The sequence below is a fragment of the Molossus molossus genome, unplaced genomic scaffold, assembly GCF_014108415.1.
Source record: "Molossus molossus isolate mMolMol1 unplaced genomic scaffold, mMolMol1.p scaffold_m16_p_10, whole genome shotgun sequence".
Classification (NCBI taxonomy): domain Eukaryota; kingdom Metazoa; phylum Chordata; class Mammalia; order Chiroptera; family Molossidae; genus Molossus; species Molossus molossus.
This window is the reverse complement of record NW_023425345.1, coordinates 47,515,370-47,587,458: the sequence shown is the minus strand read 5'-3', so window position 1 is coordinate 47,587,458 and position 72,089 is coordinate 47,515,370.

Sequence of the window (72,089 nt, the reverse complement as noted above, 5' to 3'; positions counted from 1 at the left end):
AGAAATGAAAGAGGAGAAGTTACAACCAACACCACGGAAATACAAAAGATCGTTAACAACTACTATGAACAACTATATGGCAACAAATTCGACAATCTCAGCGAAATGGACAAATTTCTAGAAACACACAGTCTCCCAAAACTATTCCCGGAAGAGATAGAAAACTTGAACAGACCAATAACAACTAAGGAAATTGAAGAGGTAATCAAGACTCTCCCAGCAAACAAAAGCCCAGGCCCAGATGGTTTCACGGGGGAGTTTTACCGAACATTCAAAAAAGAACTAACACCCATTCTCCTCAAACTATTTCAAAAAATTCAAGAAGAAGGAAGACTTCCAAACACGTTCTATGAGGCCAGCATAATTCTAATTCCAAAACCAGAAAAAGACACTACGAAGAAAGAAAACTACAGGCCAATATCCCTGATGAACATAGATGCCAAAATCCTGAACAAAATACTAGCAAATCGGATCCAGAAATACATCAAAAAAATTATTCACCATGACCAAGTGGGATTCATTCCAGGGATGCAAGGCTGGTACAATATTCGCAAATCAATAAACGTGATACACCACATAAACAAAATGAAGAATAAAAACCACATGATCATATCAATAGATGCTGAAAAAGCATTCGACAAAATCCAGCATCCATTTCTGATAAAAACGCTCAGCAATGTAGGAATAGAGGGATCATATCTCGACATAATAAAGGCCATATATGAAAGACCTACAGCCAACATCATACTCAATGGACAGAAACTAAAAACATTTCCATTAAGAACAGGAACAAGACAGGGATGTCCACTTTCGCCACTCTTGTTTAACATTGTACTGGAAGTCTTAGCCACAGCAATCAGACATGAAGAAAAAATAAAAGGGATCCAAATTGGAAAGGAGGAAGTGAAACTGTCATTATTTGCAGATGACATGATATTGTACATAGAAAACCCTAAAGACTCCATCAAAAATCTATTAGACTTAATAAATGAATTTGGCAAAGTAGCAGGATACAAAATTAACGTCAAGAAATCGACGGCATTCTTGTACATCAATGATGAACTCACAGAAAGAGAAACTGAAAAAACAATCCCATTTACCATCGCTCCAAAAAAATTACGATACCTAGGAATAAACTTAACCAAAGAAGTAAAGGACCTATTTGCAGAAAACTACAGGTCATTGAAAAAAGAAATAGAGGAAGATATAAAAAAGTGGAAGAACATACCCTGTTCATGGATTGGAAGAATTAACATAATTAAAATGTCCATACTACCCAAAGCAATCTATAGATTCAATGCAATCCCCATCAAAATACCAACGACATATTTCATAGAACTAGAACAAATACTTCAAAAGTTCATATGGAACCAAAAAAGACCCCGAATAGCCACAGCAATCTTGAAAAAGAAGAACAAAGTTGGAGGGATCACATTACCAGATATCAGGTTATACTACAAAGCGACTGTAACCAAAACAGCCTGGTACTGGCACAAGAACAGGCATATAGACCAGTGGAACAGAACTGAAAACCCAGAAATGGACCCAAGGCAATATGCTCAATTAATATTTGACAAAGGTGGCAAGAGCATACAGTGGAGTAAAGACAGCCTCTTTAATAATTGGTGTTGGGAAAATTGGACAGCTACATGCAAAAAAATGAAACTCGACCATCAACTTACACCATACACAAAAATAAACTCAAAATGGATAAAAGACTTAAATGTGACCCGTGAATCCATAAAAATTCTAGAAGAAAATGTAGGCAACAAAATTTCGGACATCATACGGAGCAGAATTTTCACTGATACATCACCTAAGGCAACAGAAATAAAGGAGAAAATGAACACATGGGACTACATCAAACTAAAAAGCTTCTGCACAGCAAAAGAAACGATCATCAAAATGGAAAGGCAACCCACTGTATGGGAGAACATCATTGCCAATGATGTATCAGATAAGGGGTTAATTTCCAATATATACAGAGAGCTCACACAACTCCACAAAAGGAAGACAAAGAACCCAATTAAAAAATGGGCAGAGGAGCTGAATAGACACCTCTCCAAACAGGACATACAAATGGCCAAGAGACATATGAAGAAATGCTCAACATCACTAATCATCCGAGAGATGCAAATTAAAACAACAATGAGGTATCACCTCACACCTGTCAGAATGGCCGCCATCAACAAATCATCAAACAACAAGTGTTGGCGAGGGTGTGGAGAAAAGGGAACTCTAATACACTGCTGGTGGGAATGCAGACTGGTGCAGCCGCTATGGAAAACAATATGGTGCTACCTCAAAAAATTAAAAATTGAACTTCCATTTGACCCAGTGATCCCACTGCTGGGAATATACCCTAAGAAGCCTGAAACACCAATCAGGAAGAATATATGTACCCCCATGTTCATAGCAGCACTATTTACAATAGCTAAGATCTGGAAACAGCCCAAGTGTCCACCAGTAGACGAATGGATCAAAAAGCTGTGGTACATATACACAATGGAGTACTATGCAGCGGTAAGAAAGAAAGATCTCTTATCCTTTGAGACGACATGGAGGGACCTGGAAAGTATTATCCTAAGTGAAAGAAGCCAAGCAGAAAAAGACAAATACCACATGATCTCACTTATATACGGAATATAATGAACATAACAGTCTGAGGAATACAGTAGACCCAGACATATGGAAGTAGGGCACAGACTGACATCCCTCAGAAGAGGGGATGGGGGGTGGGGGGGTGGGAAGAGATAAACCACAGAACTTATATGCATGTATGCATGACCAATGGACATGGACAACTAAGCCGGGGACAGGGTGGAGGGGGTGGGGTGGGGGGTGCCAATGGGGTAAAAAGGTAAAATATCTGTAACAAAAAAATAAATAAAAATTCATAAATAAAAAAAATAAAAAATAAAAAAAAAATAAAAAAAAAAAAAAAAAAAAAAAAAAAAGAAGATCTGGTTATGTTGTCAAATGTATGCTAGCGTAAACTACTGAGTCTTTAGGAGAATGAAACTACTTAGTTAAGGCAAGATATATTTCAATGTTCTGTGGTTTAACTTGAACTTAAACTTATAGCTCTGCTCTCTTTGGTGGCATATCTGTAATGAAATCATAACAAATTATTGTGATTCTGTTGTTTCATGATATCAGGCTACTGCAGTAGCCTCACAGACAGCTGGTAGTCCGTAGATATTTGTGGAATGAATGAATGAATGAATGAATTGGGAAAATGATTTGCCCAAGTGTGAAAAGTGAGTGATTCAATAGTTGACCTTAAACAGCTCCATGTATCAAATCTACCTATAACCGGTTCTAATTTCCACAAGGTCAATCAAATGTCACCATTGTCCCTTCCACATTCCTCCTTCATTCTTTCAAGTTGTATGTGTTATTTTCAGTATCAGTTATCACCAGGCATTTACAGAGCACCTACTCAGTGCTAAGCCCTGGGCAAGGTGCTGGGGACACAGGATGAATAAGACAATGTCTTCTCAAGGACTTTGCAGTCTGGTTGGGAAGACAAGTAAACAAATTATATATGTAGTATATATATATATAATAAATAAAATATAAAAAATAAATAATATTTAATATAATTATATAAACATTTTGTCTAAATATGAAATGCAATCTACATTATACATATTTATACATGTTAATATACATATATTAATATGGTTTTATAGATATAATAAATATTTAACAAAAATTATTATAACTCATTGAGATGAATGTCACAGTAAGGGTTTGTGTCAGGAGCCAGGGAAGTACTAAGAAGAGAGTATCTGACCCCTGGGGATAACAGAAATACTATCAAAGTGCTGCGACTTCTTTTCCCATCCGAGGATTCCTCTTGACCTTCACTTTAACTTGAGCTTGTCTGTATATACATTTAGAAGATAGGCTGATTTACCCTAGCCTTTATACTTGTCTACCTTCTACAATCTACAACACACAAGGACATTCCTGTTTACAGAGAAGTTCGGCCTTTAATGTTCTTACAATTACTTACCTGTAAAGATAAAAAGATGTGCTTAAAATTCATTTGTGATTTCTTTCTACAGTGTTAACTTGTTTGTGTTGGTCTGTTTCCATTGATCCTCAAAAAATTATTTAAAATGAGCCTTGGCCAGTGTTTCTCAGTGGTTAGAGTGTCTGCCCACGCACCAAAGGGTGGCAGATTTGATTCCTGGTCAGGTGTATGTACCTGGGCTACAGGTTTGATTCCCAGCCCTGGTTGGGGTGCAAACAGGAGGCAACCAATCGATGTATCTCCTTCTCATCGATGTTTCTCTCTCTCTTTCTCTCCCATGTTTCTCTTCCTTCTCTGCCTTCTTCCCTCCCATTTTCTCTAAAAATCAATGGAAAAATATATTCTCAGGTGAGGATTAACAAAAAAAAAAAAAAAAAAAGAAATTATTTAAAATGAAATCAATTTACAGGAATGCTTGATTTCATGTGTCAAATAAAAAGACCCACTAAAAATTGTTTATTCTCAGGAGGATTGTAGCATGTAAAATTGTTAGTTTGCAAAATTCATTTTAGTCTCTTATTTTTATAAGCGTATATTTACTGTCAGTCAGTAGTAAAAAGTACACTGAATAAAAGTACAATACAGGCTCTAGTTTGCAATATCAAAAAAAATCTAGTTAGTGACATATTAGGTGTGCTTTATTCAGTCCACATAACACTAGGGTTTTTAATTTAATTTATGTTTCTGTTGACTGAATGTAAATAAATAAAAAGTAGGAAGTTCTTTGCATACCACTCTCTCAGGGGGAAGGCAGTATAGAGATAACCTGCACTTTGATCATTTTATTTTACAATCAGTATCTTAGATGGCAGATTTAAGACAGGTTCTGTGGATTGCTGTTCGGCTTTTATTACGAAGGCCTGATGTGAACAGGATATATACCACAATATAATATTACTATCCATCTTGTACTTCAACCGCCTTTCAGTGCACAACCGTAAATCACCTGTGGCTAGATACTAGATAATGTGTTGTGTAAATCCCTCTTCCTTGGTCTATGTATGAGTTTAAATATAAACGTATTATCTTGTTGAAGTACAGTTAGGCTATCATAAGCTCCATTATCTACCTCAAGTCTTAGAGTGAGAGTAGCGATGCAGGAAATGAAAATATGTATCCTTCTTCCTTTTGAAATGTGTCAATCATATTGCACCTAAGCAGGTAGATTTGAAGCCTCCTGCCTGTCAAGCGGCCCTAACCAGGAGACAGGTCAGTCAAGGACACCTGATGCAATGTATCTCCAAAGAAAAACATCACCATGCTTAATGTAGAGGAAAGAGCGATAGATTTTAATGCGGGTGCTGTGACTTCTGGGAGATCTGGACTAATGGTTTGACTGCTGAGGTCTCATCAGAGGTCATATCTAGCTGGGGATCTCTGTTTATGGCTTTCAAACACCTTTTTCTCCCAGCTGGAGTGGCTCAGTTGGTTGGGCATCATCCTGTACACTGAAAGGTTGCCAGTTCAATTCCTGATCAGGGCACATACCTGGGTTGCAGGTTCGATCCCCAGTCGATGTTTCTCTCTCACATTGACCCCTGACTCTGTCTCTGTCTCTCTCTCCCCCTTCTTCTCTCTAAACATGTCCTTGGGTGAAGATTAAAAACACCAAAAAACATCTTCCTTGTAGGGTACAGTTTCTTGTAATTCACTTAGATGTCATGTTACTTATAGTCACAACATTTCTTCAGATAGGTTAACATATGTAGAGTGCACCAAACAGTGTCTGGGTGATAGGAGGAGCAGAAGAATTTTTATCAGGGCTGCCATTAGGGTGAGGCAAGTGACATTTGCAGGAACCTGAGTGTGAGGGCCTCAGATTTTGCACCCTAAACACCTCATGTGCTTCACCCTAGTCCAAGCCTTGATTTTTAAGTTATAGTTTACTCATCCTATATTAAAAATACTTCATAACTGGATAGTTATCAATTATACAGTTTATACCTGTATGCTCTGCTAATAGCTACTATGTCTTAATTATGGGCACCTGTAAGAATTTATATTTGGGACATAAACAATAAATAAAATGTGTGTATATGCATTTAATACACATTTAAAATGTATGTGTTATATAAAATACAATGTTTATATACACAAAATTATGTATGTACAAAGAACATTATATAGCATATTATTCATGCTATCTGACAATGGAGGATATACTATTTACATAAATATAATCAGTTGTTAAAAAATTACATGCATAGCATAAAAACTCACAAAGGAACATGTTTTGGAGCTATATAGAAGCCCCTTCTGCTTTCTGCGGGTCAGCACACTCCACGTTTCCTACTCAAAGGGGTTGACAGTATTTTGCATCCTCCCCTCCACTTCACCAATGTGTCAGAATTAATCTGATTTGCCAGGACCACAAAGCAAGCCCAAGAGGGTTAGAACTTAGATCTTCAGCATCCCACATATTGGAAGTCAAAACTGTCACCAGGACTTTTTTTATGGCTTCCTCCAGGCTGATATTGTTGGGACTGCGGCGGTGGGGAAAACGGAAGGTGCTGTCTCGAGGTGAGGTGGGGCCGGCAGGAGGAAGACAGGCCCTGAGCGCAGCACCAGCCTCCAGACCGCGCGTCTCTGGGGAGGCGCGTGTGGATTTTGCACGTTTCTGTACAGGTAAATTTAGAACTTCATGTCAGGGGTACTTATGTAAATATGCCTTTGCCTTATTTTTCAAGGCATTGAAGAAGTCAGTGACAAGACTGGGAGCTAGGCGGATCTTATGTGTGTGCTTAGGCTTAAAAAAAATATGTATAAATGAATCCTTGCTGGAAGCCAGTAACTCGAGAGGCTGTGGCATTTGACATCAGGATACCTGGCAGGGGCCATGTTATTACTTGTTTTAATTGAAAAAAAAAATTAGCTAGATATTCTATGAATTCCTTCTCCGTGTAAAAATTTCAACATAACAAATAAGGCAGATATTTCTCCAGACGGCTCCTCACTTCCCCATCTGAATTTCCCTCCACAGTACAGTGTCTGCCAGTGTAGAACTTCCTCTACCCTTTTATATACATATATACAGCCATACAAAATATGCCGGTTTTGTGTGTGTGTAATTTTATGGGACTATTGTCACTCTGGATAAACTGTGCAACTTTTTTCTCCCACCGAATTCCACATCTTTGGAGATTTTCCCATGATCATACATAAGTATATCTAGATCTCTGCAGCACCATAGTCTACAGTATGTTTTTACAGGAGATTATTTAACCACACCCCTACTGAGAACAAGGAATGACAGTATGTGCTGAATAGGTGTTTGTTGAATACACGAATAAGTTTTCTTAGCAGGCAACAAAGGGGAAAAGTCTCTTTATAAATGGATACATATACATGTGATGTCCATAATCAAGAGGTGAGCATATCCTATACTTTAGTCCTAGGATAATTTTCTCACATGATACTAGTAATAAGAGACATCCATTATTCAGTTACTGTGTGTCAGTCACTGTATAAGCATTTCTCATGCATTTATTCACCTGTAACACAGGTATTATTATTATTACCTTCATTTTACTAATGGATAAATTAAAGTTCAAAGAGGTTCTGTCACTTTTCCAAGGCTCACTGCTTGTGAGGGGTTGAACCTGCTTTCAAACCCAGAGACAAGTCCTGAGTGGTTACTCTAGTGTTACCCTACTTTTACAATAAGAGAGAAGGGAAAGGAAGGAAGAAAAGGGATGGAAGGGAAGGAAAGAGAGAGGAAAGAGGAGAGCAGAAGGTTTTGTGTCCTCTGCTTTTGTTTTTATCTCTTGCATTTAACACTTCTATTTATATTCTTAAACTTAAGGATGAGGCTTATAGGATGGGATGGGGAGCAGTAGGGACAGAAAGGATGAGAAATGAAGATTAAGTGTAGGCAAGGGGAAGTGGTAAAAGTAGGAAAAAGGAAATAGAGCCCTGGCCGGTTTGGCTCAGAGGTTAGAGTGTCGGGCTGTGGACCAAAAAGTAGCGGGTTCGATTCTGGTCAAGGTCATGTACCTCAGTTGCGGTTTGTCCCTGGCCCTAGTCGGGGTCGTGCGGGAGGACACCAATGTGTCTCTCTCAAGTTAGTATTTCTCTCTCTCCCCTTCCCTCCCACTCTATCTGAAGACAAATAGAAAAATATCCTCGGGTGAGGATTAAAAAAAAAGGAAATAGAAATTCCTCAAGTTTTAGGCCTGAGTACCCAAACAATATAAATTAATCTGAAATTTTGAACAAATATGACATAATATTTAGACCACTGGAAATTTAAAGGCAAGTTAGTGAGGGAGAATGCTAACTTTCAGAGTGTGAAGGCCCAGAGTGATATCCCGACGGTCACATGGGCTAGGGTGGGAAGGCGTCGTAAAACATAGTTTTCAGGGTCTGGTAGTCCAGAGAGGGATATCCAGAAAGAGAAAACAGTGAAGGACGGCATGCCAAGGTTTCCTCTTTAGGTGACCTATGTGACTAGTCGATAGGCACCTAGCTTTGGGGCAGTAGGGCACAGTGAAGGGAGGCAGCTGACTAGTCGTGGCAGGGGTTGAGAAGGACACAGGAGGATCCATTCTAAGCAGATTCCCAAGCATGGCAGGAGGCAACATGGAAAGAACCTTCATCCTTGATGACGTAGTTGAGCAGCTGACCTATCCACTGTTGGAACGGCATGCCTTGGCCATTTGTTATGTTAGGTAATAAACTTACTGTTTGAGCTCTTTTTATTTTATTTATTTATTTAAAAAAATTTTTTTTCCTTTATTGATTTTAGAGAGGAAGGGAGAGGGAAAGAGAGATAGAAACATCGATGAGCGATAACATCGATTGGCTGCCTCCTCCATGCCCCCACTGGGGATTGGGCCCACAACCTGGGTATGTGCCCTGACTGGGAATCGAACCAACAACCTCTTAGTGCATGGGTCAGTGTTCAACCACTGAGCCACACTGGCTGGGCTGTTGAGCTCTTTTCATTTTTATTTTTTAAAATTTTTATGTATTTATTTTTTTTTTATTTTATTATTATTTTTTTATACTCACCTGAGGACTTTCTTTTATTATTATTATTATTTTAAATTTTATTTTTGTTACAGATGTTTCTCCTTTTTCCCCATTGACACCCTCCTCCCCATACCCCCCACCCTGTCCCTGGCTTTGTTGTCCATGTCCATTGGTTATGCATACGTGCATATAAGTTCTGTGGTTTGTATCTTCCCTCCCCCCAACACCCCCTCTTCTGAGGGTTGTCAGCCTGTACCCTACTTCCACATCTTTGGGTCTATCCTATTCTGTTTGAGCTCTTTTTAATTAGTCCTCCTATTATTAACAATAGAAAGCATTCAAACTTAGCAAATGACATCATATGGATTTTGTCTGTCTTTTTTTAAATTTTTTTTTTATCCTCACCCGAGGACATTTTCCATTTTTTGTTCAGATAGAGTGAGAGGGACAGAGAGAGAGAGAGAGAGAAATATCGACGTGAAAGGGACACATCGAGTGACCGCCACCCACACAACCCAAACACGGCCGGGGAGACAAACTGCAACCGAGGTACATGCCCTTAGTGGGAACCGAACCCGGGTCTCTCTGGACCGCAGGCCGACACTCTAACCGCTGAGCCAAACCGGCTAGGGTGGATTTTGTCTGTCTTAATGTCATCTCTCACCATTCTTCCCCTGGCTCACTGCCTTTTTGTTTCTAGCTCTTTGCCATTTGCTACCTCCCAACCCCCACTTAAAAATTCATTTAATTAATTAATTAATTATGTTTATATTGATTTTTTTTAGAGAGAGATAGAACTTTGATGTGAGAAAGATACATTGATAGGCTGCCTGCTGCACACCCCCTACTGGGGATCGAGCCTGCCACCCAGGCATGTGCCCTGACTGGGAATCAAACTGGAACCTTTCAATCCATGGACTATGCTCAATCCACTGAGCCACAGTGGCCAAGGGCCCCACCTCCCACTTTGTGTGGCCAGCTCCTTCCTGGTTCCTCAGGTCTGAGCTTGAATGTAATTTCTTCAAACAGACTTGTTTGAACCTTCCTCTCTCTTCTTCCCTAACCCCCTGCCACTTTCTACTTTTCTGTCATTTCTTCACAGACCTTACCACAAATTGCACTTAATAAATGTTTTCTTGGTTTAAGTTTTTAAATTTCTGCTCTTTAGACTGCTGCAAGCTCCATGAAAGTAAAAGCCATGTTGTTATTGTTTTCCCAGCATGAGCACAGTGTCTGGCACACATACTCAGGAAGCACTTGTTGAATAAATGAAGGCCTCACCTCAGTCTGGTTCTCTTCCAGACCTCAGAGGAAGGTGAAATAAATTTCCCTAGGAGGACATATCAAAGTCTAAAGCCACCCCAATAATCTCCTAGATTATTCTTATTAGTGTTTTGGCATTTTAAGCAAATAAATAAAAGCCTAATTCAATGATCATAAATTCATAAATAATTAGAGCAGTGAGGACTTGAGCCAGTGGGACAGGATAGTTTAACTCAGTGGGAGAATAAAGAACAACTGCTAGTACAGGTGTCTATACAATATAGTATTAGGAAGAACAGATACTGATTTTTCAATATGGAGTGCATCCATGCATTTTGCTAAAATGAGTTCATTCTAGTTTTCCCAGTGCATTCTCATATTGTCTAACATTGTAATCTACAATGTGATAAATATATTTACTCTTCCAGTTGCTATGTCTCATTTCTGTTTCATGTCTTATTACATTGTCCAGAACTTTCAGAGCAATTTTAAGTAATGGTAGCCTTGTAAGGCACTTTTGTTTTCTTCCTGGTTTTACTAGGAATGTGTCTGTTGTCCGTTGATGTTTGTTTGTGCTGTGTGTGGTGTTTAAAAATAAAATCATATTGAAGATGTATTTTTTATTCCTAAGAGATGATTAAATATGGAAGCAATTGGAAACATGTAAAGAGGTGCAACTGAATTTATTTTATATTCTATAAGACTCTGGTCTGTTTTAATATGTAAAATTACATTGAGAACCCAGCTGGTGTGGTTCAGTGGATTGAGCATCCACATGGACTGAGAGGTTTCAGTTTGATTCCCAATCAGGGCACATGCCCAGATTGTGAACTTGATCCCCAGTGGGGGGCGTGCAGGAGGCAGCTGATCAATGTTTTCCTCACCTCAATGTTTCTATTTCTCTCTCCCTTCCTCTCTCTCAAAAAAGAAAAAATCAATAAAAACACATTTTTTAAAAATTACATTGAGAAAATTTGACTCTTTTTAAAAATTTTTTTTATCTTGTCTTATTTTTCTATGTAAGTTTGTTTGTGACTGTCCCATTTTCCTGCTGAGTGGTAGAGCTAAGACTGCAGAGATGATATAGTGGACTTGCTAAATGACCCATTAGTGAACACTTGCTAGTGAACATTATGGCTGAAGAATGATGGCTTTGTATGTAACTGTCATCTACCCTTACTTTTATTTCTTCTTCCTAACATGAACTATGTATTTAAAATATGTTTATGTATTTAAAATACCTACTACTTAACAAGTACTTACTATATGTACCAGCCCTATGCAAATCACTTTATATGGTTGATCTCATTTAATCCTCACAAAATTCTATGGGGTAGGTGCTCTTACCATGATTCCCATTTTATAGATGACAAAATTGAGTCTTAAGAAAGTTCAGTTTATTTGCCTTAACACAGCTACTAAGTGGTAAAGCGGGGACTTGGACCCTGGCAGTCCAAGTCCATGTGCTGTTACTACCTCTTATGCTACCAATAAATCAGTATTAATTTTTGAAAACTATTGGAAATGAGTTACCCTAGTTACAAGGATCCACAGCAAAAAGACAGTAATTTGGAGCCAATTTAAAAATGAACTGACAGTAAATATGCAAAACTGGGCATCATAATATATTGGTCATTTAGAGCAATTTATAAAGTAAAGAACACATTCAAGTATAAGGGTTTCATGAAGATCCCTCCTTTATATTCAGATTTAACAGATCCTTGTCCTAAAAATCCCTGCATTACTAAGAAGCTAATTATTATGGGAACTTTTTTAGTAATGAGTTTCTATAATGTTTCCAGTCTACATCCACCCCAAAAAGATTATCTAGAATTTCTAACGTAATATTGTTTTCCTGAGTTATGGTAATGAATTCACATTTGTTTATTATCGTTTATACTCACTACTAGTACATTATCAAAATGAATTCAGGGTGTTTACATTTCCATTAGAATGGAATATTTTTTTAATTTTCAAAAAATGAAACCTACAAGCAACTGGAAACTGAAAACACCATAGTCATTACCCAGATTTAGATTCTAAAGGGACAAAATGATCTCATAAACAGTGCTACTTAAAACAATAATAAAATTCCAGTCAACATAATAAATGATGAAATCTTCTGAAATGCAATAATGTCATAAAATAAAACATTTCACCCTTCAAAACTAAACAATCATGTTTGAATTAATATGTGAGATTATGGCCTTGAGAAATTGATTGTAAGGCCCTTTTCCTAGTGCTTACTAAACCTCATGGCCTCATATGATATTCTTGTGGGATACACTCCACATTTAACTTAGATCATTCGTGTCTGCTCAGGTCAATGCTTTGCTGTTAGAGACACATGGAACCACATCACTGCTTACAGCCCCACAAAGGGGTGTCATCAACCTTGTGTGGCTTCTAAGACCACTGAATAGAGGAAGTACTTGTGTCTTTATTGCAGATAATAATTTACTCTGGTCAAATTAAATTTATGAAAAAAATATTATTATAAGATTAAGTGAAGTGGTTTTAATATTCTATAGAAGGAGGGTTTTTCCCACTTCTTCAATATATTTTCTTTCAAAACTTAGCTTTCTTAGTGCATATAAAACATGATTTGATTTACAAAAATTTTTAGAAACAAATCTGTTGCATAAAATACTGTCCAAAATTGAAATCACTCAACAAATAGTAATTAAGTACTTCCTATGAGTCAGTGGTTGTGAATTAAGTACTGTAACTTCAATTAATCCTTACAACAACCTTGTGAGATAGATGTAACTCATAATTTATAGATAAACATGTTAAAGCTTACAAAAACTAAGTAGAAGTCAAAGACTGAGTCTCATTTACCTTAGTAGTCTGCATACTCATAGGGGTCTTGGTGCATGGCCAGAGAAACTGTGGAACAAAGGCAGTGAACACCTGGTAGAAACAGACTCACATCTGAGTTTTCTAACTCCAATTCCAGTGTTCTTTCTATTACATCATCCTACCTTTAATAGTATTTTCTGAGGCAGTAGTAAATATATTTTTCCATGGTACTAGTAAGTGGCTTTATTCAGTTAACTGAAATGAAACTCAGGGACTCCTCCTATCTGAAATAAGGTGGGCTGAAGATAGGCATAGAGTAATTATGTTAAAATTAGTACACATTCATAATACTGTTCTATCAGTGTAGTTGTATCGACAAGGGAAAGGCCGTAAGTTCCAAGATGAGCCTGATTGCTGATTCAGCTACAGAAATACATAACGTGCTCTGGCCGATATGGCTCAGAGCTAAGAGCGGCGCCTGTGGACCAAGGCGTCCTGGGTTCAATTCCGGCCAAGGGCACATACCTCGTTGCAGTTCATCCCCAGCCCGGTTGGGATTGTGCGGGTGGCAACCAGTCGATGTGTCTCTCTCGCATCGATGTTTCTCTCTCTCCTTCTCTTCCTCTCTCCCTCCATCTCTATCTGAAGAGTGTTGTAAAAAGAAAATCCTCTGGTGAGGATAAAAAACAAACGTGAAACAGAAATACATAGCATGATTCATGAATGACCAAAAGTCTTAGAGAATCTTGTTTCCAATAATGGCAGACTTGGAAATTTAAATCAACTTTCTGCTAAGGACAATCAGAAATGCAGGACAAAAATTTTTTAAAAATCTGTTTGAAAACATGAGACAGCTAACAAGATAGTAAAGAATTATTGTCTAGGATATGGAGGAAATAGAGGCACAGCCTAGGACCTATGGCCATTTTTCTTTTGGGGGCATTTGCCAAATCTAGAGTCTGAGAGGTTGATCAGAATATTTTTGTTTATTTATTTTCCCAGTTTTATTGAGATATAATTGACATACAACACTGTATAAGTTTAGGGTGTGCAGAATAATGACTAGACTTACATATATTATGAAATGATTACTACAATAAGTAATCTTATATAGATACAAGAAAATAAAAGAAAAACATACATTTTCTTCTTTTTTGTTTTTAATCCTCACCTGAGGACATGTTTGCATTTATCCTTAGATAGAGAGGGAGGGAGAGAGTGGGGAAGAGAGAGAGAGAAACATCAATGTGAAAGAGACACATTGACTGGCTGCCACCCACACGACCCCAGCTGGGGCCAGGGACAAACTGCAACTGAGGTACATGACCTTCGTGGGAACCAAACCCGGGACTCTCTGGTCCAGCAGGCCGATACTCTAACCATTGACCCAAACCGGCCAGGGCAAAACATACATTTTCTTTGTAATGAGAACTTGAGGAGAGCTTTTGACAGCTTTATGGAGATTAATGTCCAGGACTTGCCAAGTTGTTGGGGGTACTGGTGAAGCTGCCCCAGTTAGGTTGTTTTTGAAGGTTCCTACTCAAAATATAAGGGTAAACCTAAAGTAGACAGAAACTATTTGAGAGTTCAGCATAATTTAAAATAATCTCAGTCCCTAAAATTGGATTGAGGTTATCTCAAATTGTTCATGCCTTTGGTGACCTGATAGAAAACACACATAAAAACTCTTTGGAGGAAGAAGATAACATCCTTGGCTACAAATTAGTTCTATGAACAGTTCTGTAACTACATTGAGTAGCACAAAATAAAAAATAAGCACACAAGGTGGTAAAACTTTATGAACAAAACTCAACAAAAACAACAGACAGTAGGAAAAGGCACACAGGTGCTACAGACATTGTAGTTACCAGACATAGACTTTAAAATAGATGTGCTCACTATAATTCAAAGAGCAAAGACAAGATTGAGAAATTAAGAATAAAAACGGGGCCCTGGCTGGTCTGACTCAGTGGTTAGTGTCGTCCTGTGGACTGAGAGATGCGAGTTGGATTCCCAGTCAAGGGCACATACCTCAGTTGTGAGTTCAATCCCCAGCCCTGATTGGGGTCATGTGAGAGGCAATCAATCAATGTGTCTCTCTCACATCAATGTTTCTCTATCTTTCCTTCCCACTCTATCTAAAACTCAATGGAAAAATATCTTCAGATGAGAATTAACAACAACAACAAAAGAATAAAACTGGGAACCGTATTATACAATACAATAAACAACACAAAAATAAAAATTGAGACCTCAATAAATGTGTTTGTACATTAGATATAGATGAAAAGACAATTAGAAAACTGGAAGAAAGTTTAGAAGAGAATATCCAGAATAAACAGAGAAAAATAATGATTCCTAAAGATATAGAGGATACAGTGAGAAGAGATAACATCCATGTTATATGAGTCCAGAAAGATTTAAGAGAGAAGAGAGAGAATGGTCCAGAAATAATATTTGAAAAGATATTTGCAGATAACTTTGAAAAATAATGAAAGAAATCAAGCAATAGATTTAAAAAATCTAGGAAACACAAGCAATATAATATAAAATAATTTTAATCTAGGCACAACAAAGAAAAACCAATGAAAATCTAAGATAATATATTCTTAAAAACATAAATCCTATACATGGATTTATACACATTCAAATCTTTATTAAATTTTCAGCCATTGCTGTTATTTGACAGCTTGTCTTCTTTTGTGAGTTTGTATCTGACGTATCTGCACAGTCTTTGATTGTTTATAGGTAAATTTCTATGCCTTTATTAAGAAATAGTAAAATTTGTTCTTCTGTTTGAGGATTAAAGTCACAATTCCACCATCCCTAACTATGTCAGGAATAAAATTAATCTTTAAGATTATAGGAGGGGAGAAGCTGACAATGGGTTGTTTAACTACCCCTGGTGGGGTTTTCTGACATTTAAAAGTAAAACATAACAGAACATAAATATAAATAGTAAATAATTTACTGGGCCAGAGCTGAGGGACCAGACAATAAATTTGGATCCAAGTATTCTGGCATGAAAACAAAGGGGATAAACTTAAGGTTACATAGCTTTGATCTTTAATTTTTTTCTGACACACAAAACATACAGAGCTACATTTTTTTCTGGAAGTTAAGAAAAGGAGACACAAAAAGTAGTACAAAAAGCACTAAATTTGGGCATAAAACAATTGGGTTCAGTTCTAACTTTGCTACTCAATAACTGCTCAACTTTAGAGCCCCAGTGACTTTAAAAAAAAAGAGAGAGAGAATAAAAATAATTGACCCACCTACCTCCTGGAGTTACTTTGAAGATATTTCACATTCAAATTGGAAATAATAGATAAAATAATATTAAGAAATACTTGAGTTCCTAGAGATATAAGAGAATAGAAAAAAGTACCTGACTGCTTTATTTGAGTCAGGGACTCAAGCTGGATTTCATTCCAGTGCCCTGACTGAAGATATGAATCCAACACCAATGTAAATAATCTTAGAGAGTAAAAGGTATTAAGAATGAAGATAGCAAATATCCCAATTCTTACAAAGTGTGTGTAGATGGAGGCAGGGAAGAACATGAATTCCAGGACCAAAAACCTAAATCTTTGCAAGATTCTGTAGTGGATTTTGAGATAGATTATTTGTTAGGTTAAGAAAGAAGTTGCAATTACCAGCAATATGGATTTACCAAGAACAACTTGCAATGGCTATTCCTTTTGCTCATGTGTTTCCAGGCTCTTAGACTGGAAGAATGCATTGTGATTCGAGCAAGCAGCTGACAAAATTACTATCACTGAGGACAAAATAAAGAAAATGGTCTAGAAGAGAAAAATAATTAGGTAGATTCATAACTGGTTGAAGGCCTATAGGGTGTTCCACTAATGAACTAATTATCTACTAGGTGAAAAAGTTTTACCTGGTATGGTTTGTGGGGCCATTCAACTTGTGAAATTATCAGTTTAGATGAAGATGTAGAGGACATGACTTCATTTCCAGATGCTATTAAGGAAATTAATGTGTTGAGTGATAAAATAAAAGTAAAAAAGATCTTGATAGCCTGGAAGGTACAGTGAATTGAAGATAATAAATTTAGTTGGGACAAACATATGCAAAGTAAAATTTCTGTTACATTAAAAATCAACTGCCAGGCTGGTGGAGATTTGGTTTAAATGCAGTTTATATGAAGAAAGGTTTCAGGGTTTTACTTAAGATTAAGGTTAACATGAACAAGTCATGTGATTTGCCAAAAAAAACCCAACCCCAAACAAAACAAAAACCACCCCCAAAACAAACAAAAAATCCTATCTTTAAAAAATATATATTTTTATTATTGAAAGTATTACAGATGCCCCTTCTTTTTCCCCCCATTGGCCCCTTCCTTCCCATTTCTGCCCGTGCCCCCTGCCTTCACCTCACTGTTGTCTGTGTCTATTGGTTGTGCATATATGCATATGAGTTCTTTAGTTTATCTCTTTCTGCCCTCCCACCCCCTTTCCTCTGAGGTTTGTCAGTCTGTTTCATGCTTCCATATCTCTGGATCTATTTTGTTCATTAGCTTATTTTGTTCATTGTATTCCACAAATAAGTGAGAGCACGTGATACTTGTCTTTCTCTGACTGAGTTATTTCACTTAGCATTATACTCTCCAAATTCCTCCATGTTGTCTCAAAGGGTAAGATAACTTTCTTTTCTTCTATAATAATTATTATTTTTATTAATTTATTTTTGTTACAGATGTTTCTCCTATTTCTCCCCTAGACACCTTCCTTCTGATCCCCGCCCCCCCAGCATTGTTGTCTATGTTTATTGGTTACACATACATGCATATAAGTTCTTTGGTTGATTTCATCCCCACTCCCTGCCCCCCTCCTCTGAGGTTTGTCAGTCTGAACCATACCCCTTTCTATGTCTCTGGGTCAATTTTGTTCATCAGCTTATTTTGTTCATTATATTCACAAATAAGTGAGATCATGTGGTATTTGTTTTTCTCTGATGGGCTTATTTCACTTAGGATAATATTCTTCAGGTCCCTCCATGTCATCTCAAAGGATAAGAGATCTTTCTTTTTTACAGCTGCATAGTGTTCCATTGTGTGTATATATCACAACTTTTTTATCCATTCATCTACTGATGGACACTTGGGCTGTTTCCAGATTTTAGCTATTGAAAATAGCGCTGCTATGAACATAGGGGTGCATATATTCTTCCTGAGTGGTGTTTCAGGCTTCTTAGGATATATTCCTAGAAGTGAGATCACTGAGTCAAATGGCAGTTTCATTTTTAATTTTTTGAGGAAACATCATATTGTTTTTCAGAGTGGCTGCACCAGTCTGCATTCCCACCAGCAGTGTACTAGAATCTCCTTTTCTCTACATCCTCGCCAGCACTTGTTTGATGATTTGTTGATGATAGCCATTCTGGCAGGTATGAGGTGATACCTCATAGTCATTTTAATTTGCATCTCTCTGATGATTACTGATGTTGAGCATTTTTTTTCATGTCTTTTGGCTATTTGTATGTCCTCTTTAGAGAAGTGTCTATTCAGGTTCTCTGCCCATTATTATTATTTTTATTGTTTACCCAAGGATATTTTTCCATTGATTTACAGATAGGGTGGGAAGGAGAGAGGGAGGAGGGGGGAGAGAGAGAGAGAGAGAAAGAGAGAGAGAGAGAAAGAGAGAGAGAGAAACATCCACTGCTGCCTCCCACATGACTCCAACCAGGGCCAGGGCCAGGGCCAGGAATCAAACTGCAACCGAGGTACATATCCTTGACCAGAATGTAACCCACAACTCTTTGGTCCAAGGGCTGACTCTCTAACTGCTGAGCCAAACTGGCCAGAGCCTCTGCCCATTTTTTAATTGGGTTGTTTGTCTTCCTTTTGTTGAGTTATATGAGTACTTTATAGAAACCCCATCATTTTAGGCCAGACTAAGAGAAATTGCTTTTCCAGACCAAGGAAATAATAATCCTCTGTATTTGGAATTGGTTAACTTACATCTGCAAGATTACGACTAGATAGGGATGTGTCACACTGACAAAGTGGAGCTGACTGGAGGAGGGTGAATAAAACATTGGAAGGTCTGGAAGCAATCATATGAAACATAGCTGTAAGATCTTGGTTTATTTTGCCTGAAGAAGGGGATGGTGTGGGTCTGTGTTTACAGAGGGAGATAACATTTAATGTCTATAAAGAATTTAGCACAAGGTGCTATACACAGTAAACACCCAGTAAATGCCAACTGTAATTATGATTCCAACGTAGAAGACAGGAGAACACTAGGAACAATGTGTGGAAATTGTGGGAAATGGTAGTTATTTTGATATAGAGAAAGAAGAACTTTCAGTTAGAATTATATAGAAAGTTTTAATGCATTGGTTCATGACTTGGACATCACTTGAGATATTGTAGGAGTTGTCAGGTTTTATTAATAGTCATAGTAATCCTAAGAGGCATAACTAGTTAGTGCAGTATTATAAATCATGTGGCTTAGAAGCAGACCATCTTCTATCAACTGGCCATTTCTGAATGATACACTTGATTACTGAAATAAGACACTTCATTAGTGCTGAATAGTGCTGACTATGTGTGTTGTTGAATGAGAAATGTTTATTTAGAAGGTATTCTTTCCTTTATTTTCTAAGGAAGAAAACATATCACAGGGTCATCAAACATCACAGGAATGTAAGGATCATTAGCACACAATGGCACCCAACAAATATTTCTTTAATGAATTAGTTATCAAGACAGAAATTTCAGTTACAATCACTGGAAATTCTGAAAGAGAGAGCAATTGGCCATGGAAGAATGATCCTTTCCCTCCTCACCTTAGGGAAGATTTTTTTTCCATTGCGAAGTACACTGTGTGCGTACATGTGTGTGTGCTTGTGTGCACGTATGCGCGCATAGATGAACGTTTTCCTACCTGGAGGCAAGGGAACCATTGCTGGTATTGCTTTGAGATGAAGCATGCCTTGGTGCACTAGGGACTCTTCCAGCGATAGTCATCACATTCCTTCAAAGCTGACAGTGCCTTTAGAAGTAGAAGCAAAATGGAAATCTTTTTTTGTCTCTGCCTTTCTTCTCTTGAAGTGTATTTTGGGAGGGGGTTAGTAGGCACACTTACTATATTACTGATTGACAAATCTGAAAGCAAAGGTTTTTATGGCTGGTTGTATAGACCTGACCAGTAGATTGCTTTTCTCAAGGAATACTTTAACAATCATTAATAATGGAGCTAATATCTTTCCACTGAGCTATTATACTGTGACAAAGATCCCTGCTAAACTCAGCTCCATGCCTAGCACCTAAACAATCACATGCGTGATAAAGACCAAATCTATTAAGGTGTTTAACACTAAGGTGAGGTGCCAGATAATTTTGATGGATAGGAAATACATACATATCAACTCTACTTATATCTATTTGAGGTAAGAGATATCACAGACACATTGTATTTCTCAATCTAGAAGAACTTTTGAGAGCGCACAGTTTTATATCATTCCATTAAAATGAAGTTGAAAGAGACGGTTTGATACTCAGTTCAAGGTGTTCAAGATCAGCCTTAGCATATATATTTTATACATTTTCTAAGAAATAGGATGTAGAAGTCACACTGATTTTTAAAATTTGCACCCCAGTCTGCAAGGTGTGGTTTAGGGATCAGCAGATGAGGTTCAATGGGAAGAAGGTAGGTCTATGTTAGGGGAAAAAGGTGGAGTCATAGTGAGACATTCAGACACTAGTGAGATCTACTTTTACTGCTTTTAAATGGAATTGTGAGGGAGGCATTTTAAAATTCAGTCTGACTTTTTAAAAAGTAAACAATTATGAACAACATTAAGCTTCAACGTTAAAGTTATGTTCCGCTTAGAAGTTATGACTATGATATAAAGTTGCCCCTGTTAACTGTACTGATGATAGTAACAACCTTCTTGTCTTTTCCTCTGGAGTGCATTTTCTTAAATTTTGAAAATTGACCCAAAGGGCAGTAACTGTATAGATAGATGCAGGGTAAACGGGAACATGGGCCCCTTCCCATGCTCCAACTCTCCCTCCCACCCTGTGGGAAATATAGTGAAGGCCTTCAGTCAGTGGGCTGCGAGACCTTGGGAACCCTGCCAGCTAATGTTTTGATCTCAGACACAGCCCCTCTCCCTGCATGTCCTGTTTTCCTCGGTTTTCTGCAGTCTATAGGACCCTGTATTGGGAAGGTCTGGGTGGTGGTGAAACAATAGCACTGGCCAGCCGCCCCAGTGTGGCCCAAATGGGATTTAGAGGTTCATCTTCACCGGCGGCAGCTGGTGTGGCCATAAAGTTCACTGGTCGGCCGCCACCGGTGCACATGTAGGTCCTACTAAACCCATGTCTTTCAGACAGTCCTCCAGGCTAGTTTGTTGGGAATCCAAGAACAATACACCGAGGGTTTCTGGGCCCTCAGCACTTTGCATAATAATTGAGAAAGCATCAAATTATAAGAACAAGAAAGAATCTAATTTATGTTTTGTGCTTGAGACTAATGTTAAAGGTACTCATATATTCTAATATACTTTTTAATGTGATGCTCACACAAAGAGAGACTTAGAATTCCTTTCCCTTGTTAATATGATTCTCTCCCATAGAGCCACTGATTTTGCTTTTTGTTTGTTTTTCTTTTGCAATTATTGACTACCAGGATTACAGAGTTTTGATTATTTTAAAGCTAATATATGACCTTAACTCCAAATTTTTACCATTCTTTAAGGTGAATTTTTAGGATATTTGGGAACTATTTTGGCACATTCCTTGATTATACCTAATGTATCACAGGTGGCTTGTAATATTTAGAATAAAAACTCTGTTGAGATTATTTTAGTCTCTGTAAGAGAGCAGCTTTATTGTTGCTTGTGTTTACGCTGGGACTAGGAGCCTCTAGAAGAGTTGAGGTGTCTGCTTTTATGTCAACTTGGACACAGGAAAACCAGTTTAAATACCTTTATTTTTTTTCAGATTAAATGATCTGAAATGTCAAGATACCTGTTGTAATCTTGTTTCTTCGCACCTACTTCCATCATCTTCCAGCCCATGAACACAAGGACTCCAGAATCAAGATGAATAATTTGGAACAAAGCAGTGATCACTGACAACAGGGGTCAGCACAGTGGTGAGGCTGAGCGCTTTGTAAGTGGTGTGCAGTCTGGGATGTGCATGTGGGTACCTTTAAAGTTTCTTGACTGTTATCTGAACAAATTGCTTGATCTGTCTTGGGCATACAAAAGTCATCCTTCTCTGTCTGGGGTGTGGGAAATGCAGGGAGACCTTCTGTAATGCTAGCATGAAGGACCTGGATGAAGCTTGGCACTTGACTGGGTATAAATGTGGGCAATACATATTGTGGTACTTCTCGTCTTTTGTACAAGCCTAATACCATTTAAGAAATCGTGCTGGATACATTGGATGCAGAGAAGAGAGAAGGAATGCTTTGGAGGGCAAAAACAAGACGAAAAGAAGTGTTTATAAGGACAATCAAAGGGGAAAAAGAGTGTGTTCTCCAGGACGGAGATTAAAAAAAAAACAAAAACAAGGTGAAATGAACATTCACTCACCGTCAAAATGTCAGTAAAGGAATGTTAAATCATGTAAACCTATAAGAACTAAGAGAATAGAAGGGACAAGAGCAGATGAGAAATACCAATAAAATTTTAGGGTATGAAAAATAAGTGGAGCCCTGGGCAGGTGGCTCAGTTGGTTGGAGCATCGTCCCATAAACAAAAAAGGTTGTGGGTTTGACTTCCTGGCAGGGCACATACCTGGGTTGTGGATTCAATCCCTGGCTCGAGGAGAGTTTGGGAGGCAACCAATCAATGTTGCTCTCTCACATGGATGTTTCTCTTTCTCTTGCTCTCTCTCTCTCCTTTTCCCTCTCTCTAATAATCAATAAAAACAGCCTAGCCAGTATGGCTCAGTGGTTGAGTGTCGATCCATGTACCAGGAGGTCACTGGTTGATTCCCAGCCAGGGCACATGCCCAGGTTGTGGACCAGATCCCCAGTGGAGAGCATACAGGAGGCAGCCGATCGATGTTCTTGCTCATTGATGTTTCTATCTGTCTCTCCCTCCTCCTTCCTCTCTCTCTAAAAATCAATAAAGAAAAACAAATTTTAAAATTGGACAGCTACATGCAAAAAAAATGAAACTAGACCATCAACTTATACCATACACAAAAATAAACTCAAAATGGATAAAAGACTTAAATGTGACCTGTGAATCCATAAAAATTCTAGAAGAAACTGTAGGCAACAAAATTTCGAACATCATACAGAGCAGAATTTTCACTGATACATCACCTAAAGCAACAGAAACAAAGGAAAAAATGAACACGTGGAACTACATCAAACTAAAAAGCTTCTGCACAGCAAAAGATACAATCATCAAAATGGAAAGGCAACCCACTGTATGGGAGAGCATCATTGCCAATGATGTATCAGATAAGGGGTTAATTTCCAATATATATAGAGTGCTCATACAACTCAACAAAAGGAAGACAAAGAACCCAATTAAAAAATGGGCAGAGGAGCTGAATAGACACATCTCCAAACAGGACATACACATGGGCAAAAGACATATGAAGAAATGCTCAACATCACTAATCATCAGAGAGATGCAAATTAAAACAACAATGGGATATCACCTCACACCTGTCAGAATGGCCACCATCAACAAATCATCAAACAACAAGTGTTGGCGAGGGTGTGGAGAAAAGGGGACTCTAGTACACTGCTGGTGGGAATGCAGACTGGTGCAGCCGCTATGGAAAACAATATGGTGTTACCTCAAAAAATTAAAAATTGAACTTCCATTTGACCCAGTGATCCCAGTTCTAGGAATATACCCTAAGAAGCCTGATACACCAATCAGGAAGAATATATGTACCCCCATGTTCATAGCAGCACTATTTACAATAGCTAAGATCTGGAAACAGCCCAAGTGTCCATCAGTAGACGAATGGATAAAAAAGTGGTGGTACATATACACAATGGAGTACTATGCAGTGGTAAGAAAGAAAGATCTCTTATCCTTTGAGACGACATGGAGGGACCTGGAAAGTATTATCCTAAGTGAAATAAGCCAAGCAGAAAAAGACAAATACCACATGATCTCACTTATATACGGAATATAATGAACATAACAGTCTGAGGAATACGGTAGACCCAGAAACATGGAAGTAGGGCACAGAATGACATCCCTCAGAAGAGGGGGTGGGGGGGATGGGAAAAGATAAACCACAGAACTTATATGCATGTACGCATGACCAATGGACATGGACAACTAAGCCGGGGATGGGGCGGGGGTGAGGTTGGGAGGGGGGTGCCAATGGGGTAAAAAAGGTGAAATATCTGTAACAAAAAAAAAAAGTAATAATTAAAATATAAAAATAAATTAATTAATTAAAAAAAAAGAAAAACAAATTTTAAAAAATCAAAAAAACATTTCTGGTGAGGATTAAAAAAAATAACTTAAAAGTAAGTGGAAACGTGATTAGTTTAGCCGAAGAGGTGCCACTGAAACAGATTTTTACAGAGGGAGACAACCAGAAGAAACTAGACCCAGGGCAGGTCTGAGAACCAGAGGCACCTGCGCTGTGTGTAGAGGTGAAGGGTGGGGCTGAATCGGGAGGACTGGCCAATGTTCACGTGAGATGTAATTAGACCTCGGTTCTTCTACCAGTCACAGCTGGCTGGCTCCCTCTTCCTACCCTGGCAGGAGGGTTTATTCGTTCAAGAAATTGAACTACAGCGAGTAGGAGGGAGGTGCTGGAGGGAATATAGGAAAATGAAGTCAGAGTGGGAAGGCAGAAGCAGGGAGAGAGTCTAAATCTGTTGGAAAGTTTGCCAGCTAAAGGCTGGACCTGACAACTGAGCCGACACGAGGAAACACAGTCAGAAACCCACAGAGCAGCTTGAAACCGGTGAAGAAAGCCTGTTCCGAGGAAAACTGGCAGCAGCCATCCTTGGAGGACCTGATAAGGGCTAAGAACCTTCAAGCTGAGGAAGAATAGAGAAAGAATTTTTAAGTTACTCTTAGAATAAATGAATAGTGTGCATTTAATCTCTGCAAGCATAACTAGCATGTGCAGACAAGTTACCAAAGGGGAAATACAAGTGTTAGGTAAACATGAAAAAAATACTCAGACTCACATAATCAAAGGAGATGCATAGACAAACAATGAGATAACAGTTTCTGCTAAAAATTAACAAAGAGCCCTGGCCGGTTTGGTTCAGCGGTTAGAGCGTCGGCCTGTGGTCCTGAGAGACCCGGGTTCGGTTCCCGCTGGGGGCGCGTGCCTCGGTTGCAGTTTGTCCCCGGCCCTGGTAGGTTGTGCGGGTGGAAGCCACTCGATGTGTTCCTTTCACATCGATGTTTCTCTCTCTCTCTGTTCCTCTCTCTCCCTCCCACTCTACCTGAACAAAAGATGGAAAAATGTCCTCGGGTGAGGATAAAAAAAAAATAATAATAAAATAAAATAAAAATTAACAAAGAATAAGAAGAAAGAGAATACCTAGTGCTGGCCAGGGTGTGTTGAAATAGGCCCTGGCATACTCCTGGAGGGAGTAGAATAGGCTATTATTTAAACAAAGTGACTTGACAAAATGTATCAACAGCTTTGAGTATATTCATTCCTTTTAGTCCATAAATTCTGGAAATCTCATCTAAGGCAATAACTAGAAATTTAAATAAATATAATGATAAAAGATATTTAGCATTCATAATTTTTAATAGCCTTATGTTGTGAAATATTCAGTGAATAATGTCCAGTCATAAAGGTGGCTTTCTCGTTTTCCCCTGTGCCCTGCTGCCCCCTATTGAGTCTCTCAGTGATCTGTGGGGGTGCTCTCGTGGGTGCTGGTGTAGAAGCTGGTTGCCAGCTGTGGCAGGTGTAACTCATGCAAGGGGTCTTCCTGTTGAACCGTCAGTGAAGGCAGAGATGCAGCATTTTTTAAGACCTTTCCAAAAGAGGAAAAACAAAGCCTTGTAGCGATGAGGTCAAAATGTGTTTCACTTGGAGACAGTGGTTTATCTTGAGCTTGTAATGAACGTGATCCTCTAATCCTGTATTTGGTTTAACCTTTCATCAGAAGCTGATGAAAGTGATTGACCTTTTATCCTGGGGGGAAAATGCACATATGTACATCCAAACAAAATTTTGTGTATTTTCCAGAGGTTGGTTCATGGAGCCCGAGAGGTGTGAGGACCCAGGTAACCCCTGCCTCTCGGGTATCTAGTCTAGTTTTATTTATGTATGAGAACATAGTACCTTCTTGAGTTTGTAGTAATATGATATAAAACACTTTATTTTGGCATCCATAAAAATGAAATCTATCTGAGATATTCCTTATTTGTTTAGGACACTACTGCATAAAAATTCACTAATCTAGATGAACCACTGGCCATTTTATCCAACAATTGGCACTTAGTTATTTAGGTTTCTCTCAGAAGGATTTTACTGTTTGTATGAACAGCTGTTTCTACTACTGGCCCAGGGCATGAGAGGAGAGAAAGAGTGATTCTGGAAGATGAGTAAACATCAGAATCACTTGGAGGGATTTTCAAATTATGTCTTCTCTGTTTCCTCCTCCCAGACGGGACTCAGAGTTGCAGACCAACCAGCAGTCTCTGTGACTAGCGGATATATGAAGCCTTTCTAGCTGAAGGAACAAACTCTGTGGCAGTTCGTGCTACTTATGTTAGCAATTTTGTGTCCAAAGAGAAAATAGATAGATGGTTCAGAGAAGTCATAGAATCAGAGAATGTTAGAGTTGGTAAAAACAGCATAAAAGTTTGGCTTGTGACTGGTAGCAAAAAACACATTGTCCATCTTCATTGTTCATTTTTTAAAAGATGGTTATGTTTTTATTCAACAGCCGCACTACCCAAATGTGTATGGTAGCAAAAGTGGAAAGGACCCCTGCCTGGCTTCTGTGTGACCCTGCATGTGGTCCTTCCCACACGGCCCCATGGCTTGGGGCGTGTGTGCACGGCTCCACAGGAGGCCTGGCCTAAGGGTGGTAGTCTGGACTTGGTTAGCACTGTCCACTCTGAGATGCCCCCTCACCCCATTTTATTTATTTATTTTTATTTTATTAAAATATTATTTCTGTATTGATTTTAGAGCGAGAGTAAGGGAGAGGGGGAGAGAGAGAGAGAGAGAGAGATAAATATCAGTGAGAGAGAACATCGGTTGGCTGCCTACTGCATGCCCTCCCCCCCACCCCCCCGGGATCAGGCCCACAACCTGGGCATGTGCCCTGACCTGGAATTGAACCAGTGATCTCTTGATGCATGGGTTGACACTCAACCACTGAGCCACACTGGCCAGGATCCTTGCCCCATTTTAAATAGCAAGTTCAGGTCAGGTCTCTGGACGTCAGACATCTGCCCTGCCCAGCTATTGAAGTGCTCAACAGGACAAACTTTCCTGGAAAATTCTTTCCACCCAGCCAGCCAGGAAGGTAGTCAGTACACATACACATGCAATAGAATCAAGAGTTGTGCAAAACAATACAATGGATTGCATCCTAATCTTTGTTTTCTCTTCTATCCTATCCTATTCTGATTAAAAGCTACTAAGTTAATGGGTTATGACCATAATTTGAAAAACAATCATGCTGGCTAATGGTTCTCAAATTAAATTCTTACAACCCTTTGATGAGGTATCTCAGGGCTGCCTGCAGTGGGAACCGAGTGAGGAGGAGGAGGGGGAAAGGGTTAAGGGGAAAGCTGAGTGGGTTATACTCCTGTACCTCCCCCAACTGTCATCAGAGAAGTTCCATACATTTTTAAACGTATTGGGATTCTGTGTGATATTTATTTATTTATTTATTTATTTATTTATTTATTTATTTATTTATTTATTTATGTGTTTAATCCTCATCCGAGGATATTTTTTCCATTTATCTTTAGATAGAGTGGAGGGGGGGAGGGATGGAAGGAGAGAGAGAGAGAAACATTGATTTGAGAGGGACACATCAACTGGTCGCCTCCCGCATGACTCCGACCGGGCCAGGGACAAACTGCAACTGAGGTACATGCTCTTGGCTGAAACTGAACCCTCAACTCTTTGGTCCATGGGCTGACACTCTAACCACTGAGCCAAACTGGCCAGGACCTGTGTGATATTTTAAAAACATTAAAATCACTGACTTCGCCTGTTTTATAGGTAAGAAATTTATATCCAAGATTAGGTGACTTGTTCAAGTCAGGCCAGTAGTTAGTGATAGAGCACTACTCTGATTGGTTTGTATCCCATCATTCTTTTGTTTTTAATCTTCATAAGGTACATATGTATTTTGTAAAATTTCAGATGGTTAGAACAATTTGTGAGGAAAATCAAGGCTCTCCCCACTCCTCCTTATCCCACCCCTCTGTCTACTTCTGTTTTTAGACATTCATAGCTATTTCCACAACTCAAAATATCATGCTTGCCTCTCCTTAATGTATCAATTTTAGGCAAACCTATTGACTCCCACTATGAAGGGTGAGGGCTTAGCTCACTTTTATTATTACCCATCTCCTCCTTTCTTCTCCTTCCACCTGTTTTCTATTTATATTATTATTTTTAGTTCTATAATTGATTACTTATGTTACTTTAAGTAAAAAGTATAGCTCTCTATTTGTTATCATCCTTGATCTTCCCACCCCTAACAATTGCTTTTTCTATTGCACCACTTACAGCACCTCTGAAAACAACACCAGTACTGAGAAGTTTTAGTTGACAGTAAGATGAATTAAAGTGTGACGGCTTCTTCCAGGAGCTAGAGAAACTTTACACTGTGTTATTGGATATATAAAGTTAAAAGCATAAAGTTTGAAATAGGTGGTTTACAAGATAATTTTTATAACACTCCCACCCCCACACAATTACTTCCTTGTCCCTAGGAACAAGGAACATATATTCTACATATCTCCACCTTCCACTGCACAGGGCTTTGCACCTCTCTTCAGCAACACAGGGTAGAACTCCAACTAGTGAATGAAAAATCTGGCATACCAGATCTAGGTTCAAAATAAGAAAGAGCTTTCTAGTGAATAGCCTTCCCAAATTGGATGGGTTGCCATGTAAGGTAGTGAGTTCACCATCACAGTCAATGTCTAAGCACAATATAGATCACTGGTCAAGGTTTCTGCAGAAGGGTAAATGCCTTTATTTTCAATCCTGAGAGTTTGCAATTCAGTGAAATCAATGATATGTCTCACGAAGTGAGTGGAGTGTGTGTTAGATCATGCAATGTTGCCCCCAATAAAACAGAAATTTTGGGGGAGAGGGAAATGTGTAAAAACAAAGCTTAGATATTACAAAGATTTTGTGGTCTCTAAAGAGCCACATTACATATAAACAGATTACGATATATCCGCAGTAAAAGTTGGTGGCAGGTGGGAATTAGGAAGAAAATGTCTATAAAGGCTAGATGGGGGGAGTCAATGACCAGAGCTGAAAGATAGGTTCAGAAACATTGTTCTAGACTCCACATGGCATTGCTAAGTCCCCCAGGAGATCTTCTCTGAACCTCATGCCATTTTGTCCCTGTGTACAGTAAGTAGCTCTCTCAGTCCCACAGTTCTGCATGTTGTTTTAAGAAAGGCTGTTGGGGAAAGTGGTTAATAAATGTGGATTTGCACCTGTTTCTGGAGTTGACTAGCGGAATGACCACCAATGAATTATACAATCTCATCGAGTTCTAGTTTCCTCCTCTTTAATGGAGATAATGATAGCTTCTTCCACAAAGAATTTCTGGAATGTTTAAATTCTTAATACTCAAACGGTGGTTCCAAAATCACTGGCGTAGGCATCACCTGGAAGCTTGTTAGAAATGCAGAATCCCAGGCTCCGTCTCAGACGTACTGAATCAGACCTGCGTCTTAACACATTTCCCAGATGACTCTTCATGGGTATGTCAAAATCTGAGAAGAATTAGATGAAATGAAATAATGTTTAGAATAGAGCTCATCACAGTACCTGACATTAAATATGATTACTATTAATCACTTTCCCTCACACTGCACTATCAGCTTTACGTCAGGGCGTTGTCCTGTCCTCTTTATGTCCCCAGCATCCAAAGCATGCTGGGAAGACGGTAGCTACTCCGATTTATCTAGTGATTGAAAGCCTGTTAGGTGAACAGGTGAATGAGAAGCAGTGGGGAGAGAAGGTGATGCTTTCCCTCTCGATACGGCTAGAGATGGTTTCTCTGCTCAGAGTCCTGTTTGCCTCACAGCTACTTCCCCTTCATCTGTAAATAAGAACTTCCCCACAGATGACTTTCTTCTTTTTTGTTTTAAGAGCATGCACATTTAATTAAGAAGCTTTTATTGAGTGCCTTCTTTGTGTAAGTCTTGTGTTGTGTTGAAGAAAACAAAGATGAGTAAGACCGGTCTTACTCATGTGTGTTTGTGTGTATTGCGACTCCCTGGCAATACACTAATTTCAACCTTATCTTGGCTTAAACGGTAAAAAGAAAAGCAAAGCATATGGGTTTGTTGGCACACTGGGGCTGAGTTGTGAATACTGTCATAGACACAGAAACCAAAAGATTCAGACAAGGAAAACAAGCTTTAATAAAGGTTCCAGAATTCAAACACCTTTTTCTCCCCCTCACCCAGCCCGAATGAACCCTTCCTCCTCCAAAATAAAAATAAGTTTTCTTGCTGCAAATACCTATAAGTTCTGGGAAACTAGCTTTGTCAGTGTGGAGGATCCAACCCATTTGCTTCTTTTATATTTGCTCCTTACAGATCATTCTATCTTAGAATAGCTAAGCCATCTGCTGACGCACTATCCCCAGTCCTCAGTGCAAACTCTTCACTCCTTAGCCACAGTGCCCACTGGAGTAGGAGGAAACCAGCTTTCTTGACCTCCTCCTCACTCTGTGCTTCGAATCTTGCATTACTGGAAGTCATTCCCCAATTTAGGTAAATTTAAAAAATTTCTTTTTCAAAAGAACTGCGTCTTGATTAATCTATTTAAAGTGATTCCCCCTCCCCTCCGGGGTACATAGTTATAACAAATCTTTTCTTTTTGTTAACTATTCTTGATTCACTCTCTGAGGACATTTTAGATCTCACTGGCAGATTAGGGAGCAGCTGGGTCAACTCTTGAAGAACATGAGACAGATCCAGGGCACCTGGTAAGGGCCGTGAGCATTCAGGACACTGGTGATTCAGGGTGCTAGCCTTCCCTCTGAGTCAGTGAGATTAACTCTCCAGTTCTGTAGCACCTTTCGTCTGGGAAGATGAAGGCTTTCCACATATAAGGTCAGTTAATACTAAGGGACAAGTATAATGAATGTTTACTTTATTCTTTGGAGTCCGAGACAGTGTGGAGGACAGTGTTTCTGTCCAGGTGTGCCTGTGGCTTAGAGCCCCCAGGAGGCCCCGTAACCTTGCCTCTCAGCCTGGCTTCTGCATGGTGGAGAGATACAGATTTTGGAATAGGTTCCAGCTGATGATTAGAACTTTCACCTGGGTGTTTTATAAGCCCCCCAAGTTCAACAAGTGTCCCCAGTACTCCTGTTCCTTCTCTAGAGTCATTGTCTTGGTTTGCTGGCATCACCACACACCCAGCTGCTGAAATCACCTGAATCTTTAGCATCTAGCATAGTACTGAGCACGCATGTGCTAGGTTCTAGAGCAGTGGTTCTCAACCTTTCTACCGCCACGACCCTTTAATACAGTTCCTCATGTTGTACGTGGGCGTATCTGCATGTGGGTGGACCCGCCTGGAGATGGATAGAGGAGCGGTGTCTCGGTTCCTAAGACCGTCGGAAATATGTGTTTTCTGATGGTCTTAGGCGACCCCTGTGAAAGGGTCGTTGGACCCCCAAAGGGGGTCTGTTGTTCTAGAGTGATCTCTGGCAGGGTCAGCAGTGAATAAAAGCAGACAAAAATCCCGGACCTTGTGGAGCTTACACTGTGGCTAGAGGAGATAGGAAAAAAATAAAAACAAAATAAATGAATGAAACATATAGTATTTAACAGTGATAAATCCTATGGGAAAATTGAGTAGGTAAAGGCATAGGGGGTGTGTTGAGAGGTGGTGTTCAATGTTAAACAGGGAGCGCAGGGAAGTCTTCACTGAGAAAATGGCATTTGGCTAAACACCTAGGGCAGGTAGGGAAGTAAGCCATGCAGATATCAGGATGGAGGGGAGAGGGGGGTAGATATGCTTAGCAGGGGGAACACAAGTGCAAAGGCTCTGGGGTGGAAGAGTGCTGATCATGCTCCGTGGAGCCTGAGTAGAGTGAGCAGGAGAAGGAGATGTCAGGGAAGGAAAGGGACGGGCAGATTGTGCTGGGACACGTGAGTAATGTTAATGTCTCTGACTTACATTTGGAAATGGAAAGTCGTTGAAGGGTTTTGAATGGAATAGCCTGATTTATTGCAAAAGAGTATATCACTCTGTTGTTTTGAAAATAGAAAAGGATAGAGGATAGGAGAGAAGGACAGTGTGGGGAATTAAGGTGAGGGATCAGTTAGGGGGCGTTTGAAAGAAATGGTGGTTGCTCAGACAGGGTAGTAGTAGTTGAGATGGTGAAAAGTTGAGGTGTTCTGAAGGTATAGTCAACAGGATATGCTGACAAGTTGTATGTGATGGGTGTGTGTGTGTGTGTGTGTGTGTGTGCGTGTGTGAGAGAGAGAGAGAGAGACAGAGAGAAGAAGAAGAAGAAGAAGAAGAAGAAGAAGAAGAAGAAGAAGAAGAAGAAGAAGAACAAGAAGAAGAAGAAGAACAAGAAGAAGAAGAACAAGAACAAGGGAAAGGAGGGGAGGGAAAGAGAGGGGAGGAGAAAAGGGAGGAGAGGAGAGACAGGGATAATTCCAAAGTTTTTACCTGAGCAGCTGGAAAGAAGAGCTGCCATCAACTCAAATGAGGAGCTGCAGAAAGAGGTGGTTTATAATAGCAAATCAAGGATTCTTTTTTGAGATTGGTGCAGCCACTATAAAAAAACAGTATGGAGGTTTCTCAAAAAATTAAAATTGGAACTGCCTTATGACCCAGCAATTCCACTTTTGGGTATATATCCACCAAAATACTAATTCCAAAGAATATATGCACCCCTGTGTTTATTGCAGTGTTGTTTACAATAACCAAGCAATGGAAGCAACCAAGTGTCCATCAATAGATGAGTTGATATAAAAGCTGTGGTACATATATACAACGGAATATTACTTGGCCACGAAAAGGAATGAGATCTTACCATTTTCAACAACATGAATGGACCTAGAAGGTATTATGCTAAGTGAAATAAGTCAGTCAGAGAAATACAAATGCCGTATGATTTCACTTATATGTGGAGTCTAAAGAACATTATAAACGAACAAAGCAGAAACAGACTCATAGATACATCGAGCAGACTGATTGATAGTTGCCAAAGGGGATGGGGCTCAGGGGACTGGATGAAAAAGGTGAAGGGATTGAGAAGTACAGATTGGTAGTTACAACATCGTCACAGGGATGTAAAGTACAACATAGGAAATATAGTCAACAATATTTTAATAGCTATGTATAGTGCCAGGTGCGTACTGGAACTATCAGAGGACCACTGTAAAGTATATGAATGTCTAACCTCTATTCTGTACATTTGAAACTAATACAAAATAATATTAAATGTAAACGGTAATTGGAAAAAAACAAAAAATTCTGTTTTGAACAAGTTAAGTGAGCAGTGCCCATTAGGCATTCAAGTCTGTTGATCCAAGTGTGAGCTGTTGGATGGACAAATGTGAACTCCAGGCTGGAGATTTAAACTTGATAGTGTGCATATAAAGCCTTAAGACTGAATGAGCTCATCAAAGAAGACATAAGAAAGTCCAGAGGCACAGAGGGGTGAGCCCTGGTGCCCCAATGTTAAATGTTGGAAAGATGAGGAGAAACCTGTAAAGGAGGTTTAGAAGGAGAAGTTGATGAAGTAAGAGAAAGACCAGGGGCGTGAACTGAAAGCCAAGTGCAGAAAGCATTTTAAGGAGGAGAGAGTGATCAGCTGTGCCAGATGATGCTCTCAGGCTAAGATGAGTACCAATGTTGTTCACAGGGCATAGCACAATGAGGGCACTGGTGATCCTGGTGAGAGCTGCTTTGGGTTCAAAAGCAAATGGAAGAAGACAAATTGGAACAATAAGTATAGACAACTCTTCTCCACTTCTGTCAGTCTTGCTCAGCTCACCCAGATTATCGCCTTGGTTCCCTGCCTCAAATCTTGATAAAATCCTTGGCACAGCACTCAGGTCCTTCACAATTTGGCTTCAACAAACGTTTCATAGCTCAGCTCCTGATTATTTCTATTCTGCGTCCTATTCCCAAATCAGATCTTTTACCCCTAGTGCCAAGAGCTCTCAAGCTTCTGTAACATCACACACGCTGTTTCTCTGGCAAAAATCCCAGCCTCAGCCTTCTTCAGTGCAGTGAACGCCTGGACATCCTTCAGGACGTGCGGCAAGTGTCCCTCATCTAGTACATCTTCTCTGCCTCCCCCAGTTGCCTGAGCAAATTCCCTTCTTGCTGTTCCCCAACCACCTTATTTGTGATTATACTTGAGCACTTATTACACAATGTCATACTGCAAGTTGACTACAGTGTAGTCACTAAACTTCTAAGAGACTGATCATGAAAGCGAGTATTTATTAAATGCTTACTATGTGCATTGTGGATGATACTTTGTTTTTAAATAACTCTACAAAGCAGTTACAACAATTATCCCATATCTCACAAGTGAAAAACTGAGTGGTAGAGAGGTCAAGCCACCTGATCATAGCCACACTAACAAATTCAACATTTAAGACTCAAACCTATGTCTGCTTGATTTCAAAGCCCACGCTTGAATGAACTGTACTCAACTGCTGCTGCCGAGACAGACACTAAAACTTCGGTGGCCTTTTTGAACTGTTGCTCAAATCTGAAGAATTTATCAGATAAAGTCAGTATGCTACACTGGCACTGACCAATAGAACTTTCTGCGATGGTAAAGATGTCCTATAAATCCACATTATCCAGTGGGGTAGCCAATAGGTACACGTGGCTATGTTTAGTCCATGGTACCACTAAGGAACTGCTTTTTTATTAATTTCAACCAATCTCATTTGAAATGACTACATGTGGCTAGCAGAGACCATAACTGGCAGCTAGCTCCTCTAGGTTACCAGCAGGTTACTCCACGTAATCTAGGGGAATACTCTCTACCAACTCTGAGAAAGTCATGGAAGGTTTTTTATCCCCTCACTTTGTAAGACTACCCATGACCCCAAGTTACCCTATTTTGTAGAATGTAAGACACCATCAACTTTAAGATGCATTATTATTTTATGCATTACTAAGAAAAAAATACTGTCAGTTGTAATTGAAAGACATTATTGATTGCCAGACACATCCTAACTTCAGAAATATTAAAATGTTGGGAAAAATTAATCTTAGAATTCATGAAAAATGGTACCTTAGTTATTTTGGTGATTTCCAGGAAATTTCCTAGATAATTTTCAAATGTCTACCTTTTTTCTATTAACATCCAGTATGATTTAGGTCACTGTTATCGTAGAATTAATAGTGGGCAGTATCATTTATAGTTTAACTTAATATCTGGTAGTAGGAATTGAAATAACCAAACAACATTAACAGGTTGTTCCTAAAATGATCAAGAAATGACACATATGCTCTGGCCGGTTTGGCTCAGCAGTTAGAGTGTCGGCGCGTGGACCAGAGAATCCCAGGTTCGGTTCCTGCTAAGGGCACATACCTCGGTTGCAGTTTGTCCCCAGCTCCAGTTGGGGTCATGTGGGTGGCAACCACTCGATGTGTCTTGCTCACATTGATGTTTCTCTCTCTCTCCCCCTCTCTCTCCCTCCTCTATCTGAAGATAAATGCAAAAATGTCCTCGGGTGAGTATAAAAAAAAAAAAGAAATGACACATATATATTAATATTATGGGCAGGGCTAAGTATATTTGCAACTATTATTGTAATTTTTTTTTTACTTAGTTCTCCCCTACACATTTTCACTTACTTTTACTGTTTCTTTCATTTAACACATCATATATCTTGTCTAAGTGCTGGAGTATGTGATGTGGTTAGTATGGAACATAAGTAACATCAGAACTAAATGATGATGTATTATTTTCCTTGTGACATTGTGGTAGCATCATCTTTAAAGTTTTCTAAGCCTTTATCTTTTCACTCAAGACAGTTCACACAAAATTCTTACATTTATCTAACCTTGTTCTCTAACCTTGATTGAGGTCCTCTGGGTTCCGCCTTTAATTTTGGAGGCATCTTAAAAGCAAAGGTGCAAATCTGGCTTCTATCACTAGAACCATCTTGAACTTTGAAGTGATTTAAACCCAAATGGCATGTCTTAATATTTAGAGCATTATGTAACAAGCCATCCTATTTAATGCTTTTGTTTTATTTCTTAAGATGCAAAGAAAAATGCCCTATCCTTTACCCAGCTGCAACAAATTAATATGTAATTTAAATCAAATCAAATAATTTTGGTCCTGAAATTCACTTCACATTCTCCCAGGCCTTCAACTTTAATAAAATTGTTAAAATGTGTGTGAGATTAAAAAAAAAAAAATCTGAGTTTTTGAATTCTAGGTGACTCATGACATATCATTTTGGTGCCATTTTTATTTTACTTATTTTTTAAAATATGTTTTTATTGATTTTTTTTTTTTTTTTTGAGAGAGAGAGAGACATTGATGTGAGAAACATTGATCTGCTGCCTCCTGCACGCCCCCTACTGGGGATCGAGTCCACAACCTGGGCATGTGTCCTGACTGGGAATCAAAATGGGACCTCTCAGTCCATGGGACAGACGCTCAATCCACTGAGCCATGACGGCTGGGCTTGGTGGCATTTTAAAATTCCTGGTCTATAAAACTATTCTTTCACCTCATAGAAAATGAAGTCTTAAAACAGCATAATATTTGGGAAATTACTTCAGTCCAAGAACAGGGTGCAAGTGATAGAAAGGTGCTGCCAATCAGGCAACATTAGACACACTCTGAATATGAATCATGGCACTTTAAAAACATAATTTAAAGAAGGGAAACAAGTCAAAACAACAGAGCAAGTTTGGAATCCTTCCATGCAAAGGCAAAGAGCCAGTGATTTGGCCACTCCTGCCGAAGGAGGGGTGAAGCTGAAACAAAGCCCAGACGTCCATACTGTGTCTCCGCTCACACCCACGTTTATTTAAAAAAACACAATGAAAGTTAAGTGCTGTTAATAACATCAGTTGTCACCAGTACCCTGCACCTGACTAGGAGTCTGGCGATCTCAGGGGAGCCATCCCTGGAGATGACATCGGCAATCCACAGGCAGCCTGTTCCACCCCCTCAGTGAGAGAATGGATGCCCGGTATATGCTGTGTAACCCCGTTTTACTCCATAACTAACTGAAGCACAGTAAATATCACGTCTGAGTACTTCGGGAAGAAAGACAACTTTGAAGCAACTCTTTCCCCTTGTACCTTACTGTTTTCTTTCAGGAGAGTTGGGTTGCATTACATCTTGCCTTTTCTTTCTAACATAGTAAGTGCTAATTACACCCCTTGGGTACACCCTGGATGCTGTGTTAAACACATTTAGAGTTGTTTTTTTATTACCATGAAAAAAACATTTGACATGAAAGACTACCTGTGGAGGCTCTAAGGAACTCTGGAATAAACCATCATTTACAAGCGGAGCAATTCAAGGATGCTGAACGATGGGATTGTGCTCAGAAATAAATGCAGTCAAGTCCCTCTTGTGCGAGTTGGTTTAAATGAGGAGGTGAAATCAATCTGATGTAAAGAAAAACGCTTTGAAAGTAAGTGTGTGCAAGGGAGGTGGGCCCCGTGCTTCTCCGATCCACACTTCACCTTATTTGACACTTTAATGCACATTCCGTCTTGTTACTACTTCTGAGTGGGTTAGATTTTCAGTGCACTCACTCAGGTGTCTAGGAATAAACCCATCGTCATTTTTCTATAACCCAACTAAAGTTTAATCCCAGAAACTCGGCCGCTTTCCCTGGGCAGCCTCTAAGGTGTTGCGGTGTTGGCTGCTGAGGTTGCCTGGTCTCCCGTTGTCAGCATCCACCCCCTGGGGCATCCAGGCTGACATCCTTGTTCCCAATGAGGCTGGTACTGGGTCCACACAGGCCACTGCGGCGACTCCTGGGCCAAGTCTGCCTTCCACTTGGGCACCTGAGAAATGCTCTCAGACTGTCTTGGGGGCTCCTGTTTAGCTCCCTCATTCAGTCCTGCTGCTGCCCCATCAGGTTGGCATAGAGAAATCTGGGCTCCGCCTGGGAAAGGGGTGCACAGAGTCTCAACCTGTCTGGAGCCCTTGCCATTGCCTTGGGTCTCCACTCTTCCTCTCCTCACCAGTGTCTGGGCCCAGGCCCTCGCACAGGTGGAGCGTGGGCTCAGGGCTCAGGCCTCTTTCTGAGGAATAGAATCTTTTTGACTTCCCTAAGGTCCCCCTCTTCAGAGCTCCCTCCAATTGCCCCCACCGTAACCTTACTTTTCACTCATTATGCATTCTTTAAAGCTTTTCTCTTATGCCCTCAGTTTACTCAGGGTTTAGATTCATAAATGCAAAAAACAAAGCATCTGAAACTCAAAAGCCTTGGCTTTTAGCTGAATGTTCTTATTCCTGAGGGAATCAATGCAGCTCACCAAATGCGTGAAAAATAGCACGGGGTACTAGGATACAAAATGGATTGGTGACAGGAGGAATCACAGTGAAAACATTGTCCCATCATATTTTTCTTTAAAAGATTTTATCCTTTGCCCCCGTTTCAGAGTTGAATTAACTGAAAGCAAATGTCAGCATCCTGTCGCGCTGATGCATGTTTATTGGTGGAGAGGAAACACTTTCTTTGACTCAGTGGTTTTGGGCAGGTTAAACAGCTGGCTTCTCCACTCATAGGCAATAACCTCTCTTTCCTTGGAACACAATCAGCAGCTCATCTTTGTTCGAGTCTCTGCTGCATCATATTCTCCATGGAGTCTTTATGGACTAAATTCACTTGGTTTCACCAACACCCCAGGAAGCCCTGGCCTTCCCTCAAACCACTCACCCTCCTCTCCTGGGAACAAGTTTAGTGGTGTGTCTGTTCCTTTGTACTCACGTGAGCAACAGCTTCTCTTTTGGGAACTGGGATCATAACAATGACATGCGCCCTGTACTTACAATACCCTCGTGCCTGGACAGTGGTCTCACGAGACTGTGGCCCTGTGAAGCAAGTATTCTTCTTATTTTTTTTTTTGTTTTTTTGTTGTTGTTAATCCTCACCCAAGGATATTTTTCCATTGACTTTTAGAAGAGTAAAAGGGAGGGAGGGAGGGAGAGAGAGAGAAAAAAAATATCAATGTGAGAGAGGCACATCGATTGGTCGCCTCCTACATGACCCTGACCAGGGCTGGCAATTGAACCTACAACCCTCGACCCTTTGATCCATGGGCCAATGCTCTAACCACTGGGCAAATTACTTAAGCTCTTTGGAAGCTTAATTATCTCACCTGTAAAATGGGAACAATTAATATGATCTGTGTTAGAGAACTATTGTTATATGACATTATATATGTCATATTATTAAATATGACAATACATGTGAAGTTCCTGAAACATAATTGTAGGTCAATACATTTTAACACTTGAGATTTATTATTGTCACAATTTAAGTAATTTTCCTAAGATAGGCATGGGTACCTTTCTAAAAGGCCAAGAGGGCTCCGGTGTTCTCTTTCGCTTTGTGTAAAATACAGGGTGGGAGGAAGTATTCTGCCCCAGGGAAAGAATGTGCTGGAATACATTCCTAAGACATCCAGTACTTTTAACTATGGTACTGAGATCTCTGACCACAAGGTTAAATAGTTCAAATATATCTCCTTTGTTAATGGAAGAGTTCCTGCAGTTGAAATAGTCTCTGTTGCACTATTCAACTTTCGATACGTTGTGCAAATAATAGCTTCTATAATTTCCTCACATATAATATCTCAAATGGAATTTTAAACAGATCTTTTAAGCATTGCCTAACTTAGCGGCTCTCAGTTTTGTGTGTTGGTGTGCCTAGATCTGTGCCTAAGTGTAAATAATTGGGAGTTGACTATACTGTAGGGTTTGATCTACATATTTGAAGCTCTACTTTTACAAAGTTACCTTTAGTAACCTTTGGTAAAAAGTTACTAACCTGTTTGTGAAATGATTAGAAGGTTGATCTACATTTTGGTTAAGCTCTACTTTTACAAAGTTACCTTTAGCAACCTTTGGTAAAAAGTTACTAACCTGTTTGTGAAATGATTAGAAGGTAGTTCTCAAGAACCAACAGGATAAAAGTCAGGACAAATTCATTTATTTAGGTGTTTAACCAGTTACAAGCAAGATTTCCTTTTATTCAATAGACAATTGATTGCAATTTATAATCTATATGCTGATGGAGAAAAGGTTAATTTAAATTTTAATGAAACAAAATAATAAATAACAGTAATGGGCTCCTACAGCGATAATGCTCCCCAGGTTGTATTTACTGAGCCTCTGAAATTCTAAAACCAGAGGATGGTTAGAAAACAAAATCATAAAACACAATTATACCAAATGAAAGCCATTCACTATTTGATTTAAGTTTAATGGATTTTTCTAAAAACCACAAGAAAGCCTTATAGAGCACCAAGACAGGAACAATATATAGGGGAATAAATGAATGAGTTGTGTTAGGTGGAAAACATAATTGGGAACCAAACCATCCTTTTTACTGGCCCTATGAAGACCAAATGGAAGACCTCACCCTGCCCTCTAGAAGTGTGGATACTTTTGTCATTTGTAAACTCCTTCCTTTTATTAAGCTGCACACTCATCGAACCTAGCAAAGTGATTTGCACAGAGTAGCCATCAAGTAAAATTTTCCCTACTAGTGAAGTAAGAATGGTGTTTGAAGGTAGGTCAGACTTGACCTGCTCATGTGCAATGAGCTATAGTTTCACTTTTTATATATTTAGTCAGTTAACAGAGCAATTTAGTATGTGCCTTTGGATGTCTCACTGATCCCCAATTCTTTAGGAGTCCCAAAATATTCCAAATAGTGTCAGAGAAATGCTGGATAACTTGCTTCATTGGCTACCTTTATCGGCAGTCAGTACTTAAAGAAGACAATTAGGAAGTCATTAAAAGTGTTGCCTGCCCTGGCCAGTGTGGCTCAGTGGGTTGGAGCATTGTTCCATACACTGAAAGGTTTCGGGTTCGATCCCTGGTCACGGTACATGTGGGAGGCAACTGATTGATGTTTTTCTCTTTCTCCCCCTCACTTCTAAGATCAATTTTTAAAAAAAGTGTTGCCTAAAATATGCTTGGTTAAATTTTATGAGTATTTGTGGTAGCTTTTGCTTTTCTGTATCTGGTGGAGCCCTAGTTATTCTTCAAAACTCAGGGGAAATATCTCTTTTCTGAAGTTCTCCCAAACTCCTGTACTAGCAAAGTTAATGGCTCCTCCACAGTGTCCCAGCAACACTCTGTGGCTCCTGATGTGTAGGGTGCCATAATAATCTACTTAGATATTAACACATTGTTTTGAAATTATTTGTCAACTGACTCAAGCTCTTGATGTTCAACTTGGTGTTAATTACTGGCCCCTGGTTTCATTCCTGGCAACCAATAAGGAATCAGTCAGGCCCTAGTAGGTGCTCTATAAGGATTTGTCAAATAAGTGAATAAAACTATAGACTCAAACTCAATTCTTAATGATTCATTGTATTTATACAATCTTCTGTGCATCTGAGTAATATGCTACTGGAATGAATGGGGATGCCTCCTGAGTTGAGTTGGGAAAACCATATCTAAGTGACTTTTCCGGTTCTACAGGCTCCGGTATGTTAATAAGCAATAATTTCCTTAAACTATGGGTGGACCTGGACTATAAGTGAGGTGGAGCCTAGTTAACGCCCCTCTTCCACCCCCAAATAGGCATTTAAATTTAGGTAGCAAAATATTGGAAACATACCATTCTCAGCCCTAGAACTTCAGCCATCTCTTTTGGGTAGTTTAAGATTCTAATTAGAGAATATATTTGCTCACTTCTTGCTCTGTATACACGTGTCTACTAAAAGTACTTACCTGGCCGTAGTTATTTGCCTCTGTGTCTGGATGATAGGCAAGACTGTGAAATGCTTGAGGGCAGGCCTCTGTCTTGTTTATTTTTATATTTCTATTTCCTGATGCAATGCTTGTAGTTTATAATCAATATGTAGTTTATAATCAATAAGGGAGAATAGGCTCAAAATGACTCCTTTTCTTTGTCCACTAATCTGATTTCTGTTTTCTAAACTCGCCTAATCTTTGCGGTTCTGGGTCTGAGTCTCTCATCTAAAGTCAGGATTTTAAAACCAAACATTTAAAGTCACACAAAAAGAACCATTCAGCCTTTTGATAAATATTTATTGAGTGCTTAATATGTGTCAGGTGCTTTAAATAGATATATAAATGAGACACGGCCCTGACCTCAAATAGCATATAGCAGCCGTTATTAGTTAATGGTCATCCAAGCTAATGGTTTTACTCAGAATTCAGCTATCACTAATCTCTTGGGCACTTTGAGAAATCACTGGGATGGATCATATATTTGTGTAAACCATTACTTAAAGGGAATAAAGTGCCATAACCTTTTCCCATAATGGAATTGTTTTCCAGAAAAATGTCAGCTCTCAGAGTTATGAATATTGAAAGTTTCACCAATACAAACACTTCAGTAAACAGCGAGAAATAGGAAATGTACAAGTTCGTTTCAGTGCTACCCAGGCTTAAAAAGAAATTTTTATTTTTGAAGATCAAATGTTGGATTTGCAGGTCAGTGGCAATAAATAAGCATTTATTTTTTAAATCACAACACATATGGGGAGAAGTTCGTATTTAGTTAACCACTTTTTCAAACACAGAGGAGGTCTGGGAAGAATACTGATAACATTACATTGCAGACTCAATTGCATCCTCCTCAGCAGGCAGACCAGAACTGCCTTCCTGATGGAAGAGGGAAGAATACACCAGAGAGAATGTTGGTACCAGAAGTGAGAGGCAATTTTCCCACTCAGAATGTTAGTACATGTCAATCTGAATGCTGGAGTTACAGCCTACACAAGGGTTGAGTTCTAAATACAGCACATAGGTAAACATCTCATCAGCTTTATCCTTGGAAATCCCTGAGAGAGCAGCCCAGTGTTGGAGACTACGGTGTCCTTTTGTAGTGTGTCACAACTTAGCAAAATCAGAATGACTTTTCCTAGGATGTCCTTCCATGTCTGGTTCTGGATTAGGGCTGGCCACAGGAAAAGCTGGCATGTGATCTGGAAGGCAGAAGGGAAGTGGCAGCAATTATACTTCTGAGGTGGGTCTAAGGCATTGGCTGCCGTTGCAGCCTGTGCACATTGTCGCTCATCTACCGCCTTACCTTGTTGGCTGTGGGCCTGCAGCTGGGCCTGTGGCCCCTTCAGCTGCTGCCTGATTTCCTCCTTTTAGTTTCCCTGAGTCCTGGACCAAGTGCCTGTGTAGCTCTGTGGTGAAGGGCACCCTCCGCTTTCATAGGCCACCAGCCTCATCAAGTCTGGAAATAGTAAGAGATGCATGCAGGTTCCATTTTGTCCTTTGCGTTCCAGCGTGCCCTTCTGGGTTCCAGTTTGACCTTGCCCTTCCTCACTTCGCAGCGGTTTTTCTTCTCAATGCGTCTTGCTGATCTACAGCAACTTCAGACCCACTGCCAGATGCCCACGCAACAGCTTTCCATAAACTTTTTACCAACTTCCATAATTGTGTAAGGTCCTTATGTTCCTTATCCTCTATCTCTCATAGTGGTTCCGCTAACCTGCCTGACTCCAGTCAATACAGAGACTAATATACATATTTTAATTAATCCAGTGACAGGATTTCCCCATTTCCTGCCATCGCATCCTTAACCTCTTTCCCATAGGGCTCTGCTGAAGTAGTTGGCTTGAGTTTAAACACCATGTTGTTAAAAAAATATACATCTTAAAACCCTAGATTGAGTGAAATAAGATGCCCACGCAGTAAGGGACACTTATAAGCTGAAGGAAAAACAGATGCTTGCTGCCTCCTCTCAATTTCACTACAGAGTATGGTTCATAGAGTGGGAACAGCATGCAAAATCAGCCATACCTATGTAGGTTGTTATTTCTCTCTCCTTCGTCTGTATGGTTTCCTTTATCACGTGGTTGAACTTCAGTAAGTTAAACCCACATATAATGCAACTCCATTGTAAACACACTGGCTTCATCAGACTTTTTTTTTTTTACTTTATTTCTACTTTTGGTGTTGATGACTTTTCACCCTCAATTATTTCATTCCTGGGCACCCTTGCTCTGACGAAAATAGCTTTCCACTCTTTTCCTCTCCTTTCCTTGAGTCTCCTCAGGCCCCCTTTCATCTTTAATCTTCCTTCTCCAACATCTACAATGGGAGTTTTGCGTGATTGCCACTTCAAAGTTGTAAACCGAGCAAATTGTAGGCACAGATTTGTTACTGTAGCGCAATGAGTATGCCCAGGCCATTTGAACACTTCGTGGGAAACACCGCCAATCCTAAAAGGATTCCAGGAGGATCGTGGACGGAGTTGCTTGGAAGCAGCTGCTACTTCAGTACTGTCACTTCAGAACTGTGTAAATCTCATCCTTGGCTGTGAGTTTTAATTAATGAACTGCTTACATTAAGGTTGGCTGTCATGATTTATTGAGATTTTGTTGAACCTACATTCCACTTAACTAAATCCAAAAGCTTCAAGCTTGATTTACTGTCTTGCTTCAACTGAAAACACATTTCCCTTACAATATTTATAACTTTCTTTATAGGATAGTTTGGGAAAACCAGCCTTTGTTCACCGTAATGATATTAGAAAGTTGTAAAAATTCAAAATTATCTTGTTTTCATCTCCAACTTCCCTATCTGAAAGCACATGGAGGCTTTCCATGGCCTAGAAGAGAAAAATCTCAACCTTTTTCACCTGACACATGTCCTAATGCTTTCCACTTGGCAGACCAATTCCCATGAGCATCACAGTCCCAAGGACACAGATGCTCTGGATTGTATTTGTCACCCTGTCCCTCTGGACTCGCTCGTAGTGCAAATGAGGCCACAGTTTAACCTATCCTGACTGATAGTCTCCACCTGCGTAACAGAAGGATGACCTTCTCAGGTTTCTTCTAATTTCTTTTAGAGAGTCTCCAGGGCTGTTTTACTTGGGCCCCCAGTCTCCTACATGTGCCTATGCTGTTCCTTAGTTCCAGCCTGTTGATGCCGGTGCTGGCCAAGGATGGATGCTGCTCCTGCCATGCTGACTTCTGTGGGTTACTCCTTTATTATGGGACTAAGCACAGACACAGACCCTTTCCTTACGTTTTCCCAGCCCCAATGAGCCCAGGTTTTGATGTTAACCAAAACTTTACTGAAAGGTCATGAAACAGGAAATTACAGCAATAAAATGTACAACTGGTTATTAAATATAAAGGCTCTTGAAACCCTGGCTATAGGGTTTTCTATCCGACTATCTGCCAACCTGCGGCCCTGCTGAGGTTGCCAGCTACCCTTAGCACCACCCAAGCAGTCTGGATATTTGGGGCTCTAAGACTAAGTGAGTAAGAAAAAGAAATTCGCTCCTCATGTCCAGTTTAAGGTCTGCCTTCCCAATGGTCACTCTCAGTTCTTGGATCTTCCACTTCCCAGAGGACTGTGAGTGGCGAAGTCCTCTGCCATTAGGAGAAACCTCACTTCCTATCCACAGCTGAGGCCCTGCTGTCAAAGAAACCAGAACAGCACCCAGCACCCAGCTTCACACATTAGATAAACAGTTGTAGGAGGGTCACTTCCTCACATTTCTCCCTTTCAAATTACAAAAGAAAAGATGGATCCTCTTGTCTAATCTCTCAAAGTTTGGGTTTAAGAGTTTTAAATAACATCGGGTATATTGCATTTTGCCAAATCTAGTCCAGCTTTTCTTTATGCATTTTCCCAATGTGAAGTGAATATTGTGCCTGCATTTTTTCAAGTGGTCTCAGCTTCTAATATCCGAGTAGCAGCTACTCAGTCAGAAGCCCACATAGCTCTACGAGACAAACGGTTTCTTCTTCGCATTGCAAGGTCCAATCTAGACCCATACTTAGAAGGAAACTGATCTCCAGAGGAAATGATTTGCAGAATATAAAAATGTTTTAAACATATATAATTTTTACTTTAGATCCACAGCTTCTCAAACTTTCCATGTCATTTGCATAATTAAATAGCTCAGCTTCCTCAAAGAAATTATTTCAGTGAGATAGAAGAATAAAATTTTCTTTGTCCATCTGTTAAAACTAAAAAATGCCAAAAAATCTTGAAAATACAAACTAATAGCTGAAAAAATAAGAAAACTATGAACTGAAAAACTCAGTAGAGAAAAAAGTAAATGGAAGAGTGCTATATCTGTTAAATAAATTGAATCCATAGTTAATCTCCCCCACCACTTCTAAGAAAAAAAGACTCTCTCGGTCCAGATGTCTTCACTGGTGAATTCTACCAAATATTACACAAAAAAATAATATCAGTTCTACTCAAAAGTCTTTCAGAAAATTGAAGAGGAGGGAATACTTCACAACTCATTAGTGACATTAGCATTATCTTGAGAGCTATCCAACATTCCTCATTCACAAAGATGCAGAAGACCTTAACAAAATATTTACCAACTGAATCCAGCAATATATAAAAAGACTAATAAAACATGACTAAGTGAAGTTTATCCCAGGTGTGCAAGTTTGGTTCAATATATAAAAATCAATTTAATTCACTATATGGATAATCTAAAAAAGAAAAGCCATGTGATCATCTCAATAGATGCAATAAAGACTTTGACAAAATTCAAGATTCATTTATCAGCCCTAGCTGGTGACTCATTGGAGAATAGTCCTATATATCAAAAGGTTGTGGGTTAGATTCCTGGTCAGACATATATCTAGGTTGTGGATTTGATCCTGGTCAGGGCACATACAGGAGGCTATCAATCAATGTTTCTCTCTCACATCAATGTTTTTCTCTCTTTCTCTCTAAAATCAATAAATATATCCTTGGGTAAGGATTTAAAAAATCCATTCATCTAGGTAGAAAGGAATTCCCTCAACCTAGTAGAGTGAATCTATCAAAAAAAAAAATCTATAAAAATACTTAATGATGATTGACTTTTAGATCTTCCCACTAAGAGCAGAAATAAGAAGGAGGTCCTAGCAAGTATTATGAGGCAATAAAAACAAATAAAAGGCATATATTTTGGAAAGAAAAATGTAAATTTTTTGTTTTTTCAGATGATATGATCATCTACATAGATGATTCTAAAGAATCTATCAAAAAGCTGCTAGATCTTATAAGTAAGTTTAGCCAAATTTCAGGATACAAGAACAATACACACACACACACACACACACACACACACTCAATTGTATTCCTAGATACTAGTAAGGGATAATTGGAAACAGAAAGTTTTTGAAAGTACCATGTTAAATAGGATCCCAAACTTGAATAAACCAAACAGAATATCTGCAAAATTTGTATGCTAAAGACTAAAACACATTGATGACAGAACTAATAGAAGACCTAAATAAATGGTATGCATACTGTTTTTATGAATCAGAACTCAATTTTGTCAAGATGTCAATTTTCCTCAAATTGATGCATAAACTAACTGTAATTTCAGTGAAAATCCTGGGAGCCTTTTTGTAGAAATTGACAAGCTGATTGTAAAAATATATATGGACTATCAAAAGATATAGAATAGTCAAAATAATTTTTAAAAGTATAAAGTAGGACTAACCCTACCTGATTTAAGACTTACTATAAAGCTACAATAATCAAGACAGCATGGTATTGGCAAAAGAACAGACTCATTGATCAATTGAACAGAACAGAGAGCACAGAAATAGGCCACAGACATGAACTGATTTTTAGCAGAGGTGTGAAGGCATTACAATATAGAAAGAATAGCCTTTTCAATAAATGGTGCTGGATAATTTGAATATATATATTTTAAAAAGTGACATTCATATGTAAAAATCAATTTATGCTTCACACTGCATTCAAAAGTTAAATGGATGAAAAGCCTAAATCTAAACTTAAAACTATAAAATCTCTGGAAGAAAACATAGGAAGAGTATCTTTCTGATATTAGGCAAAGATTTCTTAGAAAGGACACAAAAAGCATGATCCATAAAATAAAAACATTGATAGAATTAGATTGCATTAAAATGGAAAACTTTTGCTCCTCAGTTGACACTGTGAAGAGAATGAAAGGACAAGCCACAGACAGGAGAAAGTATTTGCAAAATACTCATCTGATTAAGGACCGGTAATCAGAATACATAATCTCAGAACTTTCAAAACTTAATGAGAAAAACAACAAACCATTAAAGTGGGCAAAAGATCTGAACAAATACTTCCTCAGAGAAGTACAGGCGTCCCTCGTTTATCGTGGTTAATCCATTCCAGACTCTAGCAGTTGCATCTAATGTTGAAGGATTCCTGGGGTGCTCGAATACATAGGCCTACAGTCCATATGTTCAGTAATTTTATTTTAATTGTAATACAGGGTGTATAATTGACTCAGACAACTGAGCATGCGCTGTATCATTTTCACTATCTTGACCAACTTTTTAATGAATATATTTGAATAAACTGCGATAGAGTGAAGCTGTGAAAGTCAAAGCACTAAGTGGTGAGGGATGACTGTACACATGGCCAATAAGCACCTATAATGATGCTCAGTATCTTAGTTAGTAGGGAAATGTGAACTAAAAGGACACTGGGACGCACAACTGTTATAACGGCTCAAACACAACAAACTGACAATACAAAATGCTGGCGATGCTACTGAGTGACTGGAACTCTCATACTCTCGCTGTACAGCCACTTCGAGAAAGAGTTTGACGGTTTCTTACAGGTCCAAAACACCTGTGCATGAATGCTTATTTATAGTAGCTTTGTTCATAATTTTCCCAAACTAGAAACAACCAAATACTGAATGAATAAATAAGTTGTGGTACATCCACATAATCATAATGGAATACTGTTCAGCAATAAAAAGGAACTGAACTAATACATGCACAACATTGCTGAACTTAAAAGCATTTTGCTGAGTGAAGGAAGTCAGATTCAAAAGGCTACACACTGTGTAATTCCACTTATATGACATTCTGGAAAAGGCAGAAATAGAAATCAGATCTGTAGTGGCCAGCTACCTGGGGCTGGGGTAGTGGTAGGGATTGACTACAAAATGGATTGAGGGATCCTTTTTTTTTCAGTTCTTTGCATTTATTTTTTAAATTAATTAATTAGTTAATTAATTTTGTTACAGATGTCTGTCCTTTCCCCCCACTGACACACTCCTCCACACTCCCATCCCCCCATCCCCCGCCTTCACCATGTTGTTATCTGTTTCTGTTGGTTATGCATGTACGTTTTTTGGTGTATCTCTTCCTGCGCCCCCCTTTCCCTCTGAGGTTTGTCAGTCAGTTTCCTACTTCCATGTCTCTGGGTCTGTTTTGTTCATCAGCTTATTTTGTTCATTATATTCCACAAATAAGTGAGATCATGTGATATTTGTCTTTCATGAGGGATCTTTTTAAGAATATGAAAATATTCTCCACCTTAATTGTGGGGGTGATTACATGACTTTGCAGGCTTACCTTGGAGATATTGTAGGTTTGGTTCCAGACCACTGCCATAAAGTAAGTTGTCATCATTTTACCGGTGGAGGATCTTGCCTTCCATTTGTAAAAACGCAACATATAAGAAGTGCAATGAAGTGAAGGGCAATAAAATGAGGTACGCCCGTATAAACTTCTCAAAGTACATAGAACTGTACATTGTAGATGAATTTTACTGTTTGTCAATTATACTTCAGTTTAAAAACCACACTTTCAGGCCTCCTAAAGAAAGTGGGTGTGAATAAAATTATGAGGATCAAGATCAACTCGGTGTGACTGTTCCAATGTCTCTTCTGCTCCAGCTGCTGCTCTGAACACTGTCCTACCTGGAGCTGGGCTTATGGTCACAAGCAGGTGGACTCAGGAGGGAAGGAGGAAACTCCCCTTTCTGAGCATTAGCTCGGCACTGTTCGGCTGGGTCTTCCTTGCTTCATCCAGGGAAAACAACACCAAAAGTGAAAGCAAAACAAAACACCTCTGCTTGAAAGTAGTCATTAAAAGGTTTGCTCAAATTTGAAGGGACCTATCTGACTTGAATACTTTTAATTAAGCCAGTTTGCGGATGAGTTAAGAACATCTTCAGGAGGGATGTGTGTCTTTTCCCATGTTCTCATTTCATTAGATCTCTACATCCTGCATTCTCTGCCTCGGATATTTTCTTCTCCACATCTCAAGGTGTGCATCTCAGAAGAAACAGTCTTATTCTTGAGGTACAAGAAAAATTTCCAGCGTGTTTTACTAAAAAACCCACAACATTCATTGCGATTGGGAGCAATAACACGATACTGAAAACTTGAGAAATAGCATTTAGAAGATTCCTGCAACTCTCCAACTAGTTGAACAGCTGTGAAGAAGTTCTGAGCAAAAGAGTACAGGTCAAATATTATCCTGATTATTATTACATTTTTGGGAGATTTGCTCCCCGCCCCCCCAACAGTCTCAGTAGGAGGTCTCATCAAACAGATTGTATATCCATATTGCCAAACACTTCTGAAAATTCAAAGAACAGCACCAAGGTGTCTAATTTCAAATGTTGGGCCACACCATTTCCCATGGCAGTTGATTACTTTCCCAGCTGTAGTTGAGACCTGCCCTTTCACAGGCGGTCCAGGGGAGACTCGAAAGTTTCATGCCTTAGGATCTGGCAGAGAAATATGTGACAGCCGTATTTCTGATATTTTCTTGGGCTTCTACAATCCCCCCAGTCTTCTTCCAGTTATCCTGGATTCTGACTGAGAAATCCACTCATTTTATTTAGAAGGGTACAGAAGATAGGCTAATCCCCAAAGCTCTCTGCATCAGTTCTCAACAAATTATACCTTACCCACGACAGGCCCACTAGTTTGTTATTTTTGTGAGATCAATATTATCGTATTTAATGGCATGAAAAGACTGGGGGAAATGTGGTTTTATGAAAAGGTAAGTCTTGAAAATATATAAATAATAATTACTGGATAAACATACTGCTTAACTAGGGAACCAATATCCTTTCTGAAATCATCAGACCTTTATAACAATCTGTTTGCCTCTGTTTCTTTTGACTTTTGCTTAATTTTTTTAATTGAAATGGTCTGAAAGGTTGAATTCTATGTGGGAGGATTTTCTGTGTGTAAAGATCAGTATGTCAAAGTTTGTTGCTGACTGAGCAGTACTGATGACAATGTGGAATGCAAGGAAAGCTCCCATATGATAGGATTTCCATGTTTTAACAGGAGAGGGACCACAATATTAATATTCTCTCTATCTCTCTTTCTCTCTCTGGTACTTAAACTCATTATTGCTTAAAACATGTGAACTTTACCCACCTAAACTTGCTTTTGCATCTTCTCTGGGGCTATGCTTAAAAGTCTTTGTTTAGCCCTGGCCAGTTTGGCTCAGCGGTTAGAGTATCGGCCTGAGGTCCAGAGAGACCCGGGTTTGGTTCCCGCTACGGGCAAGTACCTTGGTTGCAGTTTGTCCCCAGCCCTGGTTGATCGTGTGGCAGCCACTCGATGTGTCCCTTTCATGTCAATGTTTCTCTCTCTCTCTCTCCCACTCTATCTGAACAAAAAATGGAAAAATGTCCTTGGGTGAGGATTTTTTAAAAAAGTCTTTATTTCTCTCTCACTCTCTCTCTCCTTCAGCTCCCAAATTTAACACATCAGCAAATCTCAAATGTAACTCAAATCTGTCCACTTTTCTACATCCCCACGGAACTAGTCCAAGCCTCCATCTTCTCTTGCCTAGAGCAGCAGTGGGCAAACTCGTTTGGTAAAGGGCCGATGGTAATTATTTGTGCCTGTGTGGGCCATCGGGTCTTTGGTGGCAACTGCTCAACTTTGCTGCTGCAGCAGCACAAAAGCAGCCTTAGACCATATGGAGCAAATGGGTATAGCTGAATTCCGTTAACATTTTCTTTACAAAAACAGACTCTTGAAAGTTTGCTGAGCCCTTATCCTGACTACTTCAGTAAGCTTCTTACTCCCCACATTCACTTGTGCCCCCCTCCCATTCCTTTATACTGCAACCAGGATGATCTCTTCACAACTGAAATCTGACCATTTTCACATCTACCAATGACTTTCCATTGTTCTATCTCGAATTCTTATCATGGCCAAAAGGCCCTGTATTTTCTCATCTGACTACTGTTCCAGCCTCATGAGTATCATTTCCCTCAGTCTTCATATTTCACTCCATTCTTCTCTCCTGGAATGCTCTCTCCAACTGCTACTGCCCAGTTAATTTCTAATTATCCGAGTCTCAGTTTATATGTCACTGACTTTAAAAGGTCTTTTCTGACCACCACATTCATCCAGATTAGTTTAGATACCCCACTACTTACCTTTTGAAGCAGTTGTAATTAAATAGTTAACCCTCTAATTATTTGTTTAATGTTTCTCTCATTAAATAACAAGCCCCTGAGGGTTAAGAACCACATCTTGTTCACTGCTATATCTCTTAGGTCCAGCACAGTGCCTTATATATAATATATACATCAGTTAATAATATATCTGGCTGTAAATAACAAAACCTGATTGCAATAGCTGAACCAAATAGAAGTGTACTTTTATCATACAGGAAAAAGGCAGAAAATAGGCAGTGTAGGGCTGGTATAGTATCTCCATAATGTCATCAAATTTTACTATGATCCACCTCTTTTTCTACTCTGTATCTTCATGGTTGCAAAATGGCTGCCACAGTTCCAGGAATTGCATCTGGATTCCAGATAGAAAAGTTAAAGATACTTCAAAATGAGCCTCTCCCCTTTAAAGCAAACAAATCTTCCCTTTACATCTCTTTGTCCAAACTCGGTGACATGTCATCCTCTAGCTGTAAGTATACCTGGGAAGTTACTGTTTTAGCAGAAAACACTGACATCTTGAAATATATGGGATTATATTAGTAAGGAAAATGACTATTGAGTAGACAAGTATAATGTCTACCCTACTAGGCAGGTTCAATAAATATTTTTTTAATAACCAAATGACCTCAAAACTGATTAGAAATTGAGATAATTCTACTGCAAAAAAAGAATGTGAATAACAATGGCACCTGGACCTATATCAATTTCCTTTTTATTTTTAATAAATTTCACTCTTTGTGCTTGATTTTATTGGTCTTCATTTGCTGTCACTATTTTCAAGGATCAGGATAAAGGCATTTAGAGGAGCAAAATCCAAACTTATACTGACTGTTTGGTGTTTTTGGCTTTTGCTCCTGCTGAGATTGTCAAACAATGCTATCCCAGAATGGCTTTACTAATAGGTGCAGCTTAAGCCAACATTATTTTCTTTGGAAATGTCTTATTACAAAAATTATAATATATAAATATTTTAGCAGTAATAACATGGGTAATAGTCCTCAACAGCCTGATCTTCCTATGGGCTTCTATTTCAGTATATGGTATTATTTTCAGGCAACACTATAAAAATCTGATTTTACATTGCCCCACTGTGATCATCTTCAAGTCAAATAGCAGAAGCAATGCTCTACTCTTATTTAACTTTTTAATAGCTCCCTAACCTACATTCAGAAGAAGCTTTATATAAAATGTAACCAGAAGACAGTTTTAATAACAAAGCCATCTAATAACAAAGCCATCCAATCTTTGGCTGTCTGCTTTTCTTTTAGTGTAAACTTTTTCCCCCCAGTTCTGTTTCAGTTTAGCAAAGAGAAAATTGGATTTTTCTGAGGTATTAAAGAACTGGAACAAAGATGTGTTTTTAAGATTCGGGTACACTATTAAGAATTTACAGTGCTTAATAGCACTTGAGACCTTGTCACCTGGGAAACTTAATCATTTGACAAATATAGGCCCCTGGGTCCATGCCCGGGACCTGTTGGACTTCTCCAGGCCCCTTTTCTTGGTAAGTGTGCTCTGACACTTACCAAGGGTAGTCACCTTTCTCAGTGTGCGCAGACTGGGTGGGATCGCTAGAACCCAAGCCAGCAGTTGGACTCCTCTCTAGGACTTGGCACCACCTCTTCTGTGGTCAGGGTTTGTTTACCTAATGAGACCACTCAGAGGCTGCCTGGTTCCCGTCCTTCCACAGCCTCACTCTCCAACTTTCCTTTGATTATGTGAGCTGGTTTTTATCCTTCCAACAAATTCCTTTCCTGTTGGTCCTAGTTGCTGCAACCAGAGCGCCCTAGGGATACAACCCATTGGACTAGAAGAGGGGCTCCATGATGCAGGGGCCGTGGCAGGAACTGCCAGGGAACCACCCAGGGCCCTTTCTTCTTTGCTAACACATTCTCAGCTTTATTTGGGGTGGAAATGTGTCCAGCTAAAAGTGTTCTCCCTCACATTCTGGTCTGCATTTAGGGGTAGCCATGTGCTATTGCTCCGGTCAGTGACACGAGCAGAAGTCTGTTGGGGATTTCTGGGAAGTCTTGGCTTTCCTACCACGAGCATTGCCTCTTTCTTCTTCTCGTTTTCTCCTTCGGCTTGTTCGGAATGCAGGTATCATTCCTGGCAAGGGGATAGGTGACTTGTGATCATGAAATGACAAGTAAAAGTATGAAAAGCATCCCTTTAAGGAAGGTGAGCAGAAAGGTGGAGAGAAACTGGTTCCTGATGGCATCACAGCACATCCTCCAGCCCTGGCTGCCTCCTTCATGGTTTCTTGTTAAGTGAAAAGCGCGAGACCCTATTTGGTAAAGCCACTGGCATGGGATTTTCCATTCATTAGAGCCATAGGGGTTCCAACTGGTATGGGTGCTTTGTCTGTTTTATTCAGTGTTTTAATCCCTGGCCCTAAAACATTGCCTGGCATATAGTAGACATTCAGTATATTTGTTGAATGAATGAATGAATCATAATCACTATCAAGAGAATCCTGATTTCTGCGTATAATCCCTTAGCCATTACCATCTCATAGATGGGGAAAATGCTGCAGACACTAATTGTACTTACAGATAGTGGCTCTACCCCTTGGTTTATCCATCCTGATGTATGGACTTTATCCAATTAAGTTGCTGAAGAGAAAATAAATCTGTCTGAAGGAAAATTACATATGTAAAGAAGAGAATAAATCATTATCTAACGATAAATTCAGAACCAGGAAATATGGTAAAATGAGGTATTTCAGAATTTGAGGATCTGCTTTGTTCCTTCATTCCATTGCTCTGCTTTTCCTATCTGTACGTTGTACAAACTGTCTGTGGTTCATGCTTGGTTGAGCACACTATCATCTTGTCCTTCAGAGATAAAGTTAGGGCAACTGATCTGCCATCTGTAAGACAGAATCTCGGAGTTATTTTCTCAACAGTCATGACAATTCAGGGCGGAATTAGTTTCTTATTCTTATTCTCTAGTCTGCCTCTTCTTGTGGCCTGAGGCACCATATTGGTTATGAAGAGATTCCTCAGCTCCACCTTGACAGCCTGCTCTGTGATGCTGAGGGTGGATCTCTGCACTCCACCTTTTTTACTTCACCAGCTGGCTCTCATGGAGTCCCACCTAGAGGAGATGCTAAAGCGGGACGGGAAGGCAGGAGGAGAAGAGGGGGGCTTGTTTCTTTCTGGTTGTTGCTACCACCAGCGTCACCCCAGCGATGGCCCTTTGTCCTCTCAGCGGCAGCTTGTTCCAGTCCCCAGATTTTTATCACCTGCTCTCACAGGACCAGTCTCCTCATCCCCTATCAGAACTACCAGTACCAGCCGGGCAGCGTCCCCTTCCTCAATGTCTGAGTAACAGCTCAGTGCCGCACTTCCTCCAACCTCATAACTTTAAACAACTCCAACTCCTGTCCCTGTGTCCCCAGCCCCCAGGGGAGGAGCTACCCTCTCTTTGTGTTCCCTGTCTGCCTCTCAGCCCTCCCACACCATCCCTATAGTTCTCTCCCTCTCATTTTCTCTATTATAGTAACAGGTATTTTGTTTTCCTGGCTGGACCTGAGTGACAGGTATGCTGTGTCTAACAAAGCAGAATGGTGGCTGATATAAACTAGCCTTGTGTGCACAACCCTCTTTCCATCGGGTCTCTAATTACCTACATCTACCTCTGCTTCCAGCCAAAACAGCTCCTCTTTGTATATTTTGGCTTCCATGAAGATTCTAGGTCCACAAGCTTAAACATGTTGGAAAATCACAAAAATGAGTGAATGAGTTCTTAATATTGAGATGTAACTTAAGTACAAAACTTAAGAAAATTGTAGTCCATAAAAACTTTACTTTGAGGAAATTAAAGAATGTTACATAGTTAATAAGTCATCAAGACCTGTCAGATTTTCTTTTATTGATTTTTTTTTTTAGAGAGAGAAGAAAGGGAGAGACAGAAACATCGATGTGAGAGAGAAGTATTGATTGTCTGCCTCCTGCACGCCCCCTACTGGCGATTGATTCTGCAACCAGGGCATGTGCCCTGACCAGGAATTCAACTGGGACCTCTCAGTCCAGGGAATAATGCTCAATCTACTGAGCCCCACCAGCAGGACAAGACCTATAAGAGTTTCAAAGCCCAAAGCTGTCATCTCCTCAGTGTCCTCCTAACTGGATTCACTGTGTTCACTTTCTCCTTTTGCCCCATGAAAATTCTGATCATTCTTCAGAGCCCAGCTTTACTCACATTCCCCTTTTGAGGGGCTTCTCTAACCTCACAAGCCTGCATTCATCTGTTTGTTTTGTAAATTCATATGGCACAGCGTCCATTCACTTATTCAAATAATTCTCACTCCCCTGTGGTAAGAGTCCTTAAGGCAGAGAACAAGGACAATTCATTGGTATGTTGTGTTAGAGGTGATATTTAGTACTGTCCAACTAGGCAGCAGGAAGTAGGGGAAAGAACAAAGAATTGGGAATTAGATCTGGATTCATGTTTGAGGTCTAACCTCAGGTAAGTGACTCAGTTTACCAACATTCATGGAGCACTTTCCTGGTGTTCATCACTTTTTTGAGTCTCAGTTGCATCATCTATGAGGTGGAAAGAATAAATAATACCCATCTTACAGGTTATGTTGGGTTCAAATGAGATAATATATGTGAAACTGCTCTATAACTATTCATTGTTGTGTCATAGCAAGTGCTCGAAATGTTCCTATTGAATTAAATCCTATATGGTCAGTACTCTCAAGGCAATTACATAAAAGGACTTGCGTGTTTTCTCCTGGTCACTTGATCTCTTTAGGGTTTGATGTTGTTCTAATTTGGTTGTGTCACTCACAACAATTGTTAAGGGCCTTAAAGTGTTCTAATGAATGTTGCCTATTACCCACATCATTGGACATACAGCCAAATACCCATGACATGGCCCCTCCAAATTATCCATTAGCCTCTGGAACTCTGCCAGGACCCCATTCAGCCAACGAGCTCAAGCTTGGATTGACCAGACAACCAAGTAGTTACACAGTAAATGCTCCTGAGGTCCTGCATTAAAAAGAACTGAATTGGGCCAGTGATCACTTGGCTCATCAATACAGAGCATGAGAATAATCATCAAAGTATTGTTCCCATAATAAAATATTCTAAACTTAGTTTACAAAAGATCATGTCTGATAATATTCTCTTTTCCATTTAAAATATTTTTAATGCAAAACAAAAATGATCTGATATTGCCTTGTGTTGGGGAGCGTCCATCTACATTATTACTAGTTTTTATTTCTGGAGATGTCTTAGATTTAGGGAATGGGAAGCCTCAGTTTGGAAAGCAGATGCTGAGACAAGGAGTTAGGTGCAGGCGGTTAATTTGGGAGGCGAGTGAAGGAACCAGGGGATTAGGCTGCTGGGAGCCTTGTGGGGAGAGCCATTCTGCTGAGATCACCTAAGTAGCTTACCGAACACCCAGAGTTGTTCTCCTGAAAGACAGAGGCTCCTGCTCCTTATCAACAGAGGGTTCCCCCACCAATTTTACCTCCCCTGCACCTGCAGGCTGTGCGCCTCATGCCCAGGTGAGTAAGCGTCAAGGAGCGGTGCGGAATGCTGACGCGGTGTTCCCTTTGAGGCGGGCTACTGGTGCGTGGAGAGCTCACGTGTAGCTGTTCATTGTTGCAGTGGCTGACATCAGAGGTGAGCAGAGAACATATGACAAGGACTTCAGGGGCACCCACTAAATGGAAGTTCTCCTTTTAGTGGTACAGATTATCCTGATTATAAAATACTTACATGTAATTGGTAGTTTTTTTCAACAATAATATCATCTAAAATTTATTGAGTATTCTGTGTGCCAGGCTCTATAGTAAGCATTTTAAAAAGATTTTCTTCAGGTAACTGTCATTATTATAGTTACTGTTATTCTTATTATTAAAATAATATAGTTACATGCAATTAATTCCGAACTAGAATAATTTTGGCCATATTTCTCATTATTACTAGCTGGTAACAGTAAATACATACTATGCACGTAGTCTAAACAACTTCAGTTTCTGGATTAAAGAAGAGCCTGACTCCTGGGTCAGATTTCATTTTAAAATACTCAAATATCATCCCAATTGTGATGTTTCAGTAGTAGGAGGGAGGAAGGTGGAGCTATATTCAGCAGCCACAGTCTGTGGAGAAGCTCCCAGCCGTCGTGACTGACTTCCTGTTACAGACGGGACATACCCTGTGCTGGAGAAAGGTCAAGAAATTTTGCTTGAGGCTACACCTTTCTAATTTTTTTAACCTAAGCTTAAAAAACAAAAAGACCAAAAATGTTCCTTGTGATAGTATATATTTTTAATTTGCTAGTAGGAAGTGTCAGATCCCGTCGTTTTGAACATTTTCCACTTGGCTCTTTATTTATTTAATTATTGACTGGAGAAAGAGAGAGAGAGGAAGGGGAGAGAAAGAGATATAGAGAGAAGCACTGATTTGTTGTTCTACCTATTTATGTATTCACTGGTTAATTCTTGTATGTGCCCTGACCAGGGATGGAAGCCCAAACCTTAGCATGTCAGGACGATGCTCTATCCAACTGACCTACCTGGTCAAAGCTCCACTTGGCTTTTAATTATCAAATTCTCTCAGAGGAAAGTGTTGAAGGGTATTATACCCTGGGCCATGCATTGAAGAAAGAGCCAATCAGATCAGGCCCCTCCCATTCACATAGGCCGCCAGGGGGTTGGCAGCTGTGGTGCAGCCTTAGGGGGACTGTGTTGTGGAGTGGGCTCTGCAGGTGTCCAGGCCCGACTTATGCCTGGCAGCTCCCCCAGAAGGCTTCACATGTGAACATGAAAGGTGTAGACCAGCTAGAGGACTGATATCAGTGCTCAAATAATTGAGATTACACATATGTACGTGGATTTCTCCTTGCTGCTTCCTGATTTGATGTGTGACTGGTGACCACAGACACCAGAACGGGTGCGACCGACCGCATTGCTGATTGTGAGGCCAGAGGCCACGCTGAGTTCAAAGGCAGCAGAGCTGCATTCCCACCCCTGGCTCAGCGGAGCTGGCTCTCTGATCTTCAGCAAGTTACTTCCCTTTTTTGGGCCTCAAATTCCCCAATGATAAATACTGAGGCCAGAGGAGCTGAGCTATAAACAAACTTCCTTCTAACATCACATTCCCTGGTTTATTGTATACAGTTCAATATATGGTTTCTTGTTTGGGACATAGTCATGGAATGAAGCAGTGACAGAAAAATTCCCAAATCATAATGAATTCAAAGTCAAATACAAACACTTTTGATAGTAGATTAATGTTCACACTTTTGCTCCACTTAGAATATTTTTCAAATATTCAGATTTATTTTAAAATTATATTTATTTAAAATATGCTCTGTGCTCATTTTTTTTTTTTTAATTCTACTCTGACTTTTTACTACTCATTTTTTTTCTTTTGTCTTGAGGGTCTAGTAAAATCCTGAAATGGAACGAATATTGATTTATGTCTGTCTCTTTTCAAGAGTTCAGAGATGGCTTCTTGGTGTACAGGTGGTGATATTAAGGGAACTGGCATTGTGACCCTGTTGCTTCTTCATCTGCTGCTGACATTTTAGGATTTTCTGATCCTTCCACCTGGTGACTTCCCCCAAGCTATGAATACTGCTTATTTTTCATCAAAATGAAAAGGGAATCTACTATATGGGAGAACATGTTTGCCACATTGGATAAGGGGTTAAATTCCAAAATATATATAATACTCATACAACTCAACAAAAGGAAAACAAACAATCTAATTTAAAAATGGGCAGAGGACTTGAATAGACACTTCTCCAAAGATGACATAAAAATAGTCAATAGACATATGAAGAAATGCTCAATGTCACTAATTATCAGAGAGATGCAAATTAAAACAACTATGAGGAATCACCTCACACCTGTCAGAATGGCCACCATCAACAAATCATCAAACAACAAGTGTTGGCGAGGATGTGGAGAAAGGGGGACTCTAGTACACTGCTGGTGGGAATGCAGACTGGTGCAGCCACTATGGAAAACAATATGGTGTTTCCTCAAAAAATTAAAAATGAAACTGCCATTTGACCCGGTGATTCCACTTCTAGGAATATATCCTAAGGATCCTGAAACACCAATCAGGAAGAATATATGCACCCCTATGTTCATAGCAGTGCTGTTTACTAAGATCTGGAACAGCCCAAGTGTCTATCAGTAGATGAGTGAATAAAAATGCTGTGGTACATTTACACAATGGAATACGATGCAGTTGTAAGAAAGAAAGATCTCTTACTCTTTGAGATGACATGGAGGGACCTAGAGAGTATTATGCTAAGTGAAATAAGCCAATCAGAGAAAGACAAAGACCACATGACCTCACCTATTTGTGGAATATAATAACATAATAAGCTGATGAATAAAACAGATCCAGAGACATGGAAGTAGGGAACAGACTGACAGACCTCAGAGGGAAAGGGGTGGGAGGGGTGGGAGGAGATAAGCCGAAGAACTTTTCTGCGTATATGCATCACCAATGGACACAGACAACGGGGTGGTGAACGCAGGGGAGTGGGGGAGAGGAGGGAGTCAACAGGGGGAGGAAGGAGGGACATCTGTAATATTTTCAACAATAAAGATAAATTTAAAAGAAGAAAAAAGTAAATAAGATTGGTACATACAAAAAGAAGCTGTGGACCAATTTATTAATAAATATAACTACAAAAGCCAAAATAAAACATGAGCATATCAACTTCATTAGTTTATACTGGAACACAAATATGGTTTAATATTAAGAAAGCTATTAAAAGTGATATGCTCTAAAAAAAGAAAAAGATAAATATATTTGACTTTATAAGACTTAAAATGTTTTGTTGTATAAAAGAGACCAGCCCTGGCTGGTTTGGCTCAGCAATTAGAGCATTGACCCTTGGATCAAAGAAACCATAAAAATATGCAAAAGAGGCTGAAAAATATTTGCAAAGCATATAGCAGATAAGGTATAATATATAAGCATATAGCTATAATATACACAGAACCTCTACAAACACATCAACAAAAGAAACCCGAACAACCCAATAGTAGAATGGGCTAGGCGTAGGGATAGGAAGCCCATACAAAACGAGACGGCGCATGAAAAGGTGTTCCATCTTCCTAGCAGATAGGCGGATGCAGGTTACATATAAATGCAATAGTTGATGCCCATCAAAATGGCAGAAATGAAAGAGAGAACGCCGAATACTGTACAGCTATAGGAGAAGGCAATCCTCTGCTTGTTGCTTGGTAAATGTGTAAAATATTTTAACTTTCTTGGAAAGCAATCTGGAAATAAAATGGAAAGGCATTTGTTCCAGCAATCTGATAGAGGGACACATTATTTCCCTTGTCTAACACTTTTTCCATGTGAAGAGAACTCCATTTGAGGACAAATCCTGGCTTCTCTTTACCCCTCCAAACTCTCTCCAGCAGTGAAGCAGTGACTTGCGTGTTTGGTACATTTGAGCATCAGGACTTGGGCATGTGCAGTTCAGCCCCTCTCCTCCTCCCTCAGCAATATATCTACCTGCAGAGACCACGTGCTCTGATATTTTCTTGGCCACGTGGTAAGCTCAGGCTCAAGTCTCTGCCCCTGAAGGAGGCCTATGGTTAGTTAGCCCTGCCTGAGCCTGGATGGAGGGTGAGGGAGGTCACTGTGGAGATGGGTTCCTTAGATCTCTTTCCAAGATAACTCGCTATGAGAAACACAACAGGTTGACAGCCTTTAACGCTACCCCTTGAGATCTGCCACAGCACTCATTCTGAAGCACGCTCTCCCTGGGTTGACAGGCCTTATTCTGGGGCCCTCCAAGGACCCAGATGAGACTTTCTCAGAGCTACGCTGCGGTGTCCGGCTTTTACGGTCCAATTCTTCCTTCCCCTTACCTTGCACAGGTGTCATCCTGCATTATTTTAAATTAAAAAAAAATCTGTCAATTACAGTTGACATTCAATATTATTTTATATTAGCTTTTGGTGTATAGCATAATGGTTATACACTTATATAATTTATGATGTGATAAGTCTAGTACCCACATGGTACCGTACATAATTATTACACTATCCTTGACTATGTTTCCTATGCTGTATTTTATATCCCATGACTATTTTGTAAGTACCGATTTGTACTTATTAATACCTTCACCTACCCCCAATCTCCTCCCATCTGGTAGCCATCAGTTTCTTCTCTGTATCTATGAGTCTGTTTCTGTTTTGTTTGTTTGTTTGTTTTGTTCTTTAGATTACATCTGTAAGTGAAATTATACAGTATTTGTCTTTCTCTGCCTGACTTATTTTACTTAGCATAATACCCTCTAGGTCCATCCATATTGTCACAAATGGTAAGATTTCATTCTTTTTTATGGCTGAATAATAATTATGTTGCATATATGTACAACAACAAACATAGCAGGCTTGCGTTATAGTCTGAAGGTCGCCCTTGCTCACTCCTCCTCTCTGTCCACTTTCTGCTTCAGAAGTGTTTTCTCCAATACACGATTTGCAAGTTAATTCTGTCCTGGCGAATGCTTCTGAGAGGACCCAAACACACGGTTGGTACCAGAAGTGGTCTGAAAAAGCAGGCAGTAAGACCGGGTTGGAGTTGGATCATTTGCTGCTAGAAAAGAAGGCCTCACCTTGTGTATCAGTGTCCTATGGCATCTGTAAAAAAGTATAGCGAACTTAGTGGCTTAAAACACACACATTTATTATCTAAAAGTTCTGGAAGCTGGAAAGTCCTGGAAGCTAGAAATCAAGGTGTCAGCAGGGCCGTGTACCTTCTGGAGGCTCTAGGGGAGAATCTGTTTCCTTGCCTTTCCCACCCTCTACGGGCCTCCAGGATTTCTTGGCTTGTGGTCCCTTCCTCCATCTTCAGAGCCAGTAGCATGACGTCTTCAAGTCTCTCTCTGTCTCTAACTCTTCTATCTCCATGTTTCACTTAAAAGAACTCTGTGGCCCTGGCTGGTTTGCTCAGCAATTAGAGTGTCGGCCCATAGACTGAAGGGTTGGTTATGGGTTAGATTCCTGGTCAAGTGCACATAGCTGGGTTGCAAGTTTGATGCCTGACCTTGGTGGGGATCAAGCGGGAGGAAAAGCAATTGATTTATGTTTCTCACATTGATGTCTCTCTCTCTCTCTCTCTCTCTCTCTCTCTCTCTCTCTCTCTCTCTCCCTCCCTCCCTCCCATCTACTCTATCTAAAAATCAATGGAAAAATATCCTCGGGTGAGGATTAACAAACAAATAAACAAACAACAAAAAGAACTCTTTTGATTACATTGGATTTACCAATGTATATTCTAGATAATCTTCCCATCCCAAGATTCTTAGCTTAATCACATTTGCAACTGTCCTATTTGCCATGTAAAAAAACATATTTATAGGTTCTGGTGATTAGAATGTGGACATCTTTGAGGTGGGGCATTGTTCTAGTCTACCTACCACACCGTGTAATTTGTAGGGCACACATAGTCCCTGATACAAGGTGGCAACCCAGTTGGCAACCTGGATGGGTAAAAACACCCTCAATGATTCAGACATTTGAAATGCAGTGAGGGGGACAAATGCATATAAGGGCATTGGTTTGGGCTTGTGTTTAGAGGTTGTATTAATGCTCTGCAGAGAGATAATGAGAAGCTGAGGGCTGTTAATAAACCTCTAAAGAGGTAGAAGATCTCTCTTAGGGGCTCCTGGGAGTTCACAAAGAAGCCTTGTCTCCTCAGTGGAAGCATGGATGGAGCTGAGGAGCAGGTGCAGGACTGAGCAGTTAGAACTACAAGCTCCGGAGATCAGCAGGTCCTCCACGGGCCAGGGCTCTAGTGCTGAGGGCAGGACCCTGGTTGGGAAAGCCTGGGATGCTGAAAAGTGCGATGAGAATATCTAGGTGGATGCTCACAAGGACTGTGTCTATGTAGACTCCCCTGAACCCACACAACCTTCAACCCACCCCTGTGAAGAGTGAGCTCCTCCCTCATGTGGGAAGACACTGCAGAGGCCTCGCCTCCATAAGACAACAGATGGCCCTCCAAGCAGTTGCCCCTGCTGCCTCGCCTGAATGCCAGTCTGCTAACTAGGGTTAACTCCCAGCAGAACCCAGCTGGGGATGTGCTAGGCCTGATAAGGGGGGAGAAAGGTTATACTTCAAAGAAACGGCAAAGACCAACTAGCACATGTTGGTGGGAGCCAGGGAAGTATACCTGCAAATACATTTTGATGGGGCTTGATCAAGGAGGCAAAATATAAAACTGGATAAGTAATAGTTCACTGACTTCAGAGAACTTTCTCAAGACATGGGATTTAATGCTGGCGAAGACCCCGGAGGGTGGGGGCAAACTTGCTACTTAAAGTAGCTCTAGAAACGGGGGCTGTGGCCAGTGGCCTAGCTGGCTGGTCAGGGGCCTGGGAGGAAAAGGACGGAAACTCTTCCTCAAGGAGACCACCAGTGCCTTGGTGGCAACTCAATCACAGTGGGTCCCTTCCATCCTGGAAGGACAGGTGGTTTGTCCTTACAGGGATAGATGCCTAGTCTTGGTATGGGTTAGCCTTTCCTATCTGCAAAGCCACAGCCAAAATTCATGTAGGAGCTGACACAATGCCTGATTCACAGTCTTGGAATCTAGGTAGCATACCACCCAACCATGGTCCCACTTCACAGGAGGTAGGTCAAAGCTAGTGAACTTGGACATATTTCTGAAATGTATTGTTAAGTGCAAAAAAGCAAGATCTAGAGAAGTGTATATATAGTATGATTCCATTTATGAAAACAAACAATGACAACCCCACCTCACATGTGTATTTATGTTTGTTCATGATTCTAGCAGCACAGGCATGTCATGAAATGATACATACAGATCATTAAAGCGGGTTATGTGGGAATTGGGATAGAGCGAAGGGATATCTGGTAGAGAAGGGGGGAAGAGAGGGTAGGAGGAGGTTTAAAAGAAAAAGACTATTTTTTAAAACTGTTCATGATAAAAAATAATATTATAATATTGTCCCATCTGTACAAATTGTGCTAAAGGTGTCCACTGAAACACTCATAGTGGTTATAGCAAAGTGGTGGAATTCCATGATATGTCAACTTCTGTTATCTGTTGCTTTTTGACAATCACTTAGTTTTATACATGAAAACCTCTATCCCTCATCCACTCTGGTTTTCATCTGTGAGATAAGAGAACTGAACCAAGGCTTCGGTGATGTGCAAAAGTAATAGGGTTTCCACAATTCAGTTAAATTTCAAGTTTAATTCAGTACAGCAAAAAAAGGATTGAGTGTGTACCGTGTGCCAGGTAGGTTGCAGCCTATGGTGGTATAGAGATGAATAAGACAGAGTTTTATAGTGTAGAGGATATCTTAGTCCATTCAGGCTATTACAACAAAAATACCATAAACTGGGTGGCTTATAAACAACATCTATTTATTTCTCACAGTTATGGAGGCTGGAAGTTCTAGATCAGTTTGCAGGCAGACCCACTTCCTGGATCATAGACAGCTGTCTTTTCTCTACAACTTCACGTGGTGGAAGGGTGAGGGATCTCTCGGGTCTCTTTTATGAAGGCGCTAATCTGATTCACGAGGGCTCCATCCTCATGACCTAATTGCTTCCCAAAGCCTCCACATCCAAACCATCACATTGGGAATTATATTTCATCATGAATTTTGGGTGGACACAAATATTTAGACCATAGTAGAGAGAGAATCACCTCTGATAACAGATTAACTTAGTACCATGTGTGTGACGAGGGAACAGAGTTAGGGAAGGATAAATAGTACTCAATAGACCTCTACCCCACCTAAAGAAATGTTCATTTTGTTTGCCTTACGGGTATACAATACGGTCTCAACTATTTTTAAAACAACAATGCCTAAAATAAAGGTTGAAAGAAAATATGTCAAAATTTTGACAGTGGTGATAGAATATGGGTGGTGTTTCTACTCCTTTACTCTTTTCTGTATTTTCCTATTTTTTCCCAAAGAGCGTGCAATAGGACATTTTATTTTGGTTGGATTATATCAGCCTTGCATGCATGAGATGCTCTTTAATGAATCAAAGTGAGGAACTTAATTTTTACTTAATATGGTCAACATGGTAACTCAAATCTTTAAAACCATGGAGTTCATGATAGATAACTAGTAAAAGGTGTCTTTAGTAGTGAAAAGTTTGAAAGCCACCAGAAAGAACCCAAAGATATTTCCTCTCCCCAGATTCTATGGAGAAAGCCTCTGGTGTTCCCCTTAGTGTACCACTCTGACAAGATCTCTTCTAAGAAAAGGTGTGTGGTTGATCTGACAGTCATCCATTGATCTCGTTACCAGGTTTTAGTGCCTTTGTAGACTCTCTGCAAACTATGGAAACCCACCTAGTAATTTTAATTCTTTCCCAGAGTAACCCTAGGAGATTCACATTTTATGTGTCTGGAAATGGAAACTGAAGGGTCAAATGAGTTACCCAGGAAGTTTCAGAATTAGGACTAGATGTAAAATTCTTAGTCATCTTCATCCATAAGCCTGATAATAGCTTCTGAGCTTCCGATGTTTCAAGTGCAACTGCTGTCCAGTCCAGGCTCTGGCATTACTGGTCACTCACCTGGCCCCCAGCCTTCTCTTCCTGTGTGCTGGAGAGGCCTCCTTCCTCTGCCATAATGCTCATCACATCTCGAGGTTTATCTTTCCCGATAAATTATGGGAACTTTTTCATTGCTTTTCCCAAATGCCTAAGACGATGCCTGACACAAGTGGTATTTCAGCAATTGTTTTATAAAATAATAAATAAATATGTGACTTTGGGCTATGCAATGACTAAACATATTAAGTGTTTACAATATTCCGAGCATAGTTCTAAGTGTTTTACTTGTATTAACTCATTTAATTCTCTCAACAATCCAAAGGGGCAGGTACTATTACTATTCTTATTTTATATATGAAGAAAATAAAGAAGAGTTAGGTTAATTAACTTGCCAGATCACACAGCTAGTGAGTGGTAGGTTGAAACTTGAATCCAGTCTGTTCTACAATCTGTACTCTTAACCATTATTCCACATTGTTTCAAAAGTCATTTAACCTCTACATATCTTATTTTTTCTAACAGAATAATGATTAAAAAATGTATTCACTGGATTGTTAGAAGAATTAAAAAACAAAAAGAAGTTCACAGCCCTGGCTGGTTTTGCTTAGTGGTTAGAGCGTTGGCTTGCAGACTGAAGAGTCACGGGTTCAATTCCAGCCAAGGGCACATATCTGGGTTGCAGGTTCGATCCCTGGCCCCAGTCAGGGTTGTACAGGAGGTAACTAATCAATGTGCCTCTCTCATACTGATGTTTTTTTTTTTTTTCCTTCTCTTTCTCTGCCTCCCACCCTCCCTTCCACTGTATCTAAAAATCAATGGAGATTTTTCTGAATGACTTTGGGAAAATAATTCCTTGTCATTTAGTTGGGTTTCATTCCCCCATTGTAGAAGTGATGTTTGCTGCCTGTCCAACTCTATTAATCAATTCTCAGGTGAGGATAAAAAAAAAAAAGTACACATAAAGGTTTGTACACATTAGATATAATTACATTTATTGTTATCAATAATGCCACTAATATGTTGTCAGTGATATTGTTAACCATTAAATATCCTTTTCTACCAAAAAAATTAAAATATTATGATTACAAAGACGTATTGCTGGGAAATAGATAATATTAATGGATTAAAAGCTGTGGCTTTTCATTTATTTATTTATTTTATTATTCTTTTAATCCTCACCTGAGGACATTTTTTCATTTTTTGTTCAGATAGAGTGGGAAGGTGAGAGAGAGAGAGAAACATCGACGTGAAAGGGACACATTGAGTGGCTGCCTCCCGCACGACCCAACCAGGGCCGGGGACAAACTGCAACCCAGGTACGTGCCCTTAGCAGGAACCAAACCCGGGTCGCTCTGGACCGCAGGCCAGTGCTCTAACCGCTAAGCCAAACTGGCCAGGGCTAAAAGTTGTGGCTCTTTAGTCTTAAGTATAATTTTTTAGATTTTTCTGAATGACTTTGGGAAAATAATTCCTTGTCATTTGTTGGGTTTCATTCCCTCATTGTAGAAGTGACGTTTGGTGCCTGCCCAACTCTATTAATCAATTATTGAACTTGATGCTATTCACAAAATGTTCAAAGAGAGGTGACTGAGCAAGGAGATTAACTCTCTCTGCTGAGAGGGAGAGAGTCTCCCCCTAGTGTTGGTCTTTGTGCAGAAGGATCTGAACCCTGCTTTAGGCTCACAATGGGGCCTTTAGACCAGAGTGAGACTTTTAAAGCTAAGAGTTTGGAGTCCCAATTCTGCAGCAGTAGAAATGGGGACTTATCTAGCATACTAAGTGTTTTATATAAACTATAGATTAAGGTATCCACACACTGTTAAATACATATATATTTACAGATGTTCTGCCCATTAAAAAATAAATCATTTAGTTTAAGATGCTTAACCCTTTATCAGTTCAGGATTAATAGTAATAACTCTACAACCTAGTACAAGGCCGACTTGAACAACACTAGAGTAAGTAAAGAAAACAAACTAGTTTTCGTTGGGTACCTACTAAGTAACAAGGTGCTTAACAACCATTGTCTTTTCAATTTTTATAACTTTTAAGGCAGGTATTAGTCTACTGTAGATATGAGGACTGAGGCCCAGAGAGCTTTAGGGCCTTACTCAATTATTACACATCTAATACATGATAAATGGAGTCTTCAACCCAACTCCAAGGCCCATGCTCTGTTCTTTACACTTTGCTGTGCATCCTGCTCACCTTGGCTTTCCTGGGGGCTCATGAGGGTGACTCAGTAGTTCTAGCCTGCACTAAGTAGAGGCTAACACCTTATATTTCTCTGAATTATTTTCTTCCTTCAATTAACTTACCAGTCTTAGTATCCATAGATTTGGGGACTTTGTACTTTGATGGTTAGCCTGATAAATTGCCAATGCTAGTATTCATGGATAATATGTTGGTTTATGAAGAATAGTCTTAGAAAGTATCTTTGTGCCCGGCCAATGTAGCTCAGTGGTTGAGTGTCGACCCACGCACTAAGAGGTCACCGGTTCAATTCCCAGTCAGGGCACATGCCCAGGTTGTGGTCCTGATCCTCAGCGGGGGGCATGCAGGAGGCGGCCAGTGGATGTTCTCTTTCATTGATGTTTCTATCTCTCTCACCCTCTCCCTTCCTCACTCTAAAATCAATAAAGAAAAAAGAAAAGTATCTTTGCCCAAAAGGGTGGTTGTTACCTTAGATGGACTTGTAGGACATTATTTAAATAACCTTAGTATTTGGTGATCAAATCTTTCAAAACCTGGGGTTGTGATGGCCAAATAATAAAAGTGATGCTTGCTGGTGAAAAGGAGGGCTTCTTGTTATGTCTTAAACCACAGCTTTTTCATTCTACACGTGGGGCTGACCAGGCCAGACATTTATGATGGACTATGTATTATCTTATGTTTTCCTAGCAATTGAGCATTTAACTAGAAATAGGAGAGAGTGAGGGGGGAGGGAGGAAGGGAGATGTTGTTTGGCAATTGGCCAGTTCTGTGAGGAAGTTTTGGTTTTTGTGGTTCTGTAGTTATTTCAGTGAATAAGGTGTGCCATTCATACGGCCCGGATGGGTTATAAACTGGCATTGAGGGATGGCCAATTACAAGTTATTTACATCTGGATCAATATCCCAGACATAAGCACATTAACCCCAAAGCCTATTATCTCACACATGTGAAGCAGATTGTTTTTAATATGATGACGCTGCCACTGCTACAGACCTGAATTCTGATGCAGTAAAAAACTTCAGCAGATAGAAGCAGCCGGGTTGGTATCTACACAATCAGTGAAATGACATGTGCAAATCCACAGATGTCTTCTTGCCGCACTTAGGGGTTCAGCTTGGGAGCTGATGAACTTGGTGAATTTCTTCTACTTCCTCATCTAGTCCTCATCCTCCTGGGATTGCAGGTCTACCTGGCATCTAGAAACCACTCTTCTTTTAATGTTTGTAGATTATAAATCCCTATCTTCTGGTTATTTCTTTATTTTCCAAGATATTGGTTTCTAGACCTGTTGGTGCTATAATAACTTTTTCCATTTTGTTGTTCAGATAGAGTGGAGGGGGGGGGGGAGAGAGAGAGAGAGAGAGAGAGAGAGAGAGAGAGAGAGAGAGAGAGAAACATCAACGTGAAAGTGACACATCGAGTGGCTGCCACCAACAAGACCCAACCAGGGCCAGGGACAAACTTCAACTGAGGTACAAGCCCTTAACGGGAACCGGGAACCAAACCCGGGTCTCTCAGGACCACAGGCCAACGCTCTAACCGCTGAGCCAAACTGACCAGGGCTGTGCAGACATTTTTATTGATGGAATGCCCATACTTCCTAAAGACATATCATTGCACCTACTAGAATCATGTGTTCACATGCTACCCCATTCTCCATCTCTGCAGGAGCAGGCAAATCTTTCTCAAAACCATTCTCTCTACAGCTAATAAATTGAACCCAAATTTAACTCCGAAATACATGGCTGTATCCCACACTTGGTTTTTGTTTAGAGCGTCCTCTCTGAAGCCAGCTGCATAATCCTCTCTTTTGGGATCCTCAAATAAGGAGGAAAAGCTCTGACTTTCTACTAAAATATAAAAAACAAAACAAAACGAAACCACAGACTATTTCCTTCCAGTCTGATCCTCGATGTCATCTCAGTGATTCATAATTTACATTTTGATTTTACAACATTTAACATTATAGGATCACGTATCCCCATCTATAAACTGGAGAACACCCAGCCTACTCACACAACTATTGTGAATATTAAATGCATTTGCAAAGTGTAAAATGCTATGCAAAACATATGGACATATACATTTATCAGTGGGTCTCATTTGGAGGTGCTTTTGCCCCCTACCCCCAGGAAGCATTAGCAATGTCTGGAGACACTCTAGGGGGTCAAATTTGGTGGGGGAACATGCTACGAGTATTGAGCGGGTAGAGTCCAAGGATGCTGCTAAATATCCTGTAATAGACAGACAGTCCTCACAACAGAGAATTATCTGGCCCCACGTGTCAATGTGCCAAGGTTGAGACAACCTGACTATGACATAAAAAGCAGAAATTGAGTCTTGTTCAATAATCATTCTCTCCCCAGCTCCTCTCCATCTCTAACTGTGGATACTCTCCTAACTAATCTTTCTCTCTTGCAGGCAGGTTGAGGGAGGTAATGAGATGCTAATTGAAACTGCCACTCCTTCTACAGGTCATTAGACAGAGGAAGCAACTTTGATAAACACTATTTTTAACCTTTCTTATTAATTAACAAACATATAGACAATTTTTAACTGCTGGAAGGATCAGCGTGAGCAGTTAGTCTGTGTTTTTATTTCCATGCTCTGGTTTATTTTTAGTATAATACCTGATCATGACAGAGTAGAATCCTAGGGTGGTGGCTAGGGATATCTGTTTCACCTTCTTCTTTTTTTT